At 39.4% G+C, this 72,089-nt stretch overlaps 1 protein-coding gene across 1 annotated transcript; it reads right to left on the reverse strand.

The window, feature by feature from the left end:
• Positions 1-16,379: 16,379 nt before the first annotated feature.
• LOC111883281 (NDR1/HIN1-like protein 26) lies at positions 16,380-17,483 on the reverse strand. The gene has a single exon (XM_023879622.3). It carries the CDS (start codon positions 17,381-17,383, stop codon positions 16,571-16,573), a length of 813 nt encoding a protein of 270 aa, XP_023735390.1. The 5' UTR covers positions 17,384-17,483; the 3' UTR covers positions 16,380-16,570.
• Between the last annotated feature and the right edge of the window lie 54,606 nt (positions 17,484-72,089).

The following is a 72,089-nucleotide window of genomic DNA, read 5'->3' on the forward strand; positions in this document are numbered from 1 at the left end:
GAACTTGAATTTTTCATATTACGCGGATTTGAAGACCGAAGTGATCTTGAAGTTTTGAAGTTTAGATATGGAAGTGATATATTTGAAATGGGTTTGGTTTTATTGAAGATTTTTGGGGTGTGTTTTTATGCGCAACTTTTGGGTGATTATTTGGAGTTTGGATTACTCTTAATCATTCGTTGCTGCTCGTTTTGTAAGGTCTCACATCCTAGAGCCCAAATTGAAGAGTCATGGAAGAATTGAAGATTGAAGTTCGTTTCGACATGTGTCACCTTTGAGGCTCGAACCGCGTAGTGCTTGATTTTGGAAGATTTGAAGTGGGTCATTCATTCCTAACTTTGAGGGGGAGAATGTCGGGGTGAAAAGTTATTCATGATTGACTTTGTAAATGTTTGACTTCTGTAAAACCCACTTACATGTGGAATATTAGCCTTTTGACACATGTGTTAGTGAGAGTGAGAGAGAGACATGTAAACACCTCTATAAATAGTGGGTTCATACCACTTGTAGAGGTGTGCTTGAGAGATGTAGAAGTGAGTGTGTAAGTGTGTGTTAATTATGTAGTCTAGATCTAGATCTTTTTTGTAACACCATATACATTCAATATATCTTTTAAACACCCAAATCACCATGTTCAATTGTGCAAGCTTTAATTCCGCATGCCAAACCATGTTCTTTGTCACTACAAATACCCCTATGGTATTTTAATTTCTTGTTTGTTTCTTATCTTCTGAATTCGATTTTGGGATTAATGTGAGTCTTTTAGTATTCCAAAATACTCTCATAGTATTTTAAACTATATGTTTGGCTCTAGCATTCCTAGTTGGTAAGTTTCAGACCTGTTGCAACACCACTATCACTCCTAAGCACACGTTCATCGCACCTCGAATAAATGTAGTTGATCAGGTTACATTTATTCCAGCTTACGATTACATAACTGCCCAGGTTTGATGGTAATGCTCAACATCCGGAGACTTTTATTCTTGTTCTTCTTGTGATACTTGTGTTCGAGTGTTTAGATTCTGGATGTTCTTATACTTTGGTAAAATATGGTTATATTTTAAAGTATAATTCTTGGTCAGAGTGTTTTATCCCTATGTATTTATAGGCTGTATATCTTTTATGAATTGAAATACTTAGCTCACTATAAACAATGCTCTGATACCGATTTGTCACACCCCAAAATCGTAACGGCGGAAACGTTATGGGGTGGATGATGTCATGTCAAGTATCACAACATATGCAGTATAGTAATCAAAGTACAACAACCATTGCATTAATAGTAATAGTTTTACATAGTTTACCTTGTATAGAATCATCAAAGTTATACAGAAACTAGTATAGATGTAGCTTGGCACAAAACTGTCTTCAACAGAAGCTCCTGCAATGTACATGTCTAATGCTGACCTGAGAATACAATTTATTTGAAAACGAGTATCAACATTTTTACAAATACTGGTGAGTTCATAAGTATTTAGTGTCATTTTATTCAAATAACATTATATAGGTAGTAGTAGTTTAGAATCAAGGGTGCATTAGAGTCCTTTCCAGAAAATTCTATATTTTCTTAAATAAAAGTAGTCTTCTACCAAGACCCGTCAGAGTTATGTTGTAAAAAGTAGTTTTTCCTTAAACACTATCATTATCAAAATACGGGATTTGATTTTTAAAGAAAGTAGGAGAACATCAGGGAAAATAACATACGCCTCAGCAGTGAGGACTGCTGACTAAGGTAAAAGGAATCATAGACTCCAGGAGAGTATCGAATGAAGGACACACCTGCCTCATTCTATCAAAAGGAGACACAGACCCCAGACTGTATCAAATGAAAGATACAGTTAGCAAGGTCTAAAACAGTGAATACAGACCCTAGACAGTATCTAATGAAAGATACATCTAGCACGGTCTAAAATAGTGAATACAGACCCTAGACAGTATCAAATGAAAGATACAGCTAGCACGGTCTAAAACAGTGAATACAGAACCTAGACAGTATCAAATGAAAGATACAGCTAGCACGGTCTAAAACAGTGAATACAGACCCTAGACGGTATCAAATGAAAGATACAGCTAGCACGGTCTAAAACAGTGTAATTCTAGGTGTGTATACTCGAGGTGTGTATTTTCAGGGTGTGCATATCCGAGGTGTGTATTTTCTAGGTGTGTATTTCTAGCATATAGTGTTAAGCATCGTCACCTTAAGGCCATGAACTATAAGGTAACCCTGAGATACTCGTAACCATACTGATAGACACTAGAGAACTCGACGCCCTGCAAGCGTCAAAATAAAGATGTGACCTTTGTCACCCCTTGGCTTGGTAGGTCGTAGACTTTAGCTAGCAGTCAGGGTGCGGGGGTGTCAATCCCGTATAGATCTATACACACAATGTCCGCTCTCCCTACAAGAGACTCTGGTTACCAACTAGACAACGGAGAAGGCCATGTCCCGAAGGTGTATCCCAAATAGTGAATTCTGATGAAAGTGTTGGACTAGCAATAGAGACTCATAACTGAACCGACCGATGTGAAAACCCATATGTCTATACATGTACACATGTTATATAACTGATGATCAAACAACCTTCGGATGGATATCCTATCCCACCAGACCACATCTCAACGAAGAAAAGGAAATAGGGCGAACTAGCCTTCCTAAGTCCTTTAATCATTATTTATATAACTATACAAGTACAGGGATACCTTTAACTAAGTGGAAGCATATCGTGAAGTAGAAGCGTGTTGTGAAGTAGAAGCGTATCGTGAAGTAGAAGCGTATCGTGAAGTAGAAACTTATTGTGAAGTAGAAGCGTTAACAAGTATAAGTGTATCACGAAGTGAAAGCGTTATCAAGTAGGAGTTTAAACTAAGTAGAAGTGAAGCAGTAGTATCTTAACCAAGTAGGAGTATAAAAACATGGAAGAAATCTTTGATGAAAACTTTGGAAAACCTTTATACGTAAGAAAATCATGACTTTGTATTCTTTTGTAAAATAAGTTTGAAAACCTTTAGAAATCCTTTGAAAACCTTTCATAAACAAGTTTAAAATGAACTTTGATAAAACATTCAGTGTGAAAGTCAATTTGAGGAAAGCTTGAACAAGTAAAGACGTTTTAGAGAACCATTTACAGTATCATACTTGGTAAGACAGTTAACAATGTAATAAATACTTATGCATGCGAGTTATCAGTCACATGTGATTGATATGATAACCGGCATGTTTAACTTGTATTCCCCCCCCCCATAAAACATGTAAAAACATTTAAAAAGAGTTAATTCAGGGGTATGAACTCACCTAATGTAAGTGGATCGAACGAAGGTGCCGGTTGGGTGCTCGGTGTCAAGTAAAGACTTGAACAAACTTAGTGACCTATTAACATATGATAACATATGTTTAGATACAGTTAGTACATATAATACTAATTTAACAAGTATACGCATCCTAAAGCACGGAAAACGCTTTAATTAAGTGTTGGGGGGTGTCCCGGGTAACATTTAAGGGTGTGTATGGCTCGGATAAGGAGTTTACTCTCCTAAAACTCACGTTATGTGAGTTCACGGATGGGAGGCCACATCCCCCATGAGTTTACGACGGTAAACTCATGGGAGGAGTGTTTTTGGATGATTTCAAGTCCCATGTGGTTCTAGAAATGGTTTTAAGAAATTGTACAAGGCTATAGGGGTGGTTAAGGGTCCAAGAGTTTACTCCCTTGAAGTTAAGGCCCAAAGGCCACTCCTTGGGAGTTTACAGCCGTAAACCCTATGGTTTATGGTAGTAAACTCTCATACACCCCATTCCTTGATTTCTAGGCCTTTGTTTTAATTCTAACAAATTCTAGTAAGGGTTAGGGCTCTTTAGGGGGCTTAAACTCCCATTTTGCATGGTTTATGGGAGTTTACGGCCTAAGCACATGCTTGGGCCGTGAACTCTATTTCACCCCTCAAATGTTTGTGTTTAATTGTTCCAAACTCGAAATAGCAAGCCCCTAAGCCATATCTTAAGTCTAAATGTGATTTAGAAGTGATTTTGAGGTTTGATTTGCATATTTTGATGAGTTTACGGCCTAAGAATGCTCTTGGGCCGTAAACCCTCTTTCAAGCCCCTAAACGTTTTGATTTGAGGTTCAAACACTTCTATGCTTAATCCTAAATTAGTTTCCAAGCTTAAGGGAGGGAGTTTTGGGCATTTTGGCACCATTTAAGGTGTTTACGGCCTAAGGAGGTTCTTAGGCCGTGAACTCCTTTTAATTGGCTTTATTGGGTGATTTTTTAGCTATACCAACAAACCATGATGTTTAGAATAAGTTAGGGTAAGGGGACTTATGTCTTGGAGGCGGCAATTCGCGGTTTTGAGTCGGAAACAAGCTTGAGAGAGAGGGTAGAGGGAGGAAATGGGTTTAGGGTGGTAAAAGCTTCAAATGGAGTATCCAACTCCCTATATATACACCTTGGGTGTTGCACCCGGTATACAACTACCCGATACTAAAGCTTACCGATGTTTATGCTTTTTACCCAGTTAAATGGCCGTAATAAAAATTAACTTTTTCCAATTAAATGGAAATGTAAATTACGTGTTTTTATTTATTTTATCACGACGATAACAACATAAAATAGAAATAATAAAACATTTATTAATTTAACGACCTCAAATTAACGGAATTTTTATAAAATAGAATATTCCGTTAACGGAAACGAGGTAATATAACGGAATAAACTTTGGGTTGTCACACAGATAGTATGGAAGTGTTGTAAGACTATGGGGGTAGCTGTGGCGTTTACTAGTGGTCAGTTAGCATGAGAAGTGTTGTAAGACTGCGGGTGTAGCCATAGCATTCACTAGCGGTCAGATAGTGATAGAGTGTTATGAGACTGCGGGTGTAGCCGCATCATTCTCTAGGTTAGTAGATAAGTGTGAGCACGTTGTTAGGACGCAGAAGGAACAGTAGTACCCACCAGTTCGGGTGTGGCAATAAGGATAAGGAAATCCACGGATTGGATTTCGAAATTACCCAGATGAATTAGATCTGGTTGAGCCAGTGATAGGACTGTAGGAGCACCACTACAGTTATGGGATCAGGGATAGCAATGGACTACTTAAGGACGTGTGAGATATGGCTATCATTGGTCAGGTAGCAGTCACTTTTAGTCTTGGATTTGATGATGACAGGATTCGACGCATGGACCCAATCGGTTAGATCAGAAAGTATTAGAGTCACAGTGGCATGATAACTAGTGGCTACTAGTTCCAAAGAAGGATTTCGTTCAGGAGTCGTGTGAGGCGACTAAGTAGGGAGTCCTTTGGCTCCGCAGCTGGGTGGAAACCCAGTATTTCAGAGGATTGGCAAGCGAATTAAGACCCAGGAGGTCTTGGTAGCTTTTGGTAAGCAGCTATGTAGCAACATACTGCTTCAGGCAGTTCAGTGTTCGGGCAGTTTCAGTGTTTGGGCAGCATTAGTATTTTCATTTCATGTTGCAAATACAGACGAAATAGCTGGTTGATTGGGAAGTGGTAAGTCACTTACAATGGGATTATCTGAGTTTTGGCCGAGTATAAGTGAACCACAGGGATAAGTGGAACTGTGATTCTGTTTTTCTAAAGGGTGCCCTGAGTTATCAGAAGATGATTAGGCAACTAAGAGACAAGTGGACTGGATTTAGCAATAATGATTCAGTAAGAGTGGTCTGTCAGGGATCTAGGCTATCTCGAGACAACAGAATTCCGACAAGTAGATGTGATCTTGTTTCAAGGAATTAGTTCGCCTACGGATTATAGGGCTTTGCGAAGATTGGTCACGGCTACCCTGGGAAGGCTAGGGTGTGCCCAGGAAGATGACTATGTTGCTAGAGTGGCTTGGTATGTAAAGATTGGTAAGGAATGATTTCGAGGACGAAACCTAATTGAAGTGGGGGAGAGTTGTAAAACCCCGTTTATTTATTAAATAAATAAATAAATTAATGAATGGCTGGTAGCCCTAAAATAGATAATTATATGTCAAAGGTTGGTCTCGAGGAGTTAACTGCCACATTTTTTGAATTCGAGGGCTAAAAGTGTAAGTTTCGAATCGGATTTGTAATTATTTATGAAGGCAGGGACTTAATGGTAACTTCTGGGACTTCATTTGAAGGGATTTTAGGGGCTAAGGGGCTGTTTAGTAAGTATTGAACCTAAATTGTAAAGAATTATAATATCGAGGGCTAAAAGGGTAAAATTAGGACTCATTTTGTAAGGAATGGGAGGACGAGGGGCTGGTTATGTAAATATGGGAATATGTTTCATATGAGACGGGTATTTATGCGAAAGAGAACCCTAACCCTAGGGACCATATGCGGCCGTCATCTTCACCATTCTCACACTCTCCACCCTTCAGCCGCTGCTCTCCTTGCCGGCGATATCAAGAGCCTTAAGACCAAGCTTGCTGCTATCGCTATCTCACCACCGGTATGCCACCCACTGCCGGTAATGTCGTGGGTTGTGCTGTGGACCGAAGACCGAAGTCATGGACGACATCGCGAGGGTTGTCATAGCTGAGAGGCGCAGTTGTTGTTATCGTTATCCGGCTAGGACTCAGCCTCCTTTCTCCTTCGTTCTCCTATCTGTTGAATCTCCGAGCGGCAGACGACGTCCAAGCCGTTATCAGATCCGTTGATTGCTACAGTTGCCGAAGAGGATGCAAACAAGCGACTTCTCTCCGCCGTGTCACTGCTGCTGTTGTCATGGGTTGTGTCGTCGTTGCCGTTCCTTCTACTCCCCGATGTCGCTGCCTTATCTCGTGTCACCACCGCCGTCCAACAACTATTCCACCCACTTCCATCGTCATGAACCACCAGGCGGGTGATTGAACTTATCCTCCGAGCATATTCGTGTGGGTGTGTGTTCTCGGCTGGGAATCAAAAGAACCGCCGCCACCACCATGAGGTGGTGGCTGTTATTGCAAGATGTTGCTATCACCTCCGCCACTATCGTGGTTTTGTACTTCCGCTGTCGCCAACCGCCACCAGGAGGGTGGCTGGACCTTTTTGCAAGCAAGAAAAGAGTGTGGATGTTTGTTCTTTCTCTATCATGTGTTGTGTGTAGCTTGTTGGGCGGAAAAGCCGCTGCCACCACCGTGAGGTGGTGGCTGCCACCATAAGCCGCCATGGGTGCGTGTTGATGTAGTTAGTGTGTGTGTTTATTCTTGGTTAAGGCATTGTAAGTTGTAATTAGCTAAAGTATAATGAAAAGAAACCCAAACCACCACCGTAGGGTGGTGGCTGCTACCACCGGCCGCCGTGTCAGGTGGCGGTGTGCTTGCCTTATGAGATTGATTCGTTTGGGGTGCTAGAAACCCTAATGGGCTCAAAGGAGCTCTAATGGGCCCAATGAAGCTTAATGGACTCTAATGGACCCAATAAAACCCTAATGGCCTTAATAATATTTTAAGAGGCTTAACAGGCCCAATAAAGCCCTAATTGACATAAAAGGCCAACAAATTGATAAATGGGCTAATATTTGGATTGGAAAAACCCTAATGCCAATGAAACCCTAACATTAAGAATTATTCGGGTCATACACACGAGAATTATTTAATAACTTGGAATATTAAATAATAATCAAAGGCAGAAATTAATCTAAGCAATATTGGACTTAATGGATTAAGGCCTTAATGGGTTGAGTAGGAAACTTAACCCTAATCGTCATTTTATGTGAAACCCTAATTTCACATGGGTGTATTGTTGGGCCTTCTATTGGGCCTTGATGATTGTGTTATTAATGGGCCATCCAAAGTCAAGCAAATGGACTAGAATATTTAATGGGCCTATGGTAAGGCCTATGTAAGGGGTTTGGGCCCAATTTGGAAAATTGGGCCATAGATGGGCCATAGTTTGGGTCTTAATGATTATATGATTTTGGGCCATAGAATGAGACCATGTATAGGCCTAGGCCCAATTTAGAAAGTTGGGCCATGTGTTGGGCTTTAATTCCTAATTGACTTTGGGCCTATGGATTGGGCTTTGGGCTTGAATAAGCCAAGCTAGGGGTAATGTAGTAATTACCCAAAGAATGTACTTATGGTTATGTAGTGGGACCCAATTATTAATTGGGTGATGTTTGATATTGGCAGTTCGAGAATCTGTCAGCCAACAGCTGGGGTTGAGTCTGCGGGACTTCAGCAGTGTGAGATTGTGTCTAAAGGACTTCAGCAGTGTGAGGTGAGGTACCTTCCAGTAGCGGTGGGTCTACGGCCACAATGTTGGCCCACCAGTAGGAGTTGTATGTTAGATGATTGTCTTTGTGATATCATCTAGGTTTGCTGCTACCTGATATGTTATATGCTGGCACGATATGTTATATGTGATAGTAGTAGAGTTCGGTTGTTAGGACCGAAGGGTTGGTCAGACACCCTAGATACGTCTGACAGTATGTGATGATACATTTATATGTTGGCATGATATTTATATGTGATAATGGTAGTAGGAGGGGAATAGTCCCCAAGTTCGGTTGTTAGGACCGAAGGGTAGTTCGGACACCCCAGATATGTCTGATAGTATGTTTATGTTATGATATATGTGATAGTAGCAGTAGGGGGTGGAATAGTCCCCGAGGGTCGGTTGTTAGGACCGATGGGTAGGTCAGCACCCCAGAATGGCTTGACATGGGTAGCTCAGCACCCCAGAATAGCTTGACACGGGTAGGTCAGCACCCAAGAATGGCTTGACACGGGTAGGTCGGCACCCCAGAATGGTCGTACCGGGGTAGGTCGGCACCCCAGAATGGCTGTATCGGGTAGGTCGGGCACCCCAGAATTTCCCAGCAGTATGTATGGTTTGTGATTGTATGGTATGTGGTATGATGGGGGAAATCACTAAGCTTTGTGCTTACAGTTTACAGTTTTGGTTTCAGGTACTCGTTTTCAAAGGAAGGAGCCGGCTTGATCGCAGCGCATCACACTATGTTTTCCGCACATGAGATCTTTAGGATTACACTCTGATATGGTTTTATGATAATATGTTTTGAATATTGACACTTTAGTTTGACACGAGATACTATTATGAACGTTTTTATACTGATGGTTTTATGTAATAACTTAATTAAAACGAAATTTTTGGCCTTGAAAATTGAGATGTTACAGTAGCTTCCCTGCCAATTTCGGTTCTTGGCTGGGAACTTCTTTCTAGCAAACCGCTTGGGATTTGATACCATCAATGCGTATTCTTCATTTCTCAAATCACACTCAGAAAGATTTGACTCTTATTCTTCTTCAACTAAATTCTTAACCTTTGAGATAAGAACCAAGGATCCCATTCCGGAGACTACCTTCGTTTCCTTTGTCACGGCACTTTCATGCGACTTGAGAATTCCCAAAAGTTTCGCCAATAAGTAGGATTTAAACTGTTCATGAGCTTTAACAGTTGAAACCACTGCCATCCATTCTGTCCTTAGACCATTCATAAAAGTGACCTTCTGCTCAGTCACTTCTCTGCCAATTCTATGCTTAATCATCTTACTAAGAAGAAGGTTATAACGATCGAATGTTTGAATGAGACTTTCATCTGGCTTTTGCTTGAAGTCACCAAACTTCGAATGTAGAAGAGTTTGAGTTGAATGCTCGATATCCTCATTGGTGGAATATAACTCCTTGAGCCTGTTCCAGATCTCCTTTGCAGTAAAGCCAATCTGATCATCCTCATTGCTTTCACATTGCCGATCAGTTTATCTTTCTCGTCTTGAGGAACTTCTTTCACATCGATCATCAGTTGGTTGTACTCTTTCTGTGTCTTGATGGTTCTGTTGGTTCCGGAGTGGGTGAAAGGACCCACAGTAATAGCCTCCCAGATTAAATATTCGTTGTCCTCTGAGCCAACAACATAATCTTCAAAGTGTAGAGCCCAAACTTCATACTCTTGAGTATACAAGATCGGAATCCTCGTACTCGAACCAATGCTGTTGGAGATATTGATGGGATTGGTTTGAGAATTGTTGTGTGACATGATGACTTGATTTGTTTACCTGTCAAGAATCAGAATTGTAAAATGATATTCGAGTAAAATCGAGATCGAAGAACAACGTCAATGAAGGGATAACGGCTCAACATATTCGATGAAAGCGGAAACCCTAAAGATTCTCTTCAAACAGAAGAGATGCGTATGAATTACACAGCCTCCTGCTCTGATATGTCACACCCCAAAACTGATAACGGCGGAATACGTTTCGGGGTGGAGGACGTCATGCACAGTATCATCACAATTGCATAATAGTAAAAACAAGAATCAACAACCATTTCATTTACATGATGAATTTAATTACAAGCGTGTTCTGTAAAGTTTCATTAGACACCAAAAATATAACAAAAATAAGAGATGGATCTTGTATGCTCCATCTTCTCCAAAATGTTGCACCTGTACCTGTCTATCTTTGACCTGAGGATACAAGTTATTTTGAAAACGAGTATCAGCATAAAGCTGGTGACTTCATGAGAATTTAGTGTGGTTGATGTATAAAATGTGTTAAAACTCATAGTGCGAAAGGCTGCAATTTACATTTAAAAGTAGTAGAAAACCCTAGAAAATCCTATATTTTCCAAAAAGTACATTGTAAGTGAAATCCTTTAAGTTGTGTGTAAGTTTTATCATTGAAAACTGTTTATTGTAAAAGTATAGTAATAAATCTCCAATATGTACTGTAGATAAGGAAAAGATATGCCTGTTGTCAGTAGTAGTGGTGTGAACTTCCATTAGTAATAGATACTTACTTACTTCATGATGTTAGCTTAGACTTTAGTCTTAGTGTTTTGGTGTGGATATAAGTGTATTCCTTTTATGTGACCAATAGTGTGAGAAATAGAGAGTCCGATGACCTTCCCGGTCATACGTAGTGTAGTGAAGTAGTGCCATCTCGGCCCGGACTGTAATTAACAGTCGGGATATAAAAGTGTCTGCCCCGTATAGATCTATACATATAGTGTCGCCTTCCTTCCGGAAAGCCCTGGTCACAGGATGTAAGCGCGATAGAGTGTCTTGTAGAAGGATAGTGTGTTATACTCTGGATTAGTGTTTTCTCTTGTATTATAGAGTAGTAGTAGTCTTTTGTATAGTTCATAGAGCATTCTCTTATACATGTATCATCTTGTAATAATAGTGGTTATAGTGTGTATAGTAGTAGAGGTAACGAGTAGTAGTAGCCTTAACTATACCTATTATAGTTAACTTATTATGTATGGTTCTCGGCATTTGTATAACAAAGGTATTGAATATGATGAAGCCTTTTATATCTAACACCAATATACATGATATATAACTAAGAAATCAACGACAGTCGGACGGATAACAGATACGCTAAGACCACATCAAACAAGAACAGGAAATAAGGCGAGCTATCGGTCCTAAGTCCTTCAAGTCTTACTTATATAAATATATTGATGTAGATACATTTTTATAAGAAAAGTAACTTAATAATAATTCTAACAAAAAGAATGCATTTAGATATTAAAATTAGTTTTGTTTTTCAAAGCAGTTTTAAAAATGTAGAAATCTTTTATAAAGCATGGTGATAAATCACATGTGATTTGTACTATGAATTGTAAATCACATGTGATTGATTCCCATAAATTGGACAATTGACTTGTATCCCCCCCCCCTAAAACATGTAAAAACAGTTGAAAAGGTTCATTAAGGGGTATGAACTCACTTGAAGTGGGTAAATCGGGTGAATGTGTCGGTTGAGCGTTTGGTGTCAAGTAAGGACTTGTACACCCTTTATGACCCTAGTAACATATGAGATACATGTTTTACAAGTAATTAGTGACTAATACTCTTATTAAAACATTTAGACATCCTAAATTTGATTTAAGGTCTTATGGTTGAGTGCTAGAAGGTTAATGAGTTGTATGGAAGGAGTGTATGACCTCACATTGGAGTTTACTCTCCTAAAACCCACCCTAAGTGAGTTTACGGTTGGGAGGCCACATCCCCCATGAGAGAGTGAAGCTAGAGTGGTAAAAGAGTTCTAGGAAGTGTTCCACCCTCTTTATATAAGTTTCGGGTGTTGCACCCGGTATACGACTACCCGATGCTAAAGCTCAATGAGGTTTAAACTTTTTACCCGGGTTAAATGATCGAAATAAAATAACTTTTTCAAATTAAATGGAAAAGTAAATTACGAGTTTTTATTTATTTCGTTACGACAATAATCACATAAAATATAAATAAATAAATAAACATTTATTTATTTGACGACCCCAAATTAACGTAACTTTTATAAAATGACATATTCCGTTAGCTGAAACGAGTTAATATAACGGAATAAACTTTGGGTTGTCACATGATACCAATTGATGAGATTAAAACTCTTTAAGATCGATGAGATTCTTAACAAGGGACAGAATAACGCTAAGCAATTAAGAACATAAGATGAATCAAAACTTGTGTCAAATGATTAATAATCCACAACCTCAGAAGAACTCTATGAAGAATTGCTACTGTAGAAGTATGTTATGGTTACAAAAGATATCATCGACGACCTGTACATCCCCGATGCATGCATGCACAATATAAAGCTAACCCTAATAAATGAAACATGGTTGGACATGCCCAGTACCGTGAAAACTATGGACTATAAACAAAAAGCCCAATGACGCAATATTACTAACCCAACACTAGCTTTTGGTGATTTTGAAGGAGGTAGAGGAAGATTTTGTGCAAGAGACCAGCAAGCAACACTCCCCATCCTCTGAAAGCACCTTGTTGGACCATTTGTAAGGCTCTTGATCTAGTCTTTTATCTTCTCCTTAGAGATCTAGAGTTATTTTTCTTAATAAACTCTTTTATTGGACTTTTGAGTGGATCAAAGAGATAAAGTTTGCAACTTTATGACTCTTAGGAGTCCAAAAGACATCATGTTTTATGGATATAAGATTTGGTTGTGATTTGGAAATCTTGCATGAGATTTAGGTCCATTTTCTTCTTTTTGACCAAGATTTGAGGAAGGACATGCATGGGGCATGCATGTCTATAAAGATTACATTGTTAGGGATCAAAAGGACCCCTGAAAGCTTTATGGAAAGATTGAGCTTGTATCTCTTATGATTAAGGACTTAATGGATGAGTTGTACATCTTAAATGACCTTTAGAACCTATGTTTTGAGATCTTGTCTTAATGAAGTGTCTTAATGGATAAAGTTGGAAACTTTATCCATCAAGATGTTGGGAAGGAGTAGATCTGGGCTTTTGAGCCCATGGAATTGAGTTAAGAGCAACTTAACTTGATTAAGCTATTCCGATTGGTCCCCACAACGTGGCTCTAGGACGTCACGACATGGTGACCAGAGACCAATCGATTGTCTTGTCGTTTTGTGCCCATGGTGTGGCCAAGGAATGACACGACATGGATCAGTGTTAATGATGTTGAATTTGTCTTTAACCGTTGACTTTTTGGCCTAAGTTGACTTTTGGCCAACTCTTAGTATTGGGAAGTGGTCTGAGGGTGTACCTTGTATGATTGTCCAGGTGGGATATAACACCTTTTATTTCGACAGTAAGTGCGGTAACATTTGAGTATTAACTGAGAAGTGAGTATTCTCACTATACTATGTACGATGCTAATTGTTTTTGTCATATTTGCATGGAAGACCTCGGGGGCAGCCCATGACATTTGTCTGAAAGACCATGGGGGTAGCCTATGATAATTGGATGTTAGACCATGGGGATAGCCTGTGACATTTCAAGGAAAGGCCATGGAGTAGCCTATGGCACTTAGTTGTAGGACCTTGAGGGTAGCCCATGACATTTCAGGGAAAAGACCATGGGGGTAGCCCATGACACTTGTATGCATTATAGGGGTAGCACATGACAATGTATGTATGTTATGTAGTATTTTGGGGAACTCACTAAGCTTTGTGCTTACGGTTTATGTTTAAAATGCTTTTCAGATACTTCTGGTACGAAAGGGAAAGCCCGACATGAACTCATAGCATCCACCTCTATTCAATATTTTATGATTTTGGGATTGTATTCTGATAATATTGACATACTTTGATGGTTTGAATGAATGATTGATGATTTTGGTTGACTTAAAAAAAAATATATATATTACTTAGTATTTTTAGGATGTTACAGCGTGACCATAAAATACTTATGGTCACATATTATTTTTTAAATGGTGAATATTGTTTATTTTTAAACAAACATAATAAATTAAATCGTGACATGTAGATGCTTACAGTCACACATTTTTTTATTGTTTCATGACTATTGATTATTTTTAGTAAAACATATAAAGTTGTGACAATAAAATACGAAGTCCCACATTTTTTTACCATGAATATTATTTACGTTTAGGCATACAAAACAAATCAAACTGTAGACACAAAAAGACAAAAGCTTACCGAAGTAATTTACTCCAAAATCCCCTTTTTGGGTTTATCTATGTAATTGCTTTTTGGTTGCTTGTTGTTAGTCTCTTCAATAAATTCATATGGTCAAAAAAATAACAAATGAAACCGTGACAATAAAAAATTTATAGTCACACCAAATAAGGTATTATGAGTAGGCCTGACAATAGAGTGGGTTTTGACCCTGATCCGATCCAAACCCTTAACAATTATATGAGTTTGGAGCATAGTTTTTGATCCGTTTACCCATTAAAGACCTGTACCCGCTAACCCTTTTATTAAAAGGGTCGGGTATGGACCATCACTGATCCGCTCCGTTTATAACCCGCCCTATATAAATTTTAGAAATATAAATTTATATTTTATATTACCTAAAATTCATATTAAATTTCAATCATAAGTCCAAAAAGAAAAGACCAAAGACTAAATTGTTTTTACATAGGACTCGATGACTCAACTTCTAGACTTCCAATCTTCTCTCAAGATTCATGATTTCAATTCATTTATATTTCATCATGTAATCACCAATTTCATTTATAAATCAATAAGGTCATTTATCAACTGAAAGAAAGTTTGTAATTGTTATTCTCTATCAATGCAATCGACGATCAAAAACCAATTGGAGTAACTAAAATAATAATTTTAATTCCAATAGAAAGTCATCGAGTACATAATGTGTTTTCTAAATCAAAACTTAGTTTTATTTAATAAATGTGATTTTATGATTTAAGTAAAATGTGTTTGATTATTCAAAAAACCTATGGGTTACGGAGCGGGTTTGGATATCTGTTGATTCGGTGGATAAGGATATGGGTTTGATTATTCAAAACCCTGCAGGTTACGGAACGGGTTTGAATCGGATTTTGAAATTTGTTAAAAAGGTTTGGATCTAGGTTGATTCGCTCCAAACCCGCCACATTGCCCCGTTGCCAGGTCTAATTATGAGTAATTGAAATACTCATATCCATTGGTATTCCTAATAAAATAGATGCTATCTCACTTGCAATCATATTTAATTCGATGGAATTATTTTTTCTTTTAACATGACAATCACTTATTTTTAGACACATATGAATTTAGATTGTAGCCATAAAATACTTATATTTACAAAAAGATTTTTCTTAACATTTTGCTAATAAACTCTCCCCTTTGGTTACAAAAAATAATTTTCGTGACTAAATGTTACATTTTCGCTAAGGTTTATTAATGTGAGTATATCCACCTTATGATTTAGTCACATAAAATTAGATGTCATGTGAGCTTTTATGTTTTTACGTTTTTATGTCTCGGCTAGTAAGTGTTACAATATAAAGTTAGACTTAAAAAAAAAAAAAAAAAAAAAAAACGTAAGAACTGATGAGATTTTATCACAGTTATCGGTCGTGACTATTGACTAAAACTCGTTATACTTTTTATATAAATTGTGGCTAAACTAGAGTCTAGAATGCATAGATATAGTATAGAACTCGAAGAACAATTCCAGAATGTTGAATTAATTGATAGAAAGGTGCCTTGGATAGGTAGTTATTTAGTTTTAGTGACCCAAAAGATTAGAAAAGTAGCTATGTAATAAATTTGTTTTTACATGTTTTTTCTTAGTTAAAAGTATTTTATTTTTGAAAACTTGATAAATTTGTTTTGAGGCGCAAAGAGGTAAAATGTGTCCATACGAAAAAAAAATCTATTGGTTTTTTATTTTGATTTTTAGAGCTGGTAAACTTGTTTATAAGTTGAACTTGATAAATTTCATTTTTTGTTCTTACATAGAGTCCTTTCCATTTTTTAAGCTTGCATGGATTTTTATGTCCACGGTTTTTTTAGATTAATGGATGAATAACTACTTTTTATTAAGTCATAAAATAGGTCTTAATTGATAAAGATACATACATTTAAATTAAGTCAAAAAATAATAATACTAATAAATATGATATTTTAACAATTTCTAAGATATATATAGTGTTATAAAGATAGTTTTATAAGATGGTATAATCATATATAAATTTTTAGACAAAAGAATCAGCATTAACGATATATAGTCAACGTTTCTTCGGTCAATAAACACAATAAATCATATTACAAGTAAGACTGTAAGAAGTGTTTCCATGGTGGACCATCCTTCTGATCTAACGAGGATGAACCAAACCCACAGTAACTCAAAAATAAAAGGAAAAAAAAAATCAAATTCAAATTAAATCGTGTGAAGATTGCTAACTTGAAAAAGTCCATTTCCAGATCTTGATCCGTAGATCCACCTTGCATTTAGCATCAGAAACAGTAGCAGTCACAGAAGTTGATGAATTTTTAGACTTACCACCACCACCGTTTGGAACGAGGCTATGAATTCCTTCGCATTCAATTCGAATCCCAACTTTTTTGGTTCTAATCGATTCGATCTTCACTCTAGCTTCAGTATCAAGTAATATCTTCAATGGCAATCCAGATTTCTTCTTCAGATCTGATCTGATCTGATTCACTATAGTCGTTTCCAGAAGCAGAGAGTTACTGTACAATGATGAGCGTATGATGGTGATGTTATTGGGATTACTGACTAACGAATTAGTAAAGGACCCATTCGCGATTTGGGTTTCCTCTGATAAGCATGTGATGGTGATTGGATCGTAGTAAAACACTACTTTCTTATTTGGGTTTTTGGTGGAAAGGGTAAGATTGAGGTTGGATGTGAGGCGGGTTGTATCGTCGGAGGTGGTGGTGAGGTTGAACCGGGAGATTTTGATTGCTGTGATTGAGAATGTTGGACGGTGGGGCCGGTAAAGGAGGTACAGGATGCAGCCTGTGATGGTGGCGAGGAGGAGGAGGAGGATTATGATTAAGATTGACCAGAAACAGCATAGGCAGAAGTAGCTTCGACGGCGATTGCGGTGATATATGTTAGGGTTGGGGCGGTACGGGTGGCGATTGAGATTAGGGTTGTAAAGTTGGGGTTTGTTAGTCGGTGGTGGTGTTGGTTTAACGGCGGCTGCGCCTTTCGGCTTTGATGGAGGGTAGACAGGATCTGCCATGGTTGACAATGAGTGGGACTGTGGGAGAGTGATTGTTGCGAAGGAGTATGAAACCAAGGCAGACACATGGGATTAAGTAATTTTGAAGATTCCAAGTCATGTTTATAAAAAATGATTAAAGTTTTAAAGTACAAATCTAAAGCTCACATCCACAATTAAAGATTTTAAACTATAAGATTTGTATGTTACTATCTTCTATTAATTCTTTTAATTGTCAACTAGATTATAATTCGCGTTAAAAACGGTGAATACATAATATTTAAAAAAAAATAAAATTTATGTGAAACAGATGAAAAAAAAAACATAAAATTTTAAATCAAAAAAATTACTTGTCAAACAATTTCATAAACAAACAGTAAAAACTAATTAAAAAAATCTTCAACCCAAAATGTCACATAATGATTAATGACTTAAAGTTATTCGAGTTTTTCTATTTTTAGGATCTTCAAAGAAAGAGCGGCAACATAATCTTTAATGTCCAATAATGAAACCGTAAAACAAAAAAAACAATAACCAAAAAGAGCATCATTAATATCTAAATAAATTCTAAATGTAGAAATAAATTCATATATTACATGTTTGATGTTATTTTTTCCAGTTGAGTAATAATTATATTATTATCAGTGAACTTTAAGATTTCATAACCATCAAATTTGTTCAAATTATCATTTGAAATTTGAATTTTGAATGCTAATTTTTTTTTTTATCTAAAAGTACATTCGTAGCAGATGGATAAATGTCCATATTACCCTCCTAAAAAAATGAACGGTTATACAAGTAGATAGACAAAAAGTTAAAATTAGTTTTGTGTAAATAAAGATAATATGAATAACCTCATTAAAATTTTCAAGCAACTATTTTGCGGTTTTTTTAAAAAGTATATTTGCGTCACGATCAAATAAAGTAAGTGACACCAAACCGGTAAAGTTGCGACAACCCGAATATTTTGTATATATAATTTCTAAAGTCAAACACTTCATTTGGAAGTCAAATTCATTTACGCCATCTTCTAACAAATTTAAAATCCGTTTTAGTATTCCGAACTTTTCATGCTTAACGATCAAGTCTTAGAAAGTAACCACTAAAGCCCTAAAACCAAACATCATGCCATAAACCTTATAAGATGGAGTTTCCGGGCGGTAAACTCCGGGAGGTAAACTCGGGCGGTAAACTCCGGGGCAGTAAACTCACCCTATATAAGGGTGAGTGAACCTCATTTACACTCTTTCCACTCTTTCTCTACCCTCTCTCTCTCTCTCTTCAAGACCCGATTTCTCCTAGAAATCTTCAAGTTTTCGTCCTCAAACTGTAAGTTCTTCTACCCTAGAGTGTATTAGAGCTTATTACATGTCCATATATCATAGAAATCACCCAAAAATGACATGAACAAGGTGTTTACGGCCCAAGAACTTCTTAGACCGTAAACCCTTAAAAGGGTGCCAAAATGCCCCTAACTCCTTCCTTGTGCTTAGAGACTAGCTTAGATCATACCCTTGAAGTGTTATGGACCTTAAACATTAGGTTTTGGAGGGTTGAATGAGAGTTTATGGCTCATGATCTTCTTAGGCCGTATGTAACGTCCCAAAATTCAAGACTAAAAATTTCATTTAATAAAACATTACTTTAAGCAAATTCATCATTTCAAAACATAAACAGAGTATTAATTTCCAAAATACATGTTCGTTATCAGAGTAAACATTCCAGGCTGTCTAATCTATGGTGTGTGTCATGCGATCACCCCGAGCTCTTCCCTCCGCTACCGGAAGCACCTGAAACCAAAACTGAAAACCGTAAGCACGAAGCTTAGTGAGTTCCCCACCCTACCACATACCATGCATAACCACATACTGCACATATTGGGCCACGCCCGCTAACCTGGGCCTCGCCCCTACCTCGGGCCTCGCCCGATACTGAGATTGTTTGTATTTTCCCATAAAAAACCCATCTATTATTAATTCACAGTATGTATATATATGAATACATCAGAGGAGGCCAATGGGCCGAACAAATATATCAATGAAAAGCTATTATACAAAACACAATAATAATAATAATAATAATAATAATAATAATAATAATAATAATAATAATAATAATAATAACCCGCTAACATCCCCCCGCAGTGAGAACAGGAGGAGACTCTTGCACGTTCAAACTGGTTATAAAATCCAGAAATAAGGACGTAGGAAGACTCTTCGTAAAGATGTCAGCATACTGAGATGAAGAGGGAACATGAAGTACACGCACATGACCAGTAGCAACCTTGTCCCGAACAAAATGAAGGTCAATCTCGATATGTTTGGTACTTTGATGATTAACCGGATTATATGACATATAGATAGCACTCACGTTATCACAATATACTATCGTAGCTCGATGAGGAGAAGAGTGAAGCTCTAATAGAAGATTGCGAAGCCAACATGTCTCAGCGACAGCATTCACGACACCGCAATATTCTGCTTCTGCACTAGACCGTGACGTTGTGTTCTGTTGTTTAGAGGACCAAGAGAGGAGATTGTGTCCAAGAAAAACACAGTAACCCGAAGTGGATCGTCTAGTAACCGGACAGCCCGCCCAGTCGGCATCAGAATGCGTGATGAGATCGTTACCAGGAGAAGAAAATAGCTGAAGCTCGTGACCGGTAGTACCGCGTATGTAACGCAGGATGCGTTTCAGAGCTGTAAAGTGAGGTTCCCGCGGGTCATGCATATAAAGACATATCTGTTGTACTGCATATGTGATATCTGGTCTCGTAAATGTGAGATATTGAAGAGCACCAGCAAGACTGCGATACAAAGTAGGATCATCAACTGGAGGACCCGAACCATCAAGCTTAGATGACATATCAGTTGGAGTGCGAGCTGATTTACAGTTAAGCATCTTAGCCCGATCAAGGATCTCATTGGCATATTTATGTTGAGACAAAAATAGACCAGTGGTGGAGCGAGTAGCAGAAATACCCAGAAAATAATGTAAGTCACCGAGATCAGACATAGAAAACTCAGCACTCAAAAGAGAAATGATGTGATTCAGGAGCTGAGAAGAGGATCCAGTGAGAACTATGTCATCCACATAGAGGAGGATATACGCCATATGAGAGCCCTGTCTGTAAATGAATAGTGAAGAATCACACCTGCTATGCACAAAACCAATACGTGTGAGAAACATCGCAAAACGCTGAAACCAAGCTCGCGGTGCTTGTTTAAGACCATATAACGATCTTTTCAACAAGCAAACATGATTCGATCTAGAAGGGTCCCGAAACCCTGGGGGTTGTTGCATGTATACAGTTTCTTGAAGGTGACCGTGAAGAAAAGCATTCTTCACATCAAGTTGGCGAATGGACCAATGGTGCATGACAACAATGCTTAAAACCATACGGATGGTAACAGGTTTAACGACCGGACTGAACGTCTCATCACAATCAATACCAGGTCTCTGGCTACTTCCATTTGCAACAAGACGAGCTTTGTATCTAGACAATGAACCATCTGCATTTAATTTCTTCTTAAACAGCAAAATACAATTAATAACATTAGCATCGGGTGGTCGTGGAACTAGAACCCAAGTATTATTTGAGATAAGAGCAGTATATTCTTCTTTCATCGCATTAAGCCAATTAGGATCATTAAAAGCCTGTAAATAATTTTTAGGAATAGGAGATGTAGAATCTATGTGTAAATTTAGTTTACGGATTGGTTTAGAGATACCCAATTTAGATCGGGTAAGCATGGGATGTTGAGATCGAGTAGGTGTGACACTCGGAGGGGACTCAGACAGAGGAGACGAGGTGGCCGATTGAGAAGGATTGTGGAGTGGAGAGAATCCTGACACTGATGAATCAGTAGCAGATGGACCAAGCACAGTTGGGCTTGGCGTACTGGTAGAGGAATCAGACTCACTGGGCTAATCGATAGTCGGTTGATCAATGACTCCACAAGGAGATGCTGGAGGAGTTGAGGGAGGTGTATCACCATGAGAGAATGATGGAAACAAGACATGATAAGGGCGATACGAGGTGTTGTTTTCATTGTTGAGAAACGAGTATGAAGGTGCGATATTAGGCGTCATGGAGCCAAAAGGAAATACTGTTTCATCGAATACCACATGGCGAGAGATAATGATTTCATTTGTGTCAAGGTTAACGCACTGGTAACCCTTGTGATTAGTCGGGTAACTAAGAAAAACGCACGGAGTGGAGCGTGGTGCTAATTTATGAGGTGTAACAATATGTGGAAAACATAGACACGCGAACACCCGTAAGTGATCATAACTTGGTTGAGTTTTGTAAAGTTTATGAAAGGGGGTGTCATGGTGAAGAGTGGTTGAAGGAAGAATGTTTATAAGATGTGATGACATGTGTAAAGCTTCGACCCAAAATGTGGGAGGAAGTCGAGCATGAAAAAGAAGATCACGTATACCATTGTTAAGAGTGCGAATCATACGCTCAGATTTTCCGTTCTGTTGGGATGTATAAGGAAATGAAAAACGCATTAGAATGCCATTTTAATCAAACAATTGATGAATTTTTTTGTTGTTGTATTCACCCCCGTTATCACATTGAAGTGATTTAATATCTGTTTGAAACTGATTTTTAACAAACTCACGGAAAATCACAAATTTATCAAACACGTCAGATTTGTTACGCAATGGATAAACCCAAACATAGTGAGAAAAATCATCTAGAAACAAGACATAATATTTAAGACCACTTGTGCTCTCAATAGGAGAGGTCCAAACATCAGAATGTACCAATTCAAAAGGAAAAGACGAAACAGAACTCGAAGAATTAAAAAGCAATCTATTGTGTTTGCCCTTTTGACATGCATGACATAGACTAGAGTCTTTATTAGATGAACTTGAAATAAAACCATTATTAACCAAATGTTGAAAAATGTGATGTCCCGGATGTCCAAGACGTTGATGCCAAAGAGACGGAGCAATGGAGACACGAGCTTGAGGAGTCGGGGTTGTAACAGGATAGAGATCCCCAGTGCTATCATATCGCATGGGAATTTGTTTGGTGCGGAAATCCTTCACATAAAATCCAAACGGGTCAAACTCAATGGTACACATATTTTCACGAACAAAACGACGGAAAGAAATAAGATTTTTAATAATAGATGGAGTAATCAAAACATTTTTAAGTGTAAGAGTGCGATACGAATTTTGATGCGGAAGAGTGGTGTGTCCCATTTTAATTATAGGCATAGATGATCCGTCCGCTACTATAACAGATGAAGGAAAATTACTATTTTTATCAGAAATGGACTTGAGTATACCTGCACTTGAGTGAAGGTGCGATGTGGCCCCGGTATCCATGTACCAATCACTTTGCCCCGGGTCATTTAGAGTCATCATATTAAACATTCGAGGCAATGTAGTAGGCTCGTTATGTGGCTGGTGAACCTGATGTGTCGAGTAGAAGGCCTGCTGAACAGGGGTTGTAGGTGGGCTAAAAAACTGATGCTAGTGGGCTGATGTGTGCTGGGTCAGAGGCTGTTTGGGACCAGTGCTGGACTGAAACGGAGTGCTGGACTGAAATGGAGCAACCAATGGACTAGGTAGAAGACCCGGCTGAGAAGACCCGTGAGTGGGCTGGTGTACTTGAAACCACCCATAAGCCCATGCACTTCCATTGCGATTTTGATTATGTTGACCACCCGCATTAGAAAAGTTATTAGAGCCACCATAGAGAGATGGAGAGAGTACCATAGAGCCAAGATTTGATGATTGAATCCATACGAAGCCATGCATCCTTAGCCGATGTTGACTCTAGTGTTTCCTTTTCTGATGATGCTTTGACTGGTTCAACAGGGCGGAGATGATCGTCTACCCCATATCCTATGTAATGAATCTCAAAAAGCTCTCTCCATATGTCATAGTTCATCTGCTCCAGGTCAATAACAAGGGGTATAGCATGTTTAATGTTAATGGTAGATGTAGGTTTATCAGACGAGTTGTTTCCTGACATCTTGAGAACACGTATAGCAGAGACAGACTAGAATGAGAATATTAGAATAGAAGATAGAATTGATAAGATGAGAAAACGAGAAGAGGTCGAACGACAGAAGAACGGCTGTCGAGTAGGGTTTACAGGGAAATTGTTATCGCTCTAATACCATGATATTGTTTGTATTTTCCCATAAAAAAACCCATCTATTATTAATTCACAGTATATATATGAATACATCAGAGGAGGCCAATGGGCCAAACAAATATATCAATGAAAAGCTATTATACAAAACACAACAACAACAACAACAACAACAACAACAATAATAATAATAATAATAATAATAATAATAATAATAATAATAATAATAATAATAATAATAATAATAATAATAATAATAATAACCCGCTAACAGATACAACGGCCCCGTCGCTCCAGGCCCCGCCTGACTTCGAACCTCGCTCGGATACAGATCTGTTTCACTTAGGCCTCGCCTGTCACAGGGCATCGCCCACTAACATCTAATAGCACATAAACATATCACATCACATAAGCTAAACACATACTAACGAATCTTGTCCTACGGCCTCGCCTGTCTCTGGGCCTCGCCCTTGTCCTGCTACTGATGAGTCATGGAACCCCGTCCATACTCCTGCCGATAGTGAGGTACGGGCCCAACCTACTCTCACTCCTTCCCTTACTTGGGCCTCGCCCCTGATCTACTGCTAATGAGATGTGGAACACCATCCACACTCTGCTATTGGTGAGTTACGGGACCTCGCCCACACTCACCTCCCTACCAGGCACATACAAGTATCACACAGACAACAAGTATAAACTATCACATAAACCATTCCTTGGGCACCTGCCCGCTATCGTTGGACCTCGTCCTGAATATCATACTAGCATACTGAGCCTAGGGCTAACCCCTGGGTCTTCTACTCATAACTACATGGACCGGCATTGTGGCCGTAGACTCATTCACACAAAAGGGAAACTCACCTACACTGGCAGAACTTGCTGATGATCCCACTAGCCGCTGCCCGGCAACTCTCTGAACTCCTGCTCCACTCGCTCCCCGAGCTACCACTATCAATGCAACACTAAGTCCGACTGACCCCCGAAAGACAACCAAGTCAACTCTGGTCAAAGTCAAAGTCCTGGTCAAAGCAACCTTCCAGGTCAACCCTACTCGCCGAGTTCATATGTTCAGAGTCCATCCATTCGTGACTCGACTCGCCGAGTCAGTTCATGACTCGCCGAGTCTACCGATTTCCAACTCTTGACCTGTCCAACTCACCGAGTCTCCACTCGACTCACTGATTCGAGTCTCAACTCGAAGGGTTTGGGGTTTCGCGACCTGACTCACCGAGTCAACGAACAGACTCACCGAGTCCAAGACAATCTTCAACAGACTCGCCAAGTTGTTTTTCCAACTCGTCGAGTTCCTGCCCAACTTTGTTTGACTCGACGAGTTGTTCATCCCACTCGTCGAGTTCCTCCAAATCTTCATGCTACTCGCCGAGTCCACTCAAAGGACTCGTCGAGTCCATTCAGATCTCCATACATGCAGAGGACTTTTGAGTCATGCATGGACTCCAAATTGTAGATCTACCCTTCCCAAGCCTATTCCTCACGTAAAGTTGCAAACTTTACGTGTAGAGAAGGAGATCTAGGCAAAATACACCATAAACTAGGGTTTAAGGCAAAGAGGCTCCATAATCAACTCAAGGGCAGATACTTTATGCTTCTCAAGACCATAATATGCTTAGATCCAAAGTAGCAACTTCATATCTGGCTTCTAACTCAAATGGATACCATTATGGCTAAAAAGCCCCAAAACTCACATATAGATCTAGGTGCAAAAGAGTCCAAGAACTAGTTTATTACCTCCAAATGTTCAGAAATATCTTCCCAATCCCAGATCTATAGCCCCTTCTTGCACCTCCAAGATCCTTCTTCCTTCTCCAAGCTTTAATGCACTCTTCAAGGCACCAATTGGCTCAATCAATGGATATGGCGGCTAGGGTTTGGTGTTCTGGGTGAAAGAGGCAGTAAAGGAACCCTAGGGAAGAGAATGAGACGTTTAAATAGGCTCCAAGTCCCGGATTTAGGGTGTTCCTCGTACAGACCAGACTCGCCGAGTCTCCTTGGCAGACTCACCGAGTCGGTCACTTACTCCTCGACCTGGATCCCGCTCAGACTCGCCGAGTCGCCCCTTAAAATTAGGGTTTTCTTTCCCTTCTTGGCCTTCCAGACTTTGGGTGTTACAACTCTCCCCTACTTAAACTAAACTTCATTCTCAAAGTTTGCTATGGCCCACCGCCTGCGATCTGCCTCTAATACCCCACCAATTATTCCAACACCAGCTGCCTACCTTCGCTGGCCTTCCGCTCGGTCATTCCGACTAACATTAATCCTTGCGGATAATCATCTCAGGTCAACCCTAACCCTGAACATTCTGGAAACGCAACTTACTCAACCGACAATCCTTCTGGTACTCACCGAGTACAGCACTGAACCCATAGGGGTTCGTCCCTTCTTTCCTTGCGCGATTTCCTTGCCTCCCCAAGGTAGTGCTCCATAACCAACTATTTCCTCTGTCACTGTGAAGGTCCTATCTTCACCAATCCATTACTCCCGCCTCCTCCAGTTCGGGTCATTATCGCCAGTATCCATTGGGAAATTCTTTCTACTATAATTTGGTGTCGAGCACCCCACGATCAACTAACTGAATTCCACCACACGCTGCATACCCGCACTGTTACTGACTGGAAATTCTGCTATTCCTCATCTGACTTCCGGATGAGCTGAGACCACCCTCGTCCCTACCAACCTATCAATATCTGGATTACCGGTTCCCACCGATCGCTGTCCGAACACAACTACTAGTCGCTCCCAGCGACTTTCGAAGAAACTTCGACCGCCTATAACTACTCAATCTATTCTTCCATACAGGCACTACAATTCCTGGGATCCCTGATCCCCTATCTTGACACTAAGGTCCCTACTAGATCCCATCTGTGCTGCTAAAACTCACGGGCCTCACCCATGGGTCTCACCCGCCCCTATCCTTCTAGTCCTACTTGTCTAGCCATTCTCGCTCGGGCCTCGCCCACGGGGTCTCACCCAACCATACTACTGAGCAACCCTGCTCTCAGGTCTCACCTATAATGCTATTCTCATATGGGCCTCGCCCACGGGTCTCACCCAACTATATCCTGGAGCGGCCTCTCCTAAGGTCTCACCTCTCTAGGGCTATACAGGCAAACTCCCTATCATTCTCATCCACCACCCATTCCTGATCCCCATCTGATCACTAGGAGATAAGGGCCTCGCCCCAAATCTGCCAACGAAGCTACTATGGAATGCTACGGCTTGCCCGCAGTCTTACATCACCTACTATCATCGTCTGCTAGTGAATGCTACGGCTGCCCCGTAGTCTTACAACACTTTCCATTACTGACTGCTAGTGAATGCTACGGCTGCCCCGTAGTCTTACAACACTTTCCACTTCTGACTGCTAGTGCGAAAGCACCCCATGCTATTAGTTCTCAAGATCTTCCTTCTGACTCACTCGAGCCCTACAGGCGATCCCCCATCCTGAATTCCCAACCACATACTAACCATCACCAATACACACAATGGCTGAGGGGGAGTTTCTCAAACTCCTAACCCTGACTCCTCAATCCATCAAACGTTGTACCACTTCTTTTTCCTTCTTGGAGGTCGCGCACTCATTCTGGATCTACGTGCCCTTACCTTTGCCCATTCGGAGGATTCTCCCCCACTTCGATCCTGCTTAACCCTTGCTGCTCAATGCTCGAAAAGAAATCCCCATCCTCTCTACCATTCCATAAACAACCTGCTGAGGAACCCCAAGCTTACCATAGCTAGGGATCTAACCACTCCAATTCTAAAATCATATGGCTCCGAATTAGCGAGACATACCAAGTCCCTCCCAGGCATGCTACAGTTGTTGCATCCTAAGCAACCTTCCCCAATAGAGCACATCCCTTAACTACCATTCAAATATCCAAGGTATGCAGATGGCATATAACTCGATCATAAGCAAGCCGCACAAAAATAAAATAATCATACCGATAACGATGCATAACCATAACAATATAATCATGCACAAATAAAAGAACTAAAAACGGAAATCGCATACCTGCAACGTACGATGCTGCTCGCGCCTCCAAGGTAATCATCTGAAAAGCCCTGCCTCCTACCGCAGACGCCTCTGCACGGCCCTGACAGCCGTCTGTGATCCTCAAGGTTGCAGGGGCAGGTGCCATCACCCGTCCTGCTGAAAACAAACTAGGGCACTGGGCCTTCTTGTGGCACCGCTGATTGCAGTGAAAACATATCAAGTCTGATCCCTATGTGGTGGTAGCAGTACAATCCCTGCTGAAATGACCAGTCCGACCACACTTGAAGCAGCCAGACTCACCGCCGCTACCACTCCTGCACGCGCCCCCATGCGCCCTGCCACACTTCCCGCATCGGCTGCGGTCCCGATAATCCCTCGATCTCGAATCCGATTCCTTGGGCCTTTTGCCCCGAACTCGCAGATACCTAAACCTCATCCGGCTTCCTCTTCCGGATCTGCTCCAAATCAATTTCCCTCTCCCTGGCTTGAGAAATCGTATCTTCTAGCGTCTTACAGCCGGACCTGCTCACGAACTCCCTGATGTCAACCCTCAACATCTCATGATAACGGGCCTTCTTCATCTCCTCATCCACGACATACTGCGGTATAAGAAGTGCCTTCTCCCTGAACTTGGCGGCGATCTCCGCCACCGTCTTAGTGGTCTGCGTCAAATCCTAAAACTCCCTTGCCAACTGCTGCACCTCAATAATTGGCAAAAACTCCGCCCTGAACCTGGCTGAGAAATCGCTCCAAGTCATCGCGTCCAATGCGACATCATCCCTCAGAGCATGACCAATCTCCTCCCACCAATCCCTCGCTCTGTCCTTCAGAAGACAGGAAGCGAGTTTGACCTTGTCCTCCTTAGGACACCGGCTCGTACGGAACGCGTTGGCAACATCAGCCAACCATCTGCTGCTAGCGATGGGGTCCCTAGCCCCATGATAATCTGGTGCCCCGCAAGCCCTGAACTCCCGAAATGTCAAGGTACGCGCTCCCATCAATGCCATCATCTCAGTACGGAAGGCTCCCAACCTCTCATCCAAAATCTCCAATATACCCTCCTTGATTGTGCCAAAGATCATAGGAGTCTGATCTAGAATACTGTGTGTAACCTCGGCGGATATCAACTCCCTCATTCGCTCCTCGAGCTGCTCGGCCCCTGAACCCGAGCCTGATCCATCTCCGGCGCCTGATCCGCCCGCCGGTCTCTCTCGCAACGTCACCATGCTGAAAATATACCACAACCACTATCAGAATACTGATCACTGATGCGAGACCAAACACACCCTACCAGGTTCCCGGTCTTGTCTCGACCTTTCCCGAATCGAGTACGGATCCTCTGATTTCAGTAGTACGGGCCCATACTACCTTCCACATCTATCCGTACTTTCCTTAGGAATTGCTTGGACTCCACCAGGTCCCTTATCCACTACTATTGCTCCCAGCACTATCTCATCCTAGGCTTACCCTAGGGAAACCTCTGACTCAACTCAAACCAGTCCTCAGCTGCTGAAGGTCTCCTTGTGATGCCAATTAGCCATCACCTGGATACCATCACATGTTACGAGGCTCAGATAATCCTTCAAGTAAAAGACTCGTCCCTACAACGGTTGGACTCAAACAAGAGCTGCGCAATAGGACCAAATCCAACACTCTGAGATAATTCAACCCTGATCACATCTGACGTGTCGTATCCACCTAATGGCTAACTCCCATCACTCAGAATCCCACAATGCACAAAGCAAGCAAGATTCAGACAAGGGAAAATCTAACCATAACATACTCAAGCAATCATATCCATGTAGCAAGAATCTGAACTAGCATGCAACACAAACTCGCAGACTCACACAAACTCATAGACTCAGGCATAACCTAAACAGGCTATCGTACTACTGTCTAATCAGTACTATCATGCAGCTCAAAAGCACATGTAACAGGCACATAAGGCATCATCCCTAGATCCTTAGTCCTAATCTAGCATGCTGTTCTATTAACTGATAATCATAACATAAACTTCTATGGGTATTTTGGGGTACTTACTCGAGCTCGGTTGATTGCATGCACCACACCTCTTTTCTATTTTCAAAGTTCTTTTCTTTCTGAATTCTTTTTTGCTTTTCTAAAACTGTTTTTCATTCTCAAAATTCTTTTTACAAAACTGTCTTTTCAATTTTTTGAAAACTTTTTATCCGACCCCTTAGTTTGAGTTCAGGCACACCCGAGAGTATGCCCGAATCCCTCAAACCAAGGCTCTGATACCAACTTGTAACGTCCCAAAATTCAAGACTAAAAATTTCTTTTAATAAAACGTTACTTTAAAAAAATTCATCATTTCAAAACATAAATAGAGTATTAATTTTCAAAATACATGTTCGTTATCAGAGTAAACATTCCCAGGCTGTCTAATCTATGGTGTGTGCCATGCGATCACCCCGAGCTCTTCCCTCCGCTACCGGAAGCACCTGAAACCAAAACTGAAAACCATAAGCACAAAGCTTAGTGAGTTCCCCACCCTACCACATACCATGCATAACCACATACTGCACATACTGGGCCACGCCCCCAACCTCGGGCCTCGCCCGATACAACGGCCCCGCCGCTCCAGGCCCCGCCTAGATTCGAGCCCCGCTCGGATACAGATCTGTTTCACTTAGGCCTCGCATGTCACAGGGCCTCGCCCGCTAACATCTAATAGCACATAAACATATCACATCACATAAGCTAAACACATACTACGAATCTTGTCCTAAGGCATCGCCTGTCTCTGGGCCTCGCCCTTGTCCTGCTACTGATGAGTCATGGAACCCCGTCCATACTCCTGCCGATAGTGAGGTATGGGCCCAGCCCACTCTAACTCCTTCCCTAACTTGGGCCTCGCCCCTGATCTACTGCTAATGAGATGTGGAACACCATGCACACTCTGCTATTGGTGAGTTACGGGACCTCGCCCACACTCACCTCCCTACCAGGCACATACAAGTATCACACAGACAACAAGTATAAACTATCACATAAACCATTCCTTGGGCACCCGCCCGCTATCATTGGACCATGTCATGAATATCATACTAGCATACTGAGCCTAGGGCTAACCCCCGGGTCTTCTACTCATAACTACATGGGCCGGGATTGTGGCCGTAGACCCATTCACACAAAAGGGAAACTCACCTACACTGGTTGAACTTGCTGATGATCCCACTAGCCGCTGCCCGGCAACTCTCTGAACTCCTGCTCCATCGCTCCCCGAGCTACCACTATCAATGCAACACTGAGTCTGACTGACCCCCGAAAGACAACCAAGTCAACACTGGTCAAAGTCAACCTTCCAGGTCAACCCTACTCGCCGAGTCACCCTATTGGCTCGCCGAGTTCATATGTTCAGAGTCCTTCCATTCGCGACTCGACTCGCCGAGTCTACCGATTTCCGAGTCCTGACCTGTCCAACTCACCGAGTCTCCACTCGACTCACTGATTCGAGTCTCAACTCGAAGGGTTTGGGGTTTCGCGACCTGACTCACCGAGTCAACGAACAGACTCGCCGAGTCCAAGATAATCTTCAACAGACTCGCCGAGTTGTTCTTCCAACTCGCCGACTTCCTGCCCAACTTCGTCTGACTCGATGAGTTGTTCATCCCACTCGTCGAGTTCCTCCAAATCTTCATGCTACTCGCCGAGTCCACTCAAAGGACTCGCCGAGTCCATTCAGATCTCCATACATGCAGAGGACTTTTGAGTCATGCATGGACTCCAAATTGTAGATCTATCCTTCCCAAGCCTATTCCTCACGTAAAGTTGCAAACTTTACGTGTAGAGAAGGAGATCTAGGCAAAATACACCATAAACTAGGGTTTAAGGCAAAGAGGCTCCATAATCAAATCAAGGGCAGATACTTTATGCTTCTCAAGACCATAATATGCTTAGATCCAAAGTAGCAACTTCATATCTGGCTTCTAACTCAAATGGATACCATTATGGCTAAAAAGCCCCAAAACTCCCATATAGATCTAGGTGCAAAAGAGTCCAAGAACTAGTTTATTACCTCCAAATGTTCAGAAATATCTTCCCAATCCCAGATCTATAGCCCCTTCTTGCACCTCCAAGATCCTTCTTCCTTCTCCAAGCTTTAATGCACTCTTCAAGGCACCAATTGGCTCAATCAATGGATATGGCGGCTAGGGTTTGGTGTTCTGGGTGAAAGAGGCAGTAAAGGAACCCTAGGGAAGAGAATGAGACGTTTAAATAGGCTCCAAGTCCCGGATTTAGGGTTTTCCTCGTACAGACCAGACTCGCCGAGTCTCCTTGGCAGACTCACCGAGTCGGTCACTTACTCCTCGACCTGGATCCCGCTCAGACTCACCGAGTCGCCCCTTAAAATTAGGGTTTTCTTTCCCTTCTTGGCCTTCCAGACTTTGGGTGTTACACCGTAAACTCCCTCAAATGGTGCAAAATGTGCCCTAATCACCTCACCTAGCCTTGGACTTAACCTAGAATTATACCTCAATGAGTTAGGGACTTGAATCAGCGATTTGGCACTTCATGTCATGAGTTTACGGCCGTAAACTCCACACAAGACCATTTATGGACCTTAAACTCACCCAATCTCTCGTTTAGGCCATGGAGCACTTAACCACTTAAGATATAGTAGTTTAAAGACTTGTTTGGAGACCCAATTGAGAGTTTACGGCCAGGAGTAAACTCCCCTGGGCCGTAAACTCCAACAAACATGGTCATTTGATCATACATTTCCGTATAAAACCCATATACCCTTTTATTGCAACCCAATAGCCTCTTAGCATTTGACCAAAGTGTTTTTCTTCGCATTAGGATGTTTATACATGTTTAATTAGTGTTATAATCACTAATTATATGTAAAAATATGTCTTCATATGTTACTAGGGTCATTAAGTGTGTTCAAGTCTTCACTTGACACCAAGCACTCAACCGACACTTCCATCCGATCCACTTGCTACAGGTGAGTTCATACCCCTGAAACAACCTTTTAAATGATTTTAATTGCTTTTATAGGGGGGGGGGGGGAATACAAGTTGAACTGTATGGTTATTAGATAAATCACATGTGTTTAATAACTGTATAGCAAAATAGATTTTTGCATATTAAACTGCTTTATCCAGCTTAAGATTTCCAAATCATGTTTTCGAATCTTGTTAAAGTATGGATATCCCTTTTTAGATTATTAAAAGGTTATCTAAAAATTTTCAAAGCTTGTTTACTAAAGAGACATCAAGTCGTAATTTCTTGTTAAAGGTTTTCCAAAGGTTTTCTTCACTTAAACTATTTTATCAAATCGTTTTCAAAAGCTTGTTTTATAAACTGATATCGAGTCATAAATTCTTATTTGTAAGGATTTTCCTAAGGTTTTACCATAGTTTTCTTCTATGCTTTTATTTTGTTAAATGCATGCCTATATTTGTATAGTTATATAAATAATGTTTAAAGGACTTAGAACCGCTAGTTCACCCTATTTCCTTTTCCTCGTTGAGATGTGGTCTGGTGGGTATCGGTTATATGTCCGAAGGTCGTTTAAATATTAGTTATATATCATGTATATATGTATAGACATAAAGGTTTCCATCGACCAGTTCGTTTCCCTTGGGTAGCAAGGGCATCCTTCCATTCACCAATCATATACCTGAAACATTAGTAACTATTATAGGAATAGTTAGGAGATTCTATTTACTCTTTCCAGTACGGAGAATTCCAAAGGAGTCAGTTCATTCGTGAGTCTATATCATTATTCCAATACTTATAATAGAATTCGAAATACGAGATACATTCTCGGGACACGGATTCCACCGTTGTCAAGTTGGTAACCAGAGTCTCCTGGAGGGAGAGCGGGCATTGTGTGTATAGATCTATATGGTACATACACTCCCACACCCTGACTACTAGCTACAGTCCCGGCCGACCAAGCCAAGGGGTGAAAATGTCACATTCATTCCGACGCCAGCAGGTCGTCAAATATTCGATTGTCAATTAGTATGGTTACGAGTATCTTTATGTTTACCTTATAATTCATGGCTTTAAGGTAACAAGAATTATCATGGTATTTTGAAACCATCTTAACCTATTTTCCTAGTTATATACTAGATCACGTTATAAACCTTTAAACCAACCCACCTAGGATTACCGGATATTTTAGACTTTACTAGTTGTATCGTTCATTCGATATTGTCTGGAGTCTGTATTTCCTTGTTTTAGACTTTGCTAGCTGTATCGTTCATTCGATACTGTCTGGAGTCTGTATTTCCTTGTTTTAGACTTTGCTAGCTGTATCGTTCATTCAATACTGTCTGGAGTTTGTGCTTCCTTGTGTTAGACTGAGCCAGGCGTATCATTCATTCGATACTCTCCTGGAGTCTATGTTTTCATTTGCTTTAGTCAGCAGTATTACTACTGAAGTATATGTTATTTTCCTCTAGTATTTTTACTTGTGATTTTCTCATAATTCCTTTAAAGTCAAAACTGCATTTTGGTAATGATAGCATTTTGGGGAAATTACTCCTTAAAACATAAATCTGTCAAGTCTTGATAGAAGACTGCTCTTATTTAGAAAATATAGGATTTTTTGGAAAGAACGCTAATACACCGTAGATTCTAAACTACTATATGTCATAAAGTTATTTCAAATAAAAATGTGTATTTATACAAATGACACTAAATACTTATGAATTCACCAGCATTATAAAAATGCTGATACTCGCTTTCAAAATAACTTGTATTCTCAGGTCATCGATAGACAGGTACATCCCGGGAGCTTTTGCGAAGTCAGCCTAGAACCGAGCTGCATCTATGTTATGTTCTGTATTTACTTTGATGTTGCTATGAAATGTAACCTATGTAAAATTATTACTATTAATGCAATGGTTGTTGTACTTTGATTACTATATTGCATATGTTGTGATACTTGACATGACGTCCTCCACCCCAGAACGTTTCTGCCGTTCCGGTTTTGGGGTGTGACAAAAGTCTTGTACTGTAATGGTGATTTTGAAACTAAAACCATTGATATAAACAAATTAAGTGATATAAAGTTTGAAAGTTTAACCGAAGATTATAATAATATGTATAAAGAACTATTGAAAACCTTGGAACAACATATATCTCTTTGTTAACGCAAGTTGAAGTGTAACAATCAAAAACTTCTTTATCTTGAAGTTGATCCTCATACATATAAACGACTTTTTGAGCTTTCTTTTGACATTTACTACAAGCAAAATAATACCATTCCGCATCATCTATATGCTTAATCATACCGACAACAATCAATGTTTTTTCCTGCAAAATATTAATGTAACTTTGAATTATATAATAAAAAAGTAAAATGAAATATGAGGGTAAAAACAATCAAAAAACTATTTGATATAATATAAATTTGATAAATGAAATTTAAGTATATAAAACCTCATCTACTTGTTGGAGATCAGCAATAGCATGTAAATCAAAGTTATGAAGGAAATCGTCATTTTCGGAGTAGACGTTGGAGGCTGAAGCGTTGTTACAATAAGCAGATGTACTTTGAGCCATGTTTCTGTTTTTGAAAAAACTAATCATTATTAACACACTAGGTTATAACATGTGTATAACAAGGTTGACAATAAAAAAAATTATATGATAAAAAACATAATTTTATTTAATCATACAATTGTAAAAAAATATTTATATATAATAATTGGTGTATATTGATAAGTTTATAATCCATGTGTATAAATAATATTTAAAATGGTTATAAAATTTAAATAATGTTATTTAAATAACTATTAATGACAAAAACAATAATATTGTTAAAGGAAATATTTAAATTTGATACACTGAATATGACAACAATTGTTATAAACGATAGAACTGCCAAAAAAATAAGGAAATACAACATAACAATAGATAACATTCTCAATAATTTTGTGACATGTGAAAAATATTTTACGTAATTAATAGATATGTTGTGCTAAAGGATTTAATAAAATAAACTAATAATCTTAATAAAAAAAGTTAAACCAATTATAAAAACTTTAATGAAACATAATAACATTTGAATCAAATAAATTTATTTTGACTTCATATCTATACATATTAGAAAGTTCCATAGACATAGCGATGATAGCATTTTCTAGTAAATATTATTGCTTAGAATAAATATTTATATTGGAAAGCAATAGTGAATTAAAGATTAAAACAAACATGTATCCAACTGAAATCAGTTATATAATATATAGGTGAAATTGTTTTATTTATCTCTATAATATCATAAGTTAAACATAGAAACATAATTTCAAAAATATTATATATATATATATATATATATATATATATATATATATATATATATATATATATATATATATATATATATATTAAAAATACTTAACCTTATACATGAAATATAAATCATACATACTTATAAAGCTAGCATTTTTTCTTGAATCTCATGCATTTGAAAACCCCTTTTCTAACTTCCTCAAACCACATTCATTTGAAACCCCATTTTTTAACTATTGCAACTCAAAAGTTTTTTTAATTATGATTTTACACTAAAATGTTTTATAAATTAATTATGTTTAATTAGCATTTAGTGAAAAGTTTACTATAAAAAGACCAATCTTTTGGGAAAAATGAATACAAATCATATATAAATTTTAGAAAGAAAACAAACTTAAAGGTTTTTGTATTGGGTTGAGGGTTTATGACCACCTTTGGATATATCCTATTATATTAGAGCTTTTAATTTGTAAGTTTGTTATAGTAATTGGTTTTATATTTTCTTCGTTTTTAGATTATTGTAATACAGTCGTTGTATATTGTGGTTTAATCGTCAATATATTGATCATATGTTATATACGGTGATGCCGAAAATATTTAATTAAATATGTTAACTATGTTTTTTTTTTTTTTTTTTTTTTTTTTTTTTTTTTTTTTGTAATTGTACTGTTTAAAAAAGATAATTAATTAAAACTCATACATATGTTATACTTTCCATCTCTCTCTCTCTCTCTCTATATATATATATATATATATATATATATATATATATATATATATATATATATATATATATATTATAATAGATGTCAAAACACTTCAACCAGAATTCATTTGAAATCTAATATTTCAAATGATTTTTAATAATGATTGTAAAAATTTCAACATGTATTACTTAATTGGTTGATTAATTAAAATATTAATGTTTTGAAAGTACTAACTCTCAAAGGTGTACATAGAATGATTACTTCAATTTCACATATGAATCGATACCACTAGAGAGATATGTTGTCTTTAACCGGTGGTAGGAGATCCACATACAAGTTTTAATTATTTATATTAATGTTTAGTAATATATATTTTATATTCCTATTCACCTTAATTTTTTAGGTACAAATTTAGGAAGAGGATTCTCGGCGCACCAACATAAAGTCAAACGCACGCCTTGCAAAATATGTAATTAAAATTAAATATCATATTTACTAATCGACTTATTTTAAAACTCTTGATGACTGATGGGATTAAAAACAACTGTTAATCTAAGAAGATCGATTAGATCTTGAACAAGTATATGAATATAAAACAGTTAACAACGCAATAATAAGAACAAACAGCTTGAATCAAACGTGTCGAATGATTAAATAAAATCCTTAGAAGAGCTCGATTAAGAACATCAACTGTAAAGGATTAGAAGATTACAAGAACGATTACAGAAAAATATGTTACTCTTGATCAATCGCAGTATCGATAATCTCTAGAATCTTGACCTAATATGCATGCAAGCATTTAACTTATATACAATACATAAAAGGCTCTCGGTTGGACAGGCCCAAACCGGAGAATAAAAGGCTAATCTAACGAGCCCAAAAGACGCAATACAAAACAAAACTTCAGCCCAACAATCTCCCCCTTTGCGTCAATTTGGAGCGAGACCTTCACTTCTTACTTGGGCCGGCGGCTGAAGCTGGTACCTTCTTCTTCACGGTACTAAACAGACACTTGGTTATGGAAAGGATGGTCTGTCTAAACCGAATGTACCAATTGATCATATCTTCAAAGTATTTGATGTCATCAGCCGAATTGTCCTTACACCGCTTGACGATTGATAGGACGTGTTCCAAGCAGGTAGTGGTGTAGAGGTGCTTGTCAGCTAACGCGAACAGACATTTCTGTCCTTCGGCTCTGGTGAACATCACAGAGTTTCGCCTCGAATCTATCTTGCCCATTTTCATTGTGTTTAGATCACTGGCCGATCCCACAGGCTTGACTTTTGGTTTCTTCTTAAACACTGTGGCAACCTCCTGATCCATTAGGGCCACCTCCATGATATAGCATGCCAGCATCCTTTTGACATGGTCTAAGATGGGACCATATTCGGCTTCGTTTGTCAGCAAGATGTTGTACAAGACTATCCAATCATGAGGGTTCAGATTGGGCAGATCCGCCAGAGAGATCATGTGAGCAGTTCTTGCAGATCCTCGGATAAGCTTGAACTTGACGTTTGTGAATCTCCCCACGGCAAAAGGCTTCATCACCCGAACATTGACAATCTTCTGGGCGCTCCATGTAAGGTATTGAGGGCGAGCGGCCTCCAGATAAAAGTCAATGAGCTCCCTGTCAAGCTCATCGTTCGGATGCGGGACTTCGAAAATGTTGGAGAAGGCGTGGAAGATGAACGCCTTTCGAGTCAGCGGCATATCAAATTGCGAATCGACCGAGTTGATGCAGTCGAACGATATCACCGGCTCGAGCCATAGTATGCTTGGAGTCTCTATGGCCTCTTTTATCAACCGATCCCTGGTCCAGGCAGGGAAGAGCAACTTTCGGCTCTCAAGGAGATCGTTGGCTTCTTTTTGTTTACGTTCGGCTTCTTCAGCTTCACGTGCCACACGACTGACATCGTCATCAGTATTGCGACTGTTCTTTCTTTTTAACATGTCCGCAATAGTCTCCTTGTCTTCATCTTCATCTTCATCTCCTCCCTCTGCAATGTTTTTACCCTTGTCCTTCACACCCGAACCCGAGGCATGACCAGTTGGGGGTGGTTCGGTTGTGTGAGTTGCTTTTGAGGAAGGAGGTGGTTTCGATCCTTTCTTCTCATCTCCCCCTTGTTTCGGAATGGACACGAAACTGGGTAGGCCTTCAATTTTACTCAATAGATCCATGGCCGGAGAGAGTTTCTCAGCGAGGGTACGCCTCACCGAGTGATTGAGGATGGGGTCGTGTGCTTCGAGGATGTTAGATAGAGCGGCGTGGACATCCGAAACACACGTCTTGATGATTTACCTTTCGGATCGAAGAGCCTCCAATTGTTGTTCGGAGTTGGAAAGTTGGGTGCTCTTGACCTTGAGGGCAGTAGTCTTACTCGCCAGGACGTCCATCAGTTTATTTTCAGCCGCAAGATCCTCTTGTAGTTTTGCCAAGCGGGCATCGATGGAGGCACGGAGTGCCGAGTTGTCGTCGCTAAGGTTTTGTCTGTGGGTAGCGAACGAGGATAACTCCGTCTTTACAAACTGGGCCAATTGATTGACAAGTGGTTCCAGAGTTGTTTTGGTGGCATCGGCGCTTTCCTGCATAGACTGCAGCAGGATTGTAGCGTCATGGAATAGTTTATCGACTTTTTCGGTCGCAGCCTCACAAGCGCGGGTGGAAGCGTCTATTGCAGCAGTAGCAGAGGCCACTGAGTCATGTTGAGCCCTAGAGAAGGCATCAACTATCCTCTGAAGGGCAGCTTCAGATAAGGATGACTGCTGATTGGAAGAGGAGGCGAGAAGTTGATCAACCTTCTCGTTCAGCTCGCGGAGATGCTTCTTGGTTACAGGAGCATCATCCTCCTCATCACTTTGAACTTGAAACGGACTATAGTAGACCGAATCAAAGTTCAGGTGATCACCACCTAGGTATTGATCATCGCCATCGGAGGCGTCTTCTGGAGATTGAGGTGGTGGTGAAGCTGGGGGTGTTATGGGTTTGGTTGGTTCAGGTTGAGTAGGTGGGGGGTTAGTTTCGGGTGGTGGTTGTGTATGGGTTTCGGTTTGTGGAGGTTCGGTTACGGGAGGGGTTTCGGTTACAGGTGGTGTTTCGGTTGAGGTGGTGAATATGGGTGGAGGTATAGGGAATGAGGTTGGTGGTATAGTAGGGGTTATGGTGGGAATGGAAATAGGTATTGTGGGTGGAGGGGAAGGAACTGGGGATTGGTGAAGTTCCATCTCCGGGGTTGGGGACCGAGGGGGTGTGTTGCCTCGTAGAGGAGAGTCATCGCCTTGTGATCCCTCAGCGTCCGAACTCTCAACTTCGGATTCACTTGATGAGGAGGAAAGGATTAGCTTTCGCTTTTGTTGGGTCTTCCTCCTTTTCGGTTGTGGTGACGAGGCAGCCTTCGGTTGTTTGCGCTTCTTGGGAGTAGGTTTTGGGGCTTTGGATGGTTTCTTCCCCTTGTCTGCCTTCTTACCCCTGGCCACCGGTTTGTCGGCATCATGGATCGATCTCAACATGTCCGGTGTCAGTTCCCTCGGACCAGATGGCCCTAACTCCTTGATCGCCTTGATCATACTGCTGTCTGATGGCACACTACCATACATCGACTCCGGGATAGAGCCAATGAAGGAGAATTTCGATGCAGCGGATACGATGATCTTCGTGGTGTGGAACGTACCAATCGAAGACATCTGTGCACCGTCAGCAGTTTGGACATCGAACCTGTCCATAGCCCATCTTGTGATCAAGATCCAGAACCGGGCTAGTGACACCTCGGAGTGTCGGGAAGCGGAAGAGAGGCTCTGAATCATTTGTTGCCAAAGGACAAATCCGTAGTCCAGATTGATCCCGTTGTACAACGCATACATAATCGACAGGAAAAGACGACTGACCCCGTCCGATCCTGAGCTTCGTTCTGACAGTCCCTTGAAGAGAACTGTAAATAACCCATTCCATTGGGGTGGTAGGCATGACTTCTTGAATCTGGCGACGGAGGTGAGAACTTCCGTGTAGCCCATGTTGTAGAACATGCTGTAGAGCATACCAACCGGAATTGTCTCCGGGTGAACACGCGATGGGTCAGCAGCAAACCCAAGCAAAGAGCAGAAGCGGGAACGAGAAATCGACGTCTTGTGTTCCGCCACTTCGAAAAAGACTCTGTCAACGGCCTTGTCGTAATAAGCCGTTGCGTAGACCTGAGATAGGGCCACCATTGGCACCGTTTCAATCCGTGACAGTGCCGGAGCAAGCTGGGAGTATTTGAGACACTCGATGACCGGCGACATGTAGGGATCATAGGCCAGTGGGTTCAGATCAATCACGAGGCATTGCTGAGGACGGATTGGAAGAATCTGAGAAGTAGCATGGACGGAAGAGGATTCAGCCATTGTTGCAGGTTGGAGAAGAAGATAACCGGGAGAGAGTTTGGAAGTATTTTTGCTTTGGAAATTATGGGGCAGTAAAGAGGTAAAAGGTGGTCTGGATGGGTTTTTATAGTAGGTGATAGGAGAGAGAAAGATCGATTCAAATCTCTTATGGAAATATGGAAGGGTTTTTGAGTGACTGATTGGTGACAGTTGGGACGTGCGATGATCACGTAGGAGAGAGAGTGTCAGATTCCTAGGATCACGCCGCCCAATAAGCGCCGGTTCAGAGAGAGGAACCGTTTCCATTTCCACACGCGCCATTAATGCCAGATGGATGACGCTTCAATACTGCACATGCGTCCAAATGTGTCAGAAAAAGCGCGACCTCTTCAAATTCACGCGCCCGCCCTTTATTTTTTACCGTCGTTTGAATTTCTATCCTTTGAACTTCCGCCGCGTCAGCATCTTTTTGTCTTTTTCCCTTTTGAATCAGCTGTATTCAATTGAGGACCCACGTGGCTAATTTTTGGCCACAACTTCTTTAGTAATCCCTCAGTAATAAACCAGCCTGTAAAATAATTAGTAACGGAATTTTGAAAATCTAGGATTTTCGTGCTGAGAGTGTAAAAGATAAGGAAATAAAGCAACTCTTTGTGGAATAATCTGTGATGTCAATTATGACACGAAACTGATGATCCCGGGCACGAATCTCTTCCTTCAAGATCAAGAAAGACCTCAAAGTGTTAGTGTGGAATCCCGTTGAATTACGATCAAACATTTATTAATAAATGTTGAAAGGCTTCTTTTAATAAGACTAATTAAGGGTGGTTTCGCTTTGATTCAACAATTCAATTCTTGATATAAGAACGAAAGTGAACAAAGTACTTGTGAGACCGGTGTAGTCTGTTGAACAAGTAGGTTGGAGTTGATTTTTAAGTGACTTGGATAAGTATAGAATCTCAGATAAAAATTATAACTGGATCCCATGGGAAGAAATGTTATGGTGTGTAACAATTTCATTGGAATCGAAAAAAATTGAGATTTCATGAAGGTACATTCGTCAATTCATTGGTGAAAACTTGATCAAATTAATTTGTCACCGTCAATTCTTTGGTGTTGAATTTTGGGTTTCACTCAGCTCGTAGTGGCACGAAACTAAGATCATAAACACAGATGTTGTGTAACCATAAACCTCAGTGGTAGTTTCTGAGAGTCTCAAGGGTTACAGTGATGAAACGAATGTTATGGAGAAGTGTAATGGGGATGGTGAAAGAAGACATAGTACCTCTGCTGCGAAAGAAAGGACCAAGCAGGAGACTCTTAACTCATGTGAGAAGAGTGTGAGGTAGCTCATGATTAGAATAAATAAGTTAGCCTTATTGGGAAGACAAGGTTTGTGTATACCAAGTCGTGAAGGCAATTATTCAAAATCTTATGAGGCTTGGGACACATACAGCAGCATGCTTCTAGGGACACTTAAGTAATTCAGCAAATATATCCCCATAAGTAAACGAACATACAAAAAAATAAAAACATAATTTTGGAGTGTTTGAAATTTATATATAAAAAAAATAAAAAAAATAAAATTAAAAAAATAGAAAAGATAAAAAAAATAAGACAAGAAGAAAAAAAAAACTTTTGATTAAAAAAAAAATGGAAAACCGAACCCGAACGTTCGGTTGGTTTCGGTTGGAAAAAGTTGGAAAACCGAACCCGAACCTTCGGTTGGTTTCGGTTCAGGAAAATTTTGAAAAACCGAACCCGAACCTTCGGTTGGTTTCGGTTCAGGAAAATTTTGAAAAACCGAACCCGAACCTTCGGTTGGTTTCGGTTCAGGAAAATTTTGAAAAACCGAACCCGAACCTTCGGTTGGTTTCGGTTCTTGAAAATTTTGAAAAACCGAACCCGAACCTTCGGTTGGTTTCGGTTCTTGAAAATTTTTAAGAAACCAAGAAGTTTAGAGATAATTAAAAAAAACTTGTTACGTAAAGAAAAATAAATTTTGCACAAGAAATATACAACACAGAAGAACTACCTTTGAAGTAATGAGCGAGTCAGATGGTTGAACCGAACCCGAACGTTCGGTTGGTTTCGCTTCTTACGGTTGAGATTGAGTGGTAGTGTGAGGAACTGATTCTGATTCCATCATACCGAGCCCTTGCAATATTTTATTGAATGATGCTTCAGGAAGAGCTTTGGTAAAGACATCAGCCAGTTGATCAGTGGTTCTTACGAAGTGAACTTCGACATTTCCATCTTCCACATGATCTTTGATGAAGTGATACCTTAGTGCTATGTGTTTGGTTTTAGAGTGTTGCACTGGGTTATGACAGATCCTAATTGCACTTTCAGAGTCACAATATAGTGGGATCTTCTTCATATTGAGTCCATAGTCTCGAAGTTGACTCTGGATCCAAATCACTTGTGATGTGCAGGATGCAGCGGCAATGTATTCCGCTTCAGCAGTAGACAGCGACACACATGTTTGTTTCTTGGATTGCCAGCTAACCAACTTCCCATCAAGAAATTGACAGCCACCAGTTGTGCTTTTGCGGTCGAGTCCACATCCTCCAAGGTCAGCATCAGAATAGGCTTGAACGAAAAAGCCTGAATTGGATGGATACCATAGACCTAAGGAGGCGGTTTGCTTGAGATAGCGTAGGATGTTCTTCACTGCCAGCATGTGAGGTTCACGTGGGTTAGCCTGAAATCGAGCACAGTAACACACAGAAAACATGATATCAGGCCTGCTAGCAGTTAGATACATCAATGAGCCTATCATTTGACGATAGAGTGTGATGTCAATAGCCGGTTTATCTAGTGAAGGGGTCAGCTTGGTGCCGAATGCCATTGGGACTTTGACTTTTGAGTCTCCCATCATTCCAAACTTTGCTAGGAGAGTCTTAGTGTAAGCTTCCTGATTGATAAAGATGCCTTCGGGTCCCTGTCTTATGTTTAAACCAAGGAAAAAGTTAATAGGACCCATTGAGCTCATTTCAAACTTAGTCTCCATCAACTTTCTGAATTCAGCTGTTAAGCTGGGATTCGTGGAGCCAAAGATGATGTCATCGACATAAATTTGAACTATCATAAGGTGGTTACCTTCCTTTTTACGAAAGAAGGTTGGGTCAACCGAACCTTGTTTGAATTTGGACATCTTCAAAAATTTTGTAAGCGTTTCATACCAGGCTCTCGGAGCTTGTTTGAGGCCGTACACAGCTTTATCCAGAATGTAGCAATGATTTGGATACTTTTCGTTCACGAACCCAGGAGGTTGCTCCACATACACAGTTTCTTCAAGTTCTCCATTGAGAAATGCACACTTGACGTCCATTTGGAAAACCTCAAAGTTTTTGTGAGCAGCATAGGCCAGAAATATTCTAACCGATTCTAGCCTAGCTACTGGAGCGAACGTTTCTTCGTAATCTATCCCTTCCTCCTGACAGTATCCCTTGACAACCAGACGAGCCTTGTTCCTTATGACATTACCTTCCTTGTCCATTTTGTTTCTAAAGACCCATTTAAGACCAACAACTGAAGCATCTGGAGGAGTTGGAATGAGGCGCCAGACTTTGTTCCTTTCAAACTCATTCAGTTCGTCTTGCATCGCTTGAACCCAATCAGAGTGATCGAGGGCAGTGTTCACTGTCTTCGGTTCAACTTTTGATACGAATGAGTTAAACATACAAAACTCAACTTTTGAGAATAAGGATGTCTGTTTTGCCTTCAGTTGAGATCGGGTCAGAACCTTTTCAGATACATCACCAACTACTTGGGAGATAGGATGATCTCTGGTCCATTTTGTGAGAGGAGGGTAATTCGGATCGAAGGTTGGATCTAGTTCAACATTGATCATCTCTTCGGGCTCAGATTGGCTATCGTCATCATTCGTCATATCATCATGCTCCCCCTCAATTGATGAGTCTTGAGAAACATGAGTTTCAGGGGTGTCTTGTGGTGCTGGAGTTTCAGGCATTGAAGCACCTTCGTTTGGAGGGGCACCTTCAGTTGGAGAAGTACCTTCGGGTGGTGTTGTAGAGCTTTGCTCCCCCTCGATATGAGAACTTGGCTCCCCCTCGACTGAAGCATTGTTGGTTGGAGAGTCATCAGTGGGCGATTCTCCTTCATGCATTCTTCTTGCAGTATCTTCGACAATCTTATTCATATGATCTATCTTGTTGTCAGCTGCACCTGCTTCGGAGAGAGAAGCTTTTTCCGGTTCGTCAAAGAGATCCAGAAAGTTCTCGTACATATTGGCGATTGAGACTGTGACTTGACCAGTTTGAGGAAAGATTTCCCTGGCAGTGTCATCTATGGCCTGTAGCTTCTTGACAAAGCTATCGTCGAAGGTCACATAGTATGTCTCTTCAATCCTTCTTGATCGTTTGTTTAGGACCCTGTACGCCTTTGAAGTGAGTGAGTAACCCAGAAAGATTCCCTCGTCAGCCTTGACATCAAACTTGTTGCGGTGTTCTTTAGAGTTAAAGATGAAACACCTTGATCCAAACACGTGGAAAAATTTCACGTTGGGTTTTCTGTTATTTATTATCTCATATGGTGTGAGCGTGAATCGCTTGTTGAGATAGGACCTGTTTTGTGTATAACAAGCAGCAGAAATAGCGTCAGCCCAAAAATAAAGAGGTAAGGAAGCGAAACTTAGCATAGTTCGGGCAACTTCACACAACGATCGGTTTCGTCTTTCGACTATTCCGTTCTGCTGTGGTGTGTAGGGAGCTGAGAAATTATGACTGATTCCCTTTTCTGCAAGAAACTCTTCAAACTCTTTGTTCTTGAATTCGAGACCATTGTCGCTCCTTATGTTGCGAACGACCTTCTTGAGCTGGACCTCAATTTGTTTGATGAACGCTTTCAGCTTTTGAGTCGCTTCAGATTTGAGCTTTAGAAAGAACACCCATGTAAATCGAGAGAAGTCATCAACGATAACAAGAATATACTTGCTACCACCGATGCTTTCAATAGATGAAGGACCACACAAATCGATATGAAGCAATTCGAGTGGTTCAACAACTTTTGTGTTAATTATGGATGGGTGACTTTGACGACTCTGCTTTCCCATTTCGCATGCAGCACACAAATGCTCTCTGTCGAACTTGAGCAATGGAAGACCCCTAACATGACCTCCAGTGACAAGTCGGTTGATATCCTTGAAATTGAGATGAGAGAGTCTTCGGTGCCACAACCAGCTTTCGTCGGATTGAGCTTTTGTTAGCAGACATATGGCTGGATTTCCTTTGATGGGTTTCATGTTCAGAGGAAACATTTCACCCTTTCGCTCTGACTTCAGAATCACTTTCTTTGTCTTTTTCTCTATGATTTCCGAACCTTCATCATCGAATGAAACTTTGAGACCAGTACCTCCAACAAGCTGAGATACACTGATGAGGTTGTGTTGAAGTCCTTCCACATAGGCCACCTTTCTTATGGTAAAATCACCATTCGTTATCATCCCATATCCCTTTATGGTCCCGAAAGAGTTATTTCCAAACTTAACATTGCCACCATTTGCAAGGGATCTGTATTCCCTAAGCTCCTCTTTCCTCCCTGTCATGTGACGCGAGCAGCCACTGTCGATGTACCATTCTTCGTCAAACTGCTGGTCACTTATAACCTGCAAAAAATTAAGCAGATTTAGGAACCCAAAGTTTCTTGGGTCCATGTGAGCTTTTCATGGGAACAGGAATAGTGAGAGAGATGTCAACTAGATATGTTCGTTTTATTAGAGTTGTTTCATCTTTCTTTTTAATGGTAAAGACTTTTATTTTATGAACATTAGGGATGTTCGTTTTGGACTCAGGTTTGGATTCATCGACCTTTTGCTTTCCCTTCTGTTCAGCTGAAGAATGAGGTTTTCGAGGGCAAGCGTGATTAGTTTTGGAACTAGATGGAGATGAATGAGTGGAAGTGAAAGAACGAGAAGAATTAGGAAGAGAGGATTTGGATTTGGATGGAGATGTCTTCCTTGCTGATGACTCTAGGTGACCCTTTTGCTTTTGATCGTTGGTGGGGTTAACCTTTGAGTCTTGTTCCTTTTTCATTTTGGAGCCAAACCTCTGTGTTCGGTTGGTGTTGTTCTTGGAACCGAACCTTTGGTTTCGGTCGAAGTCCTTTTCAGAACCGAACCTTGGCTTTCGGTTGGTATCTTCTTGTGAACCGAACCTTGGCTTTCGGTTAATATCTTCTTGCGAACCGAACCTTGGCTTTCGGTTAGTGGAACTTTCAGTCTTTCGTACAGGATTGTTTTCATACTTCAGATTCTTGTCCTTGTGTGTATAGTATGCGTTCTGGGAGTGCCAGAATTGTTTCCTTTCAGAAAGATTTTTCCTGTATCTTTGGTTCCTCTCTATCTTCTTATCCCTCATCTGCTTAGGTTGATGATGAACGTTCGCTCTTGTTTTTGCTGTAACTTTGACTGATTCCTTTTGAACTTCAGGAGTTTTTCTTTGTGCAGAAGGAACAGATGGAATATCTGAAGAAGATTCAGTTTGCCCTGAGGAAGTGGAAGTAGTATCTGATGAAGTTTCGCTTCGAGCTGTAGGTGTTGAAGGAATGTCTTCTTTTGCTAAACAATCATCCTCTTGAGGAATTTCTTTGGTACCACTTGTACTTGGTTCACTGAAATTATCAGGCTTGTTCAAGGGTTCAGGTATGTACCTCCCTTTCTTCATCCAGGAGGTTCTTTCAGAAAGACCAACGGTTTCGTTTCCATTATCAATAGGAGCTTCCCAGAAATACTCATCACAACCATCAGCATTGTCTTCGTTAACAATAGCTGTGAGTTCAGCTGTTTGATGTTCGGTTACTCCAGTCACCTTGTATACTTGATTTGGAGTGGTCCTGACCTTTTGATACACAACAGCTTTTTCTACTAATTTCGGGGACTTTTGTTGGGACAATCTAGCGAATTCCACAGAATTTTCAGAAATAAGGTTTTTGTGGTTTTCAGTTTCGCTTTTAATAAATTCTGAGCAGTCAACCGTATCCTCCACAGAAATTTCACTCAAGTTTTCGTCCTCGTTAAGCTCAGATGAATTTTCAACATCGATTTTGTTTTCTGAGCTTACGTTGGCGTTAAGAGAGTTAAATTTTTGCATGGTTTCGGTTCTCAGTTTAAGTCGGTCATTTTCGTCCAAAAGGTTTTTGAGCATGTCCTTGTGGTCTTTGGACTTAATGAAGGACTCAATTTTGTCCAGTCCATACATATAGGTTGGATTGACATCATCAGACGATATCACACTTTCACAATTGTAAGCTTCGGCATCGATTTCATCCTCCTTAAATTCTAGAAAGGGCAAAATCATGCGATGGATCTTTTGACCTATCTCACAGTCCAAGTGAAGTTGAGTAATATTGGAATATAAACGTTTAGCTATTAAACAAAAAACATTTCGTTGTTTTAACAGTTTCAAATTGTCTCTCTGCAAATAAATGTTTTCGTCTTTAACTTTAATTAATTCCGACTCTTTTAACTCAATCCACATTCGCCGCTCCTCACTCTTCGACGCCGCCCTGCTTAATTGATCAGTCAGGTTAGAATTGGTGACTCGAGTTTGAGTTAGGCTACTATCTAAATGAGAAATTCTTGTATTGATATTTTTTAGTTCTTTCTCGTAAGAGGATGGTGGTACTTTAAATGAAATAAAAGCAGATTGTACCTTCTTTATCAGTTCATCGAGTTCATTGAACTGCTGGCTGAGTGGTTTAGCCGTAAAGCACATATCCTCCTGCACCTTCGGTCCATTGCTTCCTCCATCGGTGTTGTATCCCCTCATTTGAGACACCTCAGTCACCATGAAGCATTTTCCACCACTGCTTTCCTCCTTAGCCACATATGCCTTTCCATGAGTAGGCTTTCTCACTTCTTCGTCTTCTGAGTCAGTAGACCAAACTTCAGTGCTACCGAACTCATCGTCATTAACCGAACCCTGCACAATAAGAGCATTAATAGAAGGGTTAGCGGTAGACTTCTTCTTTCTTAACTCATCCAATCTCTTCTGCAGCACAGCTTCCTCATCATTTCCATTGTCCTTTTCAGCCATCTTCTTAAGAACACAGTCCTTAGCGTAGTGGTTCTTGCCACCACAATAGAAACAGCTTACTCTGGAATCGCCATCTGCTTTCGGTTCCTTTTTGGGCTCCTCAGCTTTCGGTTCATTGTTTGCTTTTTCTGAGCTGTAACTCCCCTGCCAGTTTCGGTTTTTGTTGCTGGGGAATCTCTTCTTTATGAACCTCTTAGGATTGGATACCATCATGGCATAATCCTCAGTTGAGAGGTCATATTCATCCAAGTTGAGCTCTTCATCCTCCACCACAGCTTTACTTTTAGATAGGAGGGCCAACGAACCAAGACTAGAGACAACATTCTTCTCTTGAACCACATTCTTCTCTTGGGACTTTAGAATACCTACCAGTTTTGCCAAAGAATATGATTTAAACTGTTCATGGGCTTTGACTGTGGAAACAACTGCTCTCCATTCAGATCGCAGTCCATTCAAGAAAGTAACCTTTTGTTCGATAAGCTTCCTTTCAATGTCGTGTTTGATCATCTTGCTGAGAAGATGATTGAAGCGATCAAACGTCTGGGTCACAGTTTCTTCGGCCCCTTGCCTGAATTCACCAAATTCAGATAGAAGTAAGGTTTGGATGGAATGTTCAAGATCTTCGTCGGTGGAATATAGTTCACGAAGTCTATCCCACACTTCCTTTGTCGTAGTGCATGAGCTGACCAGCCTGAATGTGTCGGACTGAAGGGCGAATCTGATCAACCTAAGTGCCTTAATATTGCACTGGAGTTTGTCTTTTTCATCTTGCGCGATATTCGTCACGTCCTTGAGCAGATCATTGTACTCTTTTTGCGTCTTAATGATTCTGGACGACGTAGAATGAGAAAACGGTCCACTAATGATGGCTTCCCATATGAGATAACCATTGTCCTCCGATCCAATCACATAATCTTCGAAATGATGCGCCCATACTTCATAGTCATGGGTGTACAAGATTGGAATCTTTGTCGTCGAACCGATGCTGTTGGAAATATTAATAGGGTTTGATTGCGTTGCGTCCATAATGATCGTAAAAACCTGTTCAAAGATCAGACTTGTAATAAAGCAGATTAGGGCAAAACAATAAATACTAAGATACGTCAATTAAGATGACGGCTCAATAAATATCGATGGTTGCGGAAAACCCTAATGGAAATCTTTTTCACAGAAAAGATGTGTATCGATTACACAGCCTCCTGCTCTGATACCAATTGATGGGATTAAAAACAACTGTTAATCTAAGAAGATCGATTAGATCTTGAACAAGTATATGAATATAAAACAGTTAACAACGCAATAATAAGAACAAACAGCTTGAATCAAACGTGTCGAATGATTAAATAAAATCCTTAGAAGAGCTCGATTAAGAACATCAACTGTAAAGGATTAGAAGATTACAAGAACGATTACAGAAAAATATGTTACTCTTGATCAATCGCAGTATCGATAATCTCTAGAATCTTGACCTAATATGCATGCAAGCATTTAACTTATATACAATACATAAAAGGCTCTCGGTTGGACAGGCCCAAACCGGAGAATAAAAGGCTAATCTAACGAGCCCAAAAGACGCAATACAAAACAAAACTTCAGCCCAACAATGACATTTATGTATAATGATATATTTGGTATGACTTCATTCTTAATTTCAGTGTTTAATATTTGAAAGTTCATATATGAAACCTTGGATGTTTTGGCGTAATATAAATAGTATAATACAAAGTTTATTAGTTCAATATTGTTTATTAACAGCTCATTCAAAACAATTTATTTCTTATTTTATCCAAAAAATATTATCTGACATAAGAAAAGTAGATTATATTAATGTTATACAAAAACTTATAATATTTATTGGATATTATAAAATTAAAAGTAAAGTTTATAAGGTATGAACTATATTAAATAGTATAAAAATATAAGTTGATGGATTTTTATGTTATTTGATAATTCGATTAATGCCTAAAACATGACTAAAAACGTAAATTTAAACATATTTTTATTTTTTTCCATAATTATTTTAACCACTTAAATACATTATTGTGCAACGCGCGATGTTACGCCTAGTTTATTTCATAAACTCACTCATTAATCAAGATAAACAAATCAATTTAAAAACAAACAACATATATAAACCTTTATATTTAATACGATATTAATGAATTAACATTAAAAATGAAAATATTTTGTGTTTCATACGCATACACTATTAGCCCTAGATATTTTAGGAAGCTTAACATATCTTTGTTTTTTATCACTTAAAACTTATAAGCTACCGATTCAAGAATGCAGACTATAAAGTGAAGTCATTGAAGACGAGATTTTCAAAAGAAAATAAAGACAACGTACCTGATCTTGAAGATCTAATTTTCAAGAGAAAAGAAGAGGTGGAGAATAATAGAAAAAACAGTGCAATTGACGAAGAGGACGGAAACCATGGAGGACGGAGGTTCGGAGAGTCGTAGAGACGGCTGGTCAGCAACGGGTTTGATCAGTGAGTGAGTATTAGTCTACAAAAAAAGCTTGATCATAGGCTGACAGATAGGGGCAAGAAGTGTAGCCGATTTTAAGACAGATTTTAGTCAGGGACTCAACGAGTCAACAACGGGTGCCAGACGAAGAAGATGGTGAAATCGGAGACTTGGGACTGACAACAGAGAGGGATTGGTTAGGTATGTCTAAAAGAGCAAAATCATGAGTTTTTGTCCCTAATTTCGTAGGTTTTTATATTTTCTTATAATCTCTATTGTGACATTTATTTAAAGGTAAAATCGTGTTATATTTTTTTCCTGATTTTCATAGTTTTTGTGAGATTTGCAATTTTTATAAAAAAAATCCTCCCTAATTTTGTAGGTTATTATATTTGGCTATGATCTCTATTGTGACATTTGTTTAAGGAGAAAAGTTCTCTGTCTGCCCAATGTGATTCACTGCCCTACTCAACATGAAAAGAGTTAAGGTAAGCAAAATACGTATTTTGCCCCAACTGTGTAACTATGACATTATCTTTCTCACACACATATTTATCACCTACGGTTACTTGGAAGAACAATCAACTTCAGAAGCTTGATATATGAGAGGATGAACAAATTATTTAGAGATAACAGTGAATTTTTGTTTGATCGTTTTGAATCCCTGGAATTGTGTGCTATCACTGTAAGTAATAGCAACTTTTATCTTTTGTATCATTCTAGCTGTTATTTGATGTTCTTTTGTTTAATCTATCTAGGATTTGGAGAAGCTTCTCTAAATCTTAAATATGAGTCATGAATTCTTGTCGCGTGATCTCATTATAGATTCATTCAGTATAAGCTTCTAAAGTTGACTTGCTTCTCAGGTATAAATGTCACACCTCCAAACCAGAACGGCGAAATCGTTCGAGGGCGGATGACTTCATGTAGTATCGTAACAGTTGAATACATAGTAAAGAAACTAAAACAACCATCATATATATAATTTAAAAGTTACATTGTTGAATGATACTTGTTTCAAAACAAATTGCAATATGATGACAAAATGAGTTTTAAACTGACGCCTTAGCGTCACTTCTCCAAAAGCTGAAGTTTACCTGTATTACTAAATCCCTGAGAAATACAAGTAGATTTGAAAGAGTAGATCAACATCTAAGCTGGTGAGTTCATAAGTATTTAATGTCAATGTTTGTATAAATTTGAATGAATTTGTTTGTAGATGTTTGAAAACTCCTAGAAAATCCCATATTTCCTACTAATATAAAAGTAGTCTTCTACCAAGACCCGACTGTTTTAAATGTTTGCTTTTAGAAATCCAATATATTTTCCATAAGTATGTGGTAGTTTAAAAGTTCTAAAACTGTAATGCAATAGTGTTTTAATGTCTAGAATAGTAGATTTATGTATGTATAAAATCACTAAGGCATTTAATACTCCGTAAATCAATGTGTTTTTAATACTCCATGTGAGTTTTATAACCATGCTATTGACCCAGACTGCCTGTAACAACGTTCTTCAGGCGTTGGAATGTTATGACGTTTGTCACCCCAGACCTGCCGGTCTAACTGTAGCTAACAGTTTAGGTGTGGGATTGTCAATCCCGTATAGATCTATACACAAGTATCACTCTCTCCCTACAAGAGATTATAGTATATAATACAAGACTTTAACTGCATACTTGAAAGTACGTGAAGTTGAATGTCTCACAAAACTTAGTATCAAATAGATTTACATATGAAAAGTCCAATTATTCTTGTATATGAAAGTATTTCCTTGATATAGTACTTATAGTACGTAAAATCTCATGAATATCTAGTAAACTATACCTATTATAGTTTTTCCAAATGTGTGATTTGTTTGTATGATCAACCTTAGTGTAGTGTCGACTCTGTACGTAAAGTATAACATTTGTAATAACATTATTGGACATTTATACTCAAAATATAAATAAAGTGTTTGATATTTATATAACAACATGTTTCATTCCAAAAAGACAAAGTGTTATCATGATATGTTGTATGAGAATGTTTTCGTATGATAGTTATAAATCACATATGATTTATTATATAACAAAAGTATAGCAAAACATTGATGTTTTTCACACGAGGATAACCGTGTGTGTACTTGTATCCTTCCCTTAAAAGTGTATAAAAGCATTTACAAAACATTTGAAAACATAGTTATAGGGGTATGAACTCACCTGATAGATTGAAGAAGGTGAGACGAAAACCGAGCAGAACTTTGACTTGAGAAAACGGATTTCTCGGGATTCTCGGGATTTCTCGAGAGCATCGGGACTTGCGTCGTGAGCTAGTGGTAATACTGGGGCTTCAAGGTAATCTTAGAGGGACTCGAGAGGTGTTCGGTGGAGGAAATGGTGAGAGAATAGCAACCAAACCCGGAGCCCTGGTCTCCCTTTTATAGTGCTGGGGGCACTCACGAACGCAGGGCGTTCCCTGGGTCATCATGGCTTACGTACTCTTGATTTGATAGACGGATGGGACTTGCTCTATGCCCCGAACGCAGTGCGTTCCCTCAGACCTGCCTCGTGTTTTGTGCCTCGATCTTGTAAATTGCGCAACTTTCGCGTACGAGCTCTGTTTTCGACGTTCTTTATATGCACGCGAAGGTGAAAATATACTCTACAACTCTCGTTTAGAATTCATCGTATAATTTTGAATTTATTTTTTAATAATATATTTTTAACAGGCCGGGAATGGAAAAGTCCGTTAAAAATCCATAACTTCTTCATTCGATGTCCGTTTTCATTTGTCTTTTTACCGTTGTACTACTATTGACGAGAACTTCGATTCTCGTTTAGGTCGTGTCGGCTAAAAATCGCTCGATCTCTATCTCGAGTTTTTAGCTGTCTACTGCTATATCCGAAACTTCGAAAAATCATAACTTTGAGAATTTTGCGTATAGCTTCTCTTTTCTTAGCCTTGTGCATAGTACAGAACATATGCGCGATTAGGACAATTTCTGGCAATGTGACCAGGTGTTCCACAGTGAAAACAAGTCTTTTTCTTCACTGTGAAGTTATCTCTTCCTGCCCCTGGTGGCGTATCCTTGCCTTGTCTCTTGCTTTTCCCACACGCACAGTTGCAACAGGCACTCTGTTTAGCTTGAAATGGTGGCCTGTATTTACCAACGACAGCTTGATTAGAAGCAACAGATCTAGAGTTCAAGGGGTCGTTTGTTTGTTCAGAAGAACTCTCCTTGTTCTTCTCATCCTCTGTTACTTTGCCTGCACAAGAATGAGAAACCTTTGTATTTTCAACATTAATAACTCCTCCTGACATAAATCCAACTCGTTTGCCATATTGAAGATGTGCCTCCCTGACAATTTCTTCCTGAGTCATAGGGATGGATGTGTAGTTATGATTGAAAGGTGGAGGAACACTATCATACCCTAGACCCTTATTTTGATTATCTTTAAATTTTAATTGGGTTTCAAATAAGGACTCGACTGTTTGACTTGACGCAATATAATTTTTGAAACTGACATCAGTTTTTCCACACTTAATTTTTAAAGCGTCAAGTTCTTCAGTTATAGCAGCAAGTTGTCTCTTAACATAATCATAATTTTCACACTTGCTGCTATACTCTTCCCGAAGTTTCCTAAAGTCCTTGGTTTTTGCTTCTAATTCAGCCTTCAGGGGTTTATGTCGTTTCCTGAGTTGATATCCTTCATATCTCAGGTCCTCAACTTCTCTTTTAAATAAATCAATTTGTTCCCAAAGAAATTTAATCGTGGCTTCACAAGCTGGAGTACATGTAACTTCAGTGACCGGAATGTTTTCAGAAGTCATTGTTTCTCTACACTTCAAAACATCAAGTTCTTGAATAACATCAACAAGACTAAGATGATTGAGATCTTTTGTCTTCTTGATGATAGCCACGTTCATATCCCACGATTTCGGAAGTGAATTTAGCAGCTTTTTGTTGATCTCGGACTTAGTCAAGAAGATCACGGCTATATTCATCTCAGTAGTGAGTGTAGTGAATCGCTGCAACTGAGTTTCGAGGGTTTCTCCAGGGATATAATCGAAAATGTTGAAATTATGTCTTAACATATCCTGACGACTCTCTTTCATGTTTCAACTCCCTCGTAGACACAAGATTAATTAAAAGGCACAACTAAGACCCAAAATCAAACTTAAAAGTCAAACCCTTTGATTATAGACCTCAAAAGTCAACCTTAAAAGTCAAATTTAAAAAGTTAAACCGAAAAACTAAATTTGAAAATTTAAGAGTTAAACTAAAAAGTCAATGTTTAAGATCAAAGGTCAAAAGTTAAAAAAATTTAAAATATAAACTAATTTAGTTAAAATTCGATTTACTGTCGTATAAAGAGTTCACTACCAAAAAGGGTTTGCGGCCATAAACTCAGAGTTTGCGGCCGTCAGCCTCAAATTTTCGGTTGAGAGTTAATTAACATTAATTAAGATTCAAACATAAAATAAAATTAACTGCTGAAAACAAGATTTTCTGCTGAATATAGTTTACTGCCGGAAAATATAGTTTACTGCCGGAAGGAGTTTGCGGCCGTAAACTTCAATTTTTTTTGATAAATATTTTTCAGTTTAATTGTTAACAAAAATTCACGAGATTAATTTAACTCACGGTCCAGGGTTCAACGCGATTTAGAATACGGTCTTCAAATTAACAAACTTGCACCAAAAATCGGTTCACGGCCAAAGAACTAAGATTCACGGTTGAAGAACTTGATTGGCGGCCGTGAACTCGGAGTTTACGGCCGTAAGCTTGGACCGGAAACACCAATTATTCAGATTCCAGACGAAACAATAAACCTTTTGACTGATACAACCAGGCTCTGATACGAATTGTAAGTCCCTAATTTGCCTGTGTATCAATCAGATCCGTTTGATGATGCGGAATCCCAATCAAACGGATGATGTCAGATCAAATAGAAGAGAATGAGAAGAAGAAAAATATGAATCTTGTATGTATTGATATGAATTAAAGCAAAAGATTCACACACATACGCTCCTTATTCTCTCTGGACCGTAAACTCTCTTCGTGTTCATCAATCTGTACTCCTCACCCTAACACCTCTATTTATACTTGGAATATGGGCCGGATTTAGACCTGGCAATTCGTGTATTCGTGTCATGAAAACGTGTCAGCCACAAATTTGACACGATACGATTACACGATGAGAAATAAGCTTTATCTCAATTTTTAAGATGTATTCGTGTCGTGTATTCGTGTCGTGTCGTGTCTCTGACAGATTCGTGTCTTCGTGTCTAAAATTACCAGGTCTAGCCGGATTACACATGGGCCGTAAATGAGTTTACGGCCGTAAACTCAGCCGTAAACTAGACCATAAATTCATAAATATTACAGAAAAATATAATTGCCTGTAAAAGCAAAGTATAAACCATATTTTGACCCAACATCATGGCTTACGTACTCTTGATTCGACAGAAGGATGGGACTGGCTCTGTTCCTCTAACGCAGTGCGTTCCCTGGGGGACGCAGTGCGTTCCCTCAGACCTGCCTCGTTTTTGTGCCTCAATCTTGTAAAATGCGTAAGTTTCGCGTACGAGCTCCGTTTTCGACATTCTTTATATGCACGCGAAGGTGAGAATATTCTCTACAACTGTCGTTTACAACTCTCGTTTAGACTTCATCAACTAATTTTGACTTTATTTTTAATAACATATTTTTAACAGGCCGGGACTGGAAAAGTCCATTAAAAATCCATAACTTCTTCATCCGACGTCCGTTTTCGTCTGTCTTTTTACCGTTGTACTATTATTGACGAGATCTTCGATTCTCGTTTAGGTTTTGTTGGCTAAAAATCGCTCGATCTCTATCTCGAGTTTTTAGCTGTCTACCGCTATATCCGAAACTTCGAAAAATCATAACTTCCTCATACGAAGTCAGATTTGGGCGTTCTTTTTATGTATGTTCACGGTTTAATGATATATACGACTTTCATTTAGATACTTAAGGTTAAAAAGTATTTTATTAAACTTCGTGTTTTACGTTTAACCGTATTGATGGTTTTGCTGTGAATCTTAGGTTGGTCATAACTTCTTCGTTATAACTCAGATGTTAGTGTTCTTTATATTTCTGAAACCCTTGACACGATATCTATCATTTATGAATTCTAGTAAAGATTTTTGAACATTTTATTTTTTGACAATAATTTCATTATATCAAAAGAGATTACAATTCTTGACTTTTTAGGTCATTACATTGATTCGAAATATCGGGTTGTCACAATAAACTTAGTTATTATACTTTTTCTGGTTTTTGCATAACATAATAATTTCCTTTATCCTAGATATGGACAGAAATGCAAAATGATTTCCTACCAAATTCCATCCTATGTAACACAAGTCAATGTTTTGTCTGATCGTCAAAAGTCCTTTTTTCCCCTGTTCAGAAACCATCAGTTCCATATGCCAAACCTAACTTCTATTGTGGACTTTTGGGTTCTAGATCATTGCGATGGCTTATTCATGCACTATTGGATCATATATCAACCAAGGTACACATGATTATTTTATAGGGTTTAGTTAAAATCAGCCATCCAACTATTTGTTTTGTGCACATTTGGTCACTTTGGAATTTTCTTTTGTACATATGTTATTGGGTCCCTAAACATTTTAAATTTTTATCAAATACACTGTTATGACCGTCTATAGTTGGCTCATGCTTGCATTGTTGTATAAGTAATAATAATAATCATAATTATTATTTGTTGGTTTGTGTTCTTAGGATTACTCCACATCGATGTTTTCCATCAACGACTTGAGCATGTTTTTTTTCCTTCTTTTCTGGGCTTTTAAAAGGCCAAATTACATAAAATCCATTACTTTTATCAAACTTTTGGCTAAAACGCCATTATGCAACATAATTTATGTAAAAAAAAAATCATAATGGCTTTTCAAGTAAAATACTGATACTTTAATGGGTTTTCTGTTGTCCAAGGTAGAAACTTATGGACAAATTACGCGATCGTTAGTTTGAAACTGGTCAATGGACTCGCCTAAATGCATAAAAACCTACTTTTGTTGGTGAGGTTATTCTACAATATGCATTAAAAAACAAAACAATGTTTCTATTGAAGTTATATATTATCTCTAATAACCCATATGGTTAGTTTTTTGGTTTGATAATGGAGTGTTGTTTGTTGTGTTATTACTTATTAGAGCCAAGAGGAAGGCAAGATGATTTTGAGCAGGCTTTGAGTAGCGATTATGATACAATTTGTACCAAGAAACTTGCAATTTGGAATGGGAGAAGGGGTAAAAAGGTGGAAGTAATATCATATTCTAAAGGGACCGATAAAAAAGGAGCTACATTTTTTGCTATCTATCGAGGAAAGGTATATTGTTGATGTGTCATTTGAATAATATTTCTTGAAATTTTTTAAATTGAAAAAATGTTGTATAGGAACCAACCTCCCCCTTATTGTGTAATTGATTTATATACTATGACTGGCTATACAGGTGTCTGAAGGAATTGAATTCTCAGATGATAATGCTCGAGCGCTTGTATCCTTTATGTTATTAATTGCTTCTTAATTCATTATGATCATAATTTTATTGCTAATATCTTATTCAGATCATGGATATAGTTATGGTACCCTTTTCAATTTTCAAGATGATCCTCAACTACATCACTTGTTCATTCAATAATCACAGATAATTATAGTGATTCATTTTACAAATGTGTAAGTTTCCCCTTCTTTCCTTTTGACTATGTTTGCACCCTTTAAATAGGATATTATGTATTTATGTTATATTTAAAGTATTAATATCATGCTATGTCTTTGATATCCTGCTGATTGCTAGTATTGTGTCACCTTGCAGGTTTTATATTCAAGTAGCAGAAAAAAGAGATACAATGACACATTTATATTTGCTTATGACATGTTGTATTTATTTTAGGGATCAAAACATGTTGTTTTAGTGTAGATTTTTCTGGATATAATCACAAATTATAATCTGTATAAAATAATAGAGTGAGTATTTCCCTCAATCCCTCATATATTTTAGGCTTCTTTTAGTTTTTTACTAATAATGAAATCTTAAATGTTCATTACCAATAATATGAAAATTTTATTAACTTATAAGAAACAAAGGGAAATACTTGTTTATTCAATAAACTAAAAGTTGTATTTTGTAGGTTTTAGAATTTAGTCTGTTTCATACCTTTGAGATAGATATATGGTGTTTATTAACCACACTTTCTAATTTATGAAAGGTAATTGGTAATAAAAAGACAAAAAAAGGGGGGAGACAGAATATCTAATGCGTACAACACATGATGCAAGTTTAATAAGTTAACATATTTGATTTTCATGGCATATACTACTGTGATTGAGAAATTGATATATGCATATTGTACATTAAAAAAACAAAAAGTATCATCATGATTAAGTAGCATGACTCACATAGTTTTCATTTATGTTATAATCAACTTGTTTATGATCATTTTGATTATATTTTCAGAACAAATGTTATTATTTAAGCAAAAATATCATAACTATAATTTCAAAATAAATTGTGGGTTTTAGACTCATTCCGAACCGATTTCGGTTTTTTAACTCGGTTTAGATGGACGAGACTGGTTTTAGAACCAGACCAAATTTTCATATTGTGAGGAACCAGTAAGCGAACCGTCATAGCAAATTCGGTCCGGCTCCGGTTATTCTGGTTGTAAAGTTTATCCCTAGTCAAAACAATTTCAACACCACCACAAATCCTATGAAATTTCCTTCAACACCATATTTCCAAAGAAATAAATTTTCAAGAAGAGCTTTTTGGTTCATTGTCTTCTCTACCAAATTCTCAAACACAAACAACCCTTCAAGCAACTCCTAACCAACAACTGCAACCCAGACAACCATTGGTAGAAATTGTTGACAAAAATAAGTGGAACAAATCGAATGTAGAAGAAAAGGAAAACCAAAGATGCTTAAAGAGTTTTGGAATCAGAGAGGAATTTGATCTAAGGGTGTAAAACAAATAAAGAAAACACAATCACGGACCCCGATTATTTAAGATGATGTCAAAAAAACGGACACAATAAAATTAAATAGGATAAAGTAACATAAAGACACCTCATTTTATTGATTATATTGAAATGTATAAATAAATAAAAAGAAATGTCTGATTATCTATAATCGTTGAAGGAACTATTAGTACACAATATTTTTTGTTTTATTGGTTGGACAACGTTCCTCATCACATATGAGTACCTTCAAGTATTTTTTACTTGTCACACGAGATACGGCTACATATAACTGACCATGAGTGAAGACAGGTCTACGTAAATACAATCCAACAGTTGATAATGACTGCCCTTGACTCTTGTTAATGGTTATAGAAAAACAAACAGCTACAGGAAATTGTCTCCGTTGAAAACGGAAGGGGATTCTTTTATTAGATGGAGTTAACTTCATGCAAGGTGTATAAGTAGTCTCATTGAAGAATCTACCGGCTATAATGCATGCCTCAATGACATGTTTTCCAAGCCTAATTATTTGTAACCTAGTACCATTGCGTAGACCTTTGGTTTGGTCAATATTACGAAGCAACATGACCGCAACACCTATTTTTAGTGTGAGTTAATGGTTGGGAATCCTAGATGCCTTAAAAACATTATGTAGTATAGAGAGTAAACTGATTCCTCAAAACAATCTGCTGACTCTGTCTCACATAAAGAATCTGAACTCAATTAAGTTTTCCCTTCGTCTTTCATCAATCCTAACATATAGTCATTGATAGCATCGACTTCTTCATTTGTAGGGACCAAAATAGCCTTATCTTGAAAATATTATGGATCATCAAGATGGTTTTCAAAAGATGGATAAATGGTCGATACAATTGAATGAGTATGGTCACCTGTAGAGAGAATGATAACATATTTTGGAAATTCAACTTCAGCTTCACCATCATTAGGACCACCAATATTACCTTCACCAATTTTAAGAATCCATTCAACAAATGCTTTTGTCTCATCCAAATCATTAGTTGGACAACCAACTTCAAGCCTCATGTTTACCGTTAAACATAAAACTATACATTGACTCCGTAATCTTGATGAATGCAACGATGCCTGCACAATATGTGATAACCCAAAATTTCTATCTTGTAAAGTCAATCAAGTCAATCAAAATTCAAACTCGTTTATACTATCTTTTAGCATTGTTAAGGGTCTGTTTGAGTGTTCTAAACCTAGTACATTCAAGGATTGTGTCTAAGGATGTGTTGGATTAAGTTCGTTGTGTTGCATTCAATCTGGAAACTCCATCACAAGGAGTTCACGGCCGCAAACTAGAGTTTACAACCGTAAACTCCATGTTGGCCATGAACCCCTTCCCTTAAGTATCCAATTCCTTCATTTCTTCCTCATTCCTCACCTCTTCAAGGTTGAGACTCGAATTCTCTCTCAACTATCTTCAAGAACACTCCCATTGTTCTTCAAAGTTGTAAGTATTTCCTTCATTTTGAGTTAATATCTTTCACATTCAAGTGAAACCCTTTGATTTCATCCATAAATCCAACTCTTTTGGCATAGATCTTGAAATCTTCATCCATTTCATCAAGAACACACACTTGTTCTTGGTGGTCGTGAACCCCCAAAGTCTCCCCAAATCGTGAGTATCTCTTCTATCATCATGTATCCATTAGAAACACTTACTTTCCAACATGAAATCAAACATATTGTTCATGATCTTCAAGAGTTTACGGTTGTAAACCCTTCATAAGATCATGGTGGCCCTGAACACTTCAAGTGTTCTTGACCGTAATCACACCCATGGTCGTAAACTCCCTTTTTCCAATCATTTGTGATTGATACACTCCATTATTAGTGATTCCTAGTTCCTAAGGGTGTTTTCCTTACATGATTAGTTGTTATGTACACTAATTGTACACATATATGTGTTATTATATGTTTAATAGGATCTGTTTGTGCTCGGGATTTTCACTGGGCCTACTTAACATCTTTTATCAATCCTTCCTTCGAACCACTCACTACAGGTGAGTTCATACCCCTACAATCAGCCTTTTACATGTTTTAAATATTTTTAAAGGGGGGGGGGGGGGGAATACAAGTTGAAACACAATAGAATTGTGTTTAGTTTTACAGTTGAATTCTTACAAACATAAGATTTTTTACTGTTTTCAAACACTGCTAAACTTCATTTTCAAAACCTTTTTAAATTACTTATAAAACCCTTTCACATCAAAATCATATTCATATAGATATTTAAGTATAAATATGCTTTAATGGACTTTGGACTAATGTTAACAACCTTGAATCATGTTCCTTGTTTGGTTGTGGGCTTAGGGTAGGATTCACTAGTCCGACTGTCGATTAAATTATAGTTATACATTCTTAATACTTATATGAATATTAAACCCCATTTTCAAGGATATACTTAACTTAATCATTTGTGATTAACAAGTGAGTCTTTCAACATGTCAGTTATACAACAAACTATAATAGGTATAATTTAGAGGATTGCTATTTACTATTCTCGCACAATGAAACTTACATGAGCCAGTCCATAACATGAGGTAGATCATTCGTATTATAACAAGAACAGAAAGGAACATATATATTTACAAACAGGAACATATACAATTACAAAAGGAACATATACACTATAACCAGAACAAGATCACAATAATGTGAGATACTATTTCATGGTACAACAATACACTTGTTGTTTCATGTTTTGTAACCAGAGTCTCCTGGAGGGAGAGCGTTAGCTTGTGTATAGATCTAAATTAACCGACCCGGTTATAAGATGGAAAACTAATTGTCACACCCCCGAACCAGACGGCGGAAACGTCTGGGGGCTGTCGTGACTCAATTGAATACCATAACATTGAATATATATGAAACATAACAACATTCGTCACCGTGCATTAGTATAATACAACCAGTAGTGTTTACATGTCATACATTGTTTAAACATTTCATTCCCAAAATTTAAATTGTTCGATTCATACATAAATAAACTGCAACCGTCACCGAATATGATTTCCTTTGATTCACTGGTTCCCTGAGAATACAAGTATTTTGAAAAACGTCAACATATGAAATGTTGGTGAGTTCATAAGTAGTGTTTGAAATCCAATGTTTGTATTGTTTGAAAAACCACCAGAAAATTCGATATTTTCTGAAAAGAAAGACTTTCAAAAATGTTGTGAAGATCCATAGGTATGCCTATTTGTTTCTATACTTGTGAAAATTGTTTAAAAAAAATTTATATGTGTTTCGAAATCCGATGTGTTTTTGAAAAACCTAGGAAAACCCGATGTTTTCCTAATCCTTTGAAATCCATTATGTTGCGTTGAAACCATTACAAAGAGAGAGATGTGTCATTCCCAGGCGACGTTGGATTATTTTTGAGCATGATTATTTACTACAAACCCGCATTACACAAACGCCCAGTTTATAGCAATACTAACGATCCCGAAGGCGTCGTTCGTACCAATCATGTTATCCAGCCGCCCTGACTATGTGTCGTCCCACATCCGAAGAGTAAGAGGACACGAAGGCCTCGATGACTCTTTTAATCGGTTGGGGATAATATGCGTACGAGGGGTCCCCGACCCGCCTCGCAAAAATATGCAGACTCTTCTAGCAATACCAAAGGGCCCTTGGGGACCAGTGGTATACAAGCCATTGAAAGTCCCTCTACGTTGTGCCAAGTCGGTGAAACTCAACACTTCGTAGAAAATATGCGTCTTCGGGCCTTAAGATCAGGTCATTGGGCTAGCTAGGCCCAACAAGCAAGATTTTACACTTTTGGGGCCCGAAGATGGTGCGTAGACGTCTGTGCACACTCGTATGTAAGCTAAGTTCCCAAACGTTATTTGTATGAGCCGTAGTGTAGTAGTGTCGTAGTGTTAGTAGTTGTAGATTTCTATTGGTTCGAGACCGAGCCAATTCGTTTAACAATGACTTTTGGTATTGCAATGTATTGTACTTCGTCGAAAGCCGCGATGCCATTATTTGATCAAATTGTGTATATTGAATTAGCCTTGAGAATTTTCTGTTTTCAGCCCCTCATTGTTTGTAAAGTTTACATTTTCAACCCTTTTATTAAATACTTCCCGGTTTGGTCCTTAAATTAATTTTCTTGACATTTTAACACCAAAAATTATTGAAATTAATATTTTTCAGCATATATTTCATAGAAAACAGTTTAAGTCCCTGAAAATGCAGTTTTCTCGGTTTTAACCCTTCTTTTTTGCAATTTTTACAATTTTGGCCCAAATTGGAAAATTTTTGCAACTTTGGTCCTTTTTAAATTTAAAAAGCATTTTAAACCTTTGAAAAGGACTTGGATCACTTATGGTCCACTGTTTTACAGAAAATCACAGTTTTGGCCTTCCAAAACAGAAAAATTCGCATAATGGGCCTCATTGGGCCACATATGTCATTTTTAGCCCATTAAGCTTGAAATTTATGTTTTTAATCCTCTAATTGAGTATAATTCCAGAAATTGTTTTATGGAAACTGTTTTGACACACTTCATCCATCAGAATTCGTGGAATGTCAATTTGGACCCTTAGTTTTGTATTTTTCACATTTTTGGCCCAAAATTTATGTTTTTAGCTTAAAGAAAATTGTTGCTAAACCACTTAGCTATTTTTCTTGTAACACTTTGTATGTAGAAATACATTTCGTGCTAAAATCATAAAACATAAGTTATATCTCGGTTTTGAGGGGTTTTATGGCTAGATCCAACATTAAAACACATAAAAGCATACATATAAGCATGGAAATCATACAAGGATACAAAACACATATAGATCTACACTTTCACTTGTATTCCCCCCCCCCCCCCCCACAAAACTCATAAAAACAGAAAATAGGGAGTATGAAGCTCACCTTGGGTGTGGTTTCGGTTTTTGGAAGAAAAGATGGAAGGAAACTTGATGATTTTTGGGCCTTAACTCCTTTCCTTGGTAGATCTCGAGTTTGAAATGGTTCTAGGGTGCAAGATCATGATTTTTGCATAGATTAGGAAAGGATTTTGATAAAACAAAGAATTAAGTTCATAGATCCAAGCATTTCTTACCTTAGATGAAGAATTTTGTGGAAATTTCCTCTTGAATGCTTCCTAAAACTCGAGATTTTTGAGTGGAGAGGGAGAGATGTTCTTGAGTGATCTAGAGAGAATTTGTGAGAGATTTGTGGTGTGTGTGTGTGTGTTTGTGGCCGAGAGTGAGAGAGAGGAAGGAGTGAGGTGATTTTGAAGTGATACTTGCATGGGAAAAGGGAATATCTTGCATGGAAATCCTATGGACAATAATGAGGTGGCATGGGAAAGTCAAACCCTCCTCTTGGGCTTGATGTGGGCCGAAAACATGGAAGGAAAAGGAAATTTTTGGGCTTTTTGCTCCCAAGCCCAATATTAGTGTTAATTAGGGTGTGTTTTAAGTCTAAAGGAGTGTGGTAGGATTTTTATATTTTTATTGGACTAGTTTAGGTCATTTATGGAGAAAAGCTTTTAATTCATTTCATTCTAGGCCCAACATGGCCCAAAATGTTGAAATAAATTAGTGTGGGTCCAATTAGAGCCCAATTAGGGTTCTAAGCCCATGATAGTCTAGTTGGAAGCTTTTTGATTCACTTAGATCCAATAGGGGAGTCCTAATCCAAAATGGACTTAACAAGGACTTTTAGGGTCTCCAATTGTTTGATGACTATTTGTAGTTCTAGCATGTTGTATTTGATTGAAGTTTTTGATTCACATTAACTTGAATGTATAGATTACATGGCTCAAAATTTACAGTTGTGACATCATCCCCCCGTTAGAGGGAATTTCGTCCCGAAATTCTGTTTGAAATCTAGATTTGAGAATGCTAGAATAGGTGAGGGTACTTCTGCTTCATTTGATCTTCGCGTTCCCACGTGAATTCTGGCCCACGCTTTGCGTTCCACCGTACCTTCACGATCGGGATGCGGCTCTGTTTAGTACGCTTCACCTCCCTGTCCATGATTTCGATTGGTTCTTCGACGAACAGAAGATTCTCATTAATTTCGATTTCGTCAAGAGGAATGACAAGGGTTTCATCTGATAGGCACTTCTTCAGATTAGAGACATGAAACACGGGGTGTACACCATTCAGCTCCGCAGGTAGTTGTAGTCTGTATGCTACTGGACCTATACGGGCGACGATTTCGAAAGGTCCAATGTATCGTGGGTTCAACTTTCCCCGTTTTCCGAAACGTATAACCCCTTTCCAGGGTGAGACTTTCAACAGTACTCGATCGCCGACCTGGAATTCTAAGGGCTTTCGCCGTTTATCGGCGTAGTTCTTTTGTCGGTCACGCGATGCTTGCAATCGAGCTCTGATCTGTACGATCTTTTCTGTGGTTTCGCGAATGATCTCCAGTCCTGTGAGTGCCTTGTCTGACGTATGCGTTCTTGCTAGTTGGGTGTCACCTACTTCAGCCCAACATAACGGTGATCTACATTTACGCCCGTACAGTGCTTCGAAAGGGGCCACCTTGATGCTCGAATGGTAACTATTGTTATATGAGAATTCGATCAACGGCAGGTGGGTATCCCAAGACTTTCCAAAGTCTATCACACAAGCACGAAGCATGTCTTCAAGCGTTTGGATGGTTCGTTCGCTTTGACCGTCCGTTTGTGGGTGATACGCGGTGCTCATATCGAGATGAGTTCCCATTGCTTTGTGGAGTGATTGCCAAAACCGTGACGTGAACCTACTGTCCCTATCCGAGATGATAGATTTTGGCACTCCATGGAGTCTTACGATTTCTCGTAGGTACAACCGCGTCAGTCTCTCCATCTTGTAGGATTCTTTGATTGGCAGGAAATGGGCAGATTTCGTCAGTCGGTTGATTATTACCCATATGGTGTCCAGTCCGTCCGACGTCTTGGGCAGCTTGGTCACGAAATCCATAGAAATTCCCTCCCATTTCCACTCAGGGATTGCCGGTTGCTGTAACAATCCGAAAGGTTTCTGGTATTCCACTTTTACTTTGGCGCACGTAAGGCCCTTACCAACATAAGTCGCGATTTCCGCCTTCATGTTAGGCCACCAATAGTGTTGCTTAATGTCTAAATACATCTTGTCTGAACCAGGGTGAATGGAGTATCGTGTCTTGTGGGCTTCCTTCATAACGGTCTCCCTAAATCCTCCGATTTTTGGGACCCAAACACGGTTCATGAAGTAGTATACCCCATTCTCCTTGACTTCTAGGTTCTTTTCCATTCTGCGCAATGCCTCGCTAGTTCTATTTTCCGCTTTCATAGCCTCTGCCTGGGCTAGTGCAATTTGAGTGGCCAGATGAGACTGAATAGTTATCGAGTGTGTTTTCGTACGGCGATTAGAGTACTCCTTCCGACTAAGTGCATCAGCTACCACGTTGGCCTTGCCTGGATGGTACTTGATCTCGCATTCATAGTCGTTTAGCAATTCCACCCATCTTCGTTGTCTCATGTTCAGCTCCTTCTGATTCAAGATGTGCTGGAGACTCTTGTGGTCCGTGAAGATGGTGCACTTTGTACCGTACAGGTAGTGCCTCCAAATTTTCAAAGCGAAGACCACGGCTCCCAGTTCTAGGTCATGGGTCGTGTAATTTACTTCGTGCGTCTTTAGTTGGCGGGACGCGTATGCTATCACTCTTCCACGTTGCATGAGAACGCAACCTAAGCCTTGATTCGACGCGTCACAGTAGACTACAAAATCTTCCGTTCCTTCGGGTAGAGATAGCACAGGAGCGCTACAGAGAGCTTGCTTCAAGGTTCGAAACGCAATCTCTTGTCGGTCGGTCCACTTGAATGGCACGCCCTTTTGCGTAAGCAAGGTAAGCGGCTTGGCGATCTTAGAGAAGTTTTGGATGAACCTCCTATAGTAGCCTGCTAGGCCTAAGAACTGACGAATTTCTGTGGGCGTAGTCGGAGTTTCCCATCCTTCCACAGCTTTGACCTTAGAAGGATCCACATGAATTCCGTCTTAGCTAACTACGTGGCCTAGGAAATTCACACCCCGGAGCCAGAACTCACACTTGGAGAGTTTGGCGTAAAGCTTTTCCGTTCGCAGAGTCTCTAAGATTTGTCGGAGATGTTGGCCATGCTCCTCTTTGCTTCGAGAATAGACGAGGATGTCATCGATAAACACAATGACGAAGTTGTCCAGGAACGGTCGACAGATTCGATTCATTAGGTCCATAAATGCGGCGGGTGCATTTGTTAGACCGAAGGGCATTACGACGAATTCATAATGTCCGTAGCGGGTTCGGAAAGCGGTTTTAGGAATATCTTCTTCTCGGACTTTGAGTTGGTGATATCCAGATCGTAAATCTATTTTAGAAAAATAACTAGCTCCTTGGAGCTGGTCGAATAGATCATCGATTCGTGGGAGTGGGTAGCGGTTTTTAACAGTGAGTTTATTTAACTCTCTGTAATCGATACACATTCTGAAAGATCCGTCTTTCTTTTTGACGAAGAGCACCGGAGCTCCCCATGGCGAGTAGCTAGGTCGGATAAATCCCTTGTCCAGAAGCTCACTGAGTTGGCTGGATAATTCCTGCATTTCAGCAGGAGCCAATCGATATGGTGATTTAGCGAGAGGAGTTGCTCCTGGAACGAGGTCAATTCGGAACTCAACCTGTCTCTCTGGGGGTACTCCTGGAAGATCTTCGGGAAACACGTCCGGAAATTCACACGCTACTGGAATGTCTTGGATGTTAGTTTCTTCTTTGGCCTTGTCCACTATGTGAGCCAAGAACGCCAAATTGCTCTTTCGCAAGTGTTTTTGTGCTTTGATGCACGAGACGAGACAAAGATTCGTACTGGGTTTGTCTCCGTAAATTACTAGGGTTTCGTTATTCGGAAGACGAAGGCGAACGGCCTTCTCGTGGCACATAATCTCAGCATGGTGGGGGCTTAACCAATCCATGCCGATAATCACATCGAAACTCCTAATTGATACTGGCATCAGATCTATTCGTAAGACGTGTTGGTTGAGGGTTAGGGTACATCCGATGTAGATTTCCCTAGTGGATTCGGTTTTCCCATTGGCCATTTCCACCGTATAGGTTTCATTTAGCTTCTAGGGTTGTTGTTTTAGTAAATGTTTAAACTTCTCACTTACGAAACTTCGCTCCGCTCTGGTATCAAATAAGATGCATGCATAAGCGTGGTTTAGGAGGAACGTACCGGTCACAACGGCGGGATCCTGAACTGCATCACTCTGACCCATAGTCAGCATTCTTCCTGCTCCTCTGTTTCCTGAGTTGTTGTTGTTAGGGCAATCTCGACGGAAATGTCCCGTCCTTCCACACCCAAAGCAGGTGTGGCTAGGCCCTGTGTTGTTGCCGCCGGTATTGGTGTTGATGTTATTGCGGGGGTTGTTGTTGTTCTGGTTGTTTCCCTGACTCTGGTTCTGAGAAGGATAAGTCCTACAGAACCTTGCAGTGTGTCCCTTTCGGTTGCAACTGGTGCAATGGAACTCCTTACATTCTCCATGGTGATGGAAACTGCACTTATTGCACTTGGGAGAATTACCGGAATAGGGTCTTGAAGCATTTGAAGCAGCTGAGGCTGGAGCATGTGAGGTGACTGGAACCGGCGCAGTAACAGCGTTAACTGCCACCGTTTGTTGCTTTTTAGAGGTCTCGGGGCCCTGACGCCCCTTTCTCTTGTTGTTCCATCCTTTCTTACCATCACCCTCCTTCTTCTTCTCAGTCTCCACTGGTTTCTCGCCCTTCTTGTTGTTGTGATCATATAGCCTCTTTGCCAATCTCTTTGCACTGTCAAATGTTTCAGGGTTCGCAGCTATCACATTCCCTTGAATGGGGGATGTCAGTCCCCAGATGAATCGTTCGATCTTCTTTCCTTCTGATGTGATCATTCCCTGGCACAATAGAGATAGTTCGCTGAATCTCGATATGTAAGCATCGATGTTCCCATTCTGCACCGTGAGATTCCATAGTTCCTGCTCCATCTTCTGTATTTTGCCTCGGGGGCAGTACTCAGCCGTCAACATCTCTTTCATTTCTGCCCAGGGAATAGAGTTGGCGACAGGGAGTGTCATAGCTTCTACGTGACCATTCCACCAAGTGAGTGCTTGGTCCACGAAAGTGCAGGCCGCGAACTTCACATTTATCTGCTCGGGGCACTCGCATATCTCGAATACTGTGACAACCCCAAATCTAATTCCGTTAAAAATCCCATTTTCACTAACGGAAAGCGTCACTATACGTTATTTTACGTAATATTTGGAATCGTCAATATCCGAATATCTAAATTTAAGCATGGTTTGATATTATTATAAGTAATATGTCTCATAGGTGTTAACCCCGGTTAACCTAATAGAGTGGTTTTACCTTCTCAACCACTTCACCGGGTAAAAAGTTTTAACCCAGTTAACTTTAAACATCGGGTAGCCGTGTATCGGGCACGATTCTCGAGACATATGCAATGGTGTTCCCAACATTTGAACACTCATTCACTACACACCCACTCTTTCTCTCTACTTTCTCTCTCTAGACTCAAAAACGACCCCGATTCCGCTAATTTCCGACTTCCAAACGTAAGTACTCATCCCCTATCTTATTCTAGACATGCTTCATTGAATTTGTGGGCCAAAAACCATAGGAATCAAGATTCAAAGAGGAGTTTACGGCCTAAGAAGCTCCTTAGGCCGTAAACCCCCAAATCCAAGCCAAAGACCAAGTTTTTCCTTCTTGTATGCTAGTATACTAATTAAGGCTTATAACTAGAAGAGTTTGGACCTTAAAACACAAGAGAATGATGCTTAAAAAGGAGTTTACGGCCCAAGCATGTGCTTAGGCTGTAAACACCTCAAACACCCCACAAATCCATGTTTTAAGCCCCAAAAACACTTCTAGGATGTTTGGAAAATTAGACTTGACAGCAAGGAAGGCTTGAAAGCATTAAACAACATCATTTGAACACAAAAAGAGGAGTTTACGGCCAAGGCTAAGCTTGGGCCGTAAACACCCAAGAAATTGTGTCAAACAAGTCCCTAAACTACCCTAATGCATGAAAGGAATTAATCTAAGGCCTATGGAAGTGTGTTGTACCATTAAACACTTCATTTTGACACCAAATGAAGAGTTTACGGCCAAGGATGTTCTTGGGCCGTAAACTCCCCATAAATATGTGCCAAATTGCTCCAAACTCACTATAGGACCTCCTAGGATTTTTCTAAGCCATTTGGGACCATGTTGTACAAGTAAAACCATCACCTTAAAGGACTTATAGGAGTTTACGGCCCAAGAACAAGTCTTGGCCGTAAACTCCCCTAAAATATCACAAATTTAGATGTTTAATCCTTCCCTCTTGGTCCAAAACACACACCACTAAATCAAGGAAGTGAGATGAGGCCTTAAACACACATTTTGGAGTGTCACAAGAGTTTACGGCCAAGCCTAGGGGGCTTACGGCCGTAAACTCCCAATGAATGGCTTTTAGGCCATAAACTCTAAGAGAATAAACTCTAGGACCCTCCCGTAAATCATCCATGGCCTTGTACCACTCCCGGGAACCCTTTCTAGGCCTTAAAACCCCGAAAACGACACTAGAATGTCCAAATACTATAATGAGAAGCATAAGATGATTAACTTCTTGCAAAATACATATTTCATATGCCATTAGGGTCCTAAAAGGTGCTCAAGTGGTTATTTGGTACCAAACGCTCAATCGACACTATTACCCCGATTTA

This window comes from Lactuca sativa, chromosome 5 (genome assembly GCF_002870075.4).
Source record: "Lactuca sativa cultivar Salinas chromosome 5, Lsat_Salinas_v11, whole genome shotgun sequence".
In the NCBI taxonomy this organism is placed as follows: domain Eukaryota; kingdom Viridiplantae; phylum Streptophyta; class Magnoliopsida; order Asterales; family Asteraceae; genus Lactuca; species Lactuca sativa.

What these genes read in the sequence shown, in the direction of transcription:
- LOC111883281 (XM_023879622.3), bottom strand. Translation starts at nt 17,383, where the DNA reads ATGGCAGATCCTGTCTACCCTCCATCAAAGCCGAAAGGCGCAGCCGCC.